This window comes from Salmo salar, chromosome 09 (genome assembly GCF_965601325.2).
Source record: "Salmo salar chromosome 09, fSalSal1, whole genome shotgun sequence".
Classification (NCBI taxonomy): Eukaryota; Metazoa; Chordata; class Actinopteri; order Salmoniformes; family Salmonidae; genus Salmo; species Salmo salar.
The window spans coordinates 76,027,707-76,099,795 of NC_138299.1; the positions used below are offsets into that span (position 1 = coordinate 76,027,707).

Sequence of the window (72,089 nt, forward strand, 5' to 3'; positions counted from 1 at the left end):
ACTCTCCACCATGGCCAAGACCAAAGAGCTCTCCAAGGATGTCAGGGACAAGATTGTAGACCTACACAAGGCTGGAATGGGCTACAAGACCATCGCCAAGCAGCTTGGTGAGAAGGTGACAACATTTGGTGCGATTATTCGCAGATGGAAGAAACACAAAAGAACTGTCAATATCCCTCTGCCTGGGGCTCCATGCAAGATCTCACCTCGTGGAGTTGCAATGATCATGAGAACGGTGAGGAATCAGCCCAGAACTACACGGGAGGATCTTGTCAATGATCTCAAGGCAGCTGGGACCATAGTCACCAAGAAAACAATTGGTAACACACTACGCCGTGAAGGACTGAAATCCTGCAGTGCCCGCAAGGTCCTCCTGCTCAAGAATACATATACATGCCCGTCTGAAGTTTGCCAATGAACATCTGAATGACTCAGAGGACAACTGGTGAAAGTGTTGTAGTCAGATGAGACCAAAATGGAGCTCTTTGGCATCAACTCAACTCGCCGTGTTTGGAGGAGGAGGAATGCTGCCTATGACCCCAAGAACACCATCTCCACCGTCAAACATGGAGGTGGAAACATTATGCTTTGGGGGTGTTTATCTGCTATGGGTACAGGACAACTTCACTGCACCAAAGGGACGATGGACGGGGCCATGTACCGTCAATTCTTGGGTGAGAACCTCCTTCCCTCAGCCAGGGCATTAAAAATGGGTCGTGGATTGGCATTCCAGCATGACAATCACCCAAAACACACGGCCAAGGCAACAAAGGAGTGGCTCAAGAAGAAGCACATTAAGGTCCTGGAGTGGCCTAGCCAGTCTCCAGACCTTAATCCCATAGAAAATCTGTGGAGGGAGCTGAAGGTTCAAGTTGCCAAACGTCAGCCTCGAAACCTTAATGACTTGGAGAAGATCTGCAAAGAGGAGTGGGACAAAATCCCTCCTGAGATGTGTGCAAACCTGGTGGCCAACTACAAGAAACGTCTGACCTCTGTGATTGCCAACAAGGGTTTTGCCACCAAGTACTAAGTCATGTTTTGCAGAGGGGTCAAATACTTATTTCCCTCATTAAAATGCAAATAATTTTATAACATTTTTGACATGCGTTTTTCTGGATATTTTTGACGTTGTTCTGTCTCTCACTGTTCAAGTAAACCTACCATTAACATTATAGACTGATCATTTCTTTGTAAGTGGGCAAACGTACAAAATCAGCAGGGGATCAAATACTTTTTTCCCCCCACTGTAACAGTAGAGAAAGCCCTGTATCCCTGCAGGCACGTATGAGACATAACAGTAGAGAAAGCCCTGTATCCCTGCAGGGACATATGAGACATAACAGTAGAGAAAGCCCTAAGTCCCTGCAGGCACGTATGAGACATAACAGTAGAGAAAGCCCTGTATCCCTGCAGGGACATATGAGACATAACAGTAGAGAAAGCCCTAAGTCCCTGCAGGCACGTATGAGACATAACAGTAGAGAAAGCCCTGTATCCCTGCAGGGACATATGAGACATAACAGTAGAGAAAGCCCTAAGTCCCTGCAGGCACGTATGAGACATAACAGTAGAGAAAGCCCTGTATCCCTGCAGGGACATATGAGACATAACAGTAGAGAAAGCCCTGTATCCCTGCAGGGACATATGAGACATAACAGTAGAGAAAGCCCTGGTCCAGGGGTCCATGAGACTGTTGGTTGGTGAGGTGATAGTTATTAGTGTGATCATGGTCCTGTATATTCGGTCTATCTGGGATCAATGAGGACAGAGGATGAGACCCGTTCAAAGGGACAGTGTATTGTTACAGGTTGATCTGTAACCTCTGTGGTTATCGGGCCTAATTCTGGGGTGGGGTGACTGGCCGGCCAACGCTGCACAGAAAATTATGATCGCAAATGTCTTCCTGTCGACTCCTGCACTTGGCACTACAAAGTGATCTGGGCCACCATTACCTGAATAGGGCTGGAATGAGAGCAGACAGCCGCATCATCCCGGCTCTTAGTCCATCAGGGCCATGCACAAGTGGCCATTGTTGATGCGAAAGACGGGATTAAGGAGGGTCTTCAAGGGAATTGATTTTCATGTGAGAACAATGCGGAGGGCGAGGAGAGCCGGGTCGCGAGTCTGAATCACACGGCCGGAGAGCCGCTTTATGAAAGAGGGCGAGCCGCCGCCAGAGCTGAGATTAAAGCAATCAGGTTCTTTAGCTCTCTCTCTGTCTCTCTCTGTCTCTCTCTGTCTCTCTCTGTCCCTCTCTCTCTTTCTCTGTCTCTCTGTCTCTCTCTGTCTCTCTCTGTCTCTCTCTGTCCCTCTCTCTCTTTCTCTGTCTCTCTCTGTCCCTCTCTCTCTTTCTCTGTCTCTCTGTCTCTCTCTGTCTTTCTCTGTCTCTCTCTGTCCCTCTCTCTCTTTCTCTGTCTCTCTGTCTCTCTCTGTCTTTCTCTCTCTCTCTTTCTCTCTCTCACTCTCTCTCCTTCCCTCCCTTCCTCTCTTTCTCTCTCCCTCTCTCCCTCATATTACCCTAAAGAATCACAAGGGAGGAAAAAGTGGTGAAGAGGGTGAAGAAATGGTTTACTTTCTGCACCTTTCCTCTTCCTCTTTGCCTCTACAGAAGGGCCGTGGAGTGGGTGGAGGTACGTGAGTGAGTCTGTTTGGAGAAAGCAGAGCAGCAGCAGATTATGCCCCTTCTGTCCAAAGCTACAGCCAAGGCCACAGTCTCATCTGCCTGTGTGTGTATAGAGCAGAGCAGTTGGGGGGGGGGGGGGCATTTCTCTTTCAGGGCCAGTGTTGGGGGCGAACATGACGTGTCGCTGAGAGGGGATCAGGGGTTACAGATAAAAGGGGCAGTCGCCGCGCCCCTCCGTCTTTGGCCGGCTGTGTGCAGCTGTGGGCACAATTGTGGCCGGCCTAATTTGCATAAGTTTGGCAGAGGACTCCGGGCGGCAGCACAGGACTGGGGGTGTAGCCCCTGTTTAAAATGGAGGCATGTAAACAACCCAGTGTATGCACATCAACACATATACTGTCTATTCTACACAATACACAACACCAGCCACCAAGAGAAGGGAAAAGCCTCCGATATTAGCCTACAATGTTGCTAGAACCACAGAAAGAGGTGAGGAGACGTTGTTGAGTGGGTGATAAGGGCATGTCAGCCTGATGCCATAGTGAGGTAGTGTGCGGGGGCCCCTTAGCGGAGTGTCCCATCCTGACTCCAGACAGGTTTATTGGGCTTGATGAGTGCTAAGCTCCTGTGATCTCCCTTTGTGGTTTCATTGGGAAGCGCTGGTGCGCTGAGCTCGGCAGCCCATAGCAGGCCCCGGAAGACCCAGCCCCCGCTCCTAGGGCTTCGTCATTAGACAGATTGTGAACAGGCTGCGTGGCGGCCCCAGCCAGGGCTGAAGGACCCACCAGTCACTTCATTAGGAGGCTTTCTTCTCCCCACTCCGCTTGCCTGCTTGTGTCTAGAATGCTCAGGTCTGTTTAATCACATAATTCTCCTCAAGTGCCCGGAGGAGACTACGGCACATCAAAGGCCCTTTAGACACATGACAACTCACACAGATTCATTTTATTTGTCTTCTAGAATATGCATTGCTTTTGAATTGAGAGGCCTTTATTTTTTACTTCTCCTTCTGTCTTTTTCCAACTGTCTCTTTGATGTCTTCCTGTTTTTTGGGGGGGCGGCAGCGCATCCCTCTGCTGGTGGGCTTTGAACTGCTCTGGTAGAGGTTAGGGCCCAGAGGTCTGGGGCCGGGACCTCATAACTTCTCCCTGCTAGAGGGGTGACCTCTAGGACCTGAAGGGGCAGAGAGAGAGTGTCCAAACTCAGCCTCCCTTTGATGTGCCCTCTTTAACTGCTGTTAATTAGCCGGGGTGGCTAAACGTTTAGCTTGAGAGTGAAAGAACTTGGTCTAAGGGGGCATGTGTGTCCAAGACACTGCCTCCTGCTTTTTCTAGTTGTGTCCTGACTGAGGTCCTTTTGAAACAACATGGTAATTAGACAGGAACTTGTTTGGATAGCGTGGCAGTGGGGTAAGCGCGACAGCCTCTTGACATGAGCTCATTGAGACAAAGCTTTGCGGAGCGGACGTGTTTACAGAGCTGGAAGACACAGCAAGTCTTTGAGATTTAACAGAGTCTCTGTTATCAACATCCTGATATCCCACTCTCTGGGTTGTTCCTCGGTTTGCTGCTTTAAATGCATCTAAAGCAGGGGAAAGGTAGCATGAAGCTGCTTATCGGACCAGATGCAGTCGCAGCAGCAAGTCATTTCAAGCTAGTTTATCATATCGCTCAGCAATCATCCTACCCACTTCGGGAGCCCTTAATATCAATTTTGGAAGATATGGCTTTCATCAAGTATCCAGTGAGTGGTCAGGGTTTCTGGCAGAATCCAATTTCCCCTTCCTCTCCTCTCCCAGCTCAGGTCCCTAGTCGGAGTGGTGGCCTCAGCTGTAACATGCTGGATTCATCACGGCTGGAAAATCAATTCTTCATTTCTGCACTTTGTGGATAATAATTTCCCAGCGTCTCAGTAGGAAAGGGCAAATAAAGCCTGCTTGTTTCATTTTGGAGCAGCAGTAAAATTTCCCCCTGCTGCTGTCCAGACCTCGGCTCCACTCCTGGTCTTAAGTCCATAGGCCCAGAAATAGAGCCCCTGAAATAAGTCAGTAATACTGTATATAGCAAAGAGACCGTATGGCAATACGTCTGAATTAAGACCAGTATCACCAGCCATAAACACTTCTTTCCCCACAGTTCCAGCAAAACATTTTTTGAACTATATTATACCGCATGTACAGTACATGATCATAAGTCGTTAAGCAACTGGTGACCTATTTAATTTCCCCCATGCTACCAGTACCAGATACTCTTCTAAGCCCAAGGCACACTTCAATCATTTGTCCTAAAAATGTCCTGTTGTTTGGTGCTGGAGGTAGTGGGGGGAGCTAGGCTGGGTGTAGCTGATATGGAAGTAGTATTGATCTCCTATTGACTGAACAGCAGCATGTCCAGACAGTTCTAATCCCACGAGACCTTCTAAACAATCATTCTATCATTTTCCGGTAACCTGATAGGTCTGTGTACCTGCCAAACCTCGGCCGGCACAGCAGAAATCAAACATTTGGAAAACGAGAAGAAAAACAATTGTAGCCCAAAACATTAACATTTTGTTTCTGCCACAACAAACTAAAAAACATGTTCCGGAGAAAGATCCTTTTGTCTAACAAGCATGAAAGGATTTTAGGAGATTTACTCTGATTTTAAACACCAAGGTTTAACCTATTTCTTTACGAATAAGGAGTTTCAGGGACTGAGTGGCTCTCTCTGTGCACAACTTGATGACTCATTAAGTCATCAGCTCATCCGTGATAAATACATGGGGGCGGGTGGAAGCTGTGGTAATGATGTCGTTCTGTGTATTATTTATGTGACACATCTGATCAAACTGCCGTTTGGCATGCATGTTCGGTACTGTACTGTATGTTGCTAGGACTGACTAGATGATCTGCGAGGAAACGTCTCCGGAGAGGTAATAAAGAGTTGCAGGAACTCGGTTTCCTGATGCAACCAAATGACACGATAGGCGGTTCTCAACAAAATCCCTCATCTTCCTATGGTCATGGTATGCCACAGATAACATTTATTTTAAAGATAATTTGGGATGGGCTCCTAACTGGTGACAGAATAAAGTCGATTCATATAGAGCCCTGGGAAGGAAGACTATCATTTGTTTTGTGAATGGGTATTTTGTGTGACAGATCCATCGATTGGAATCAAATGTAGTAAATATGATGAACTATTGAGTCAAATTACTCCTCTCATCCCAAACTATTTGCTCAACACACTAGATCTGTCTCATCTGATTACTGCTGGACTGTGTTGTCCCTCCCTATGTGGTGTGGTGTGTGCAGTGGGACGAGCCGTGTGTGTGTGTGTGTGTATGTGTGTGTGTGTATTTGCTTATTTGTGTGCATCTCTGTGTGGATGCTACTGTGTGTTTGGTAGTCAGGCCAGGTTCAGAAGTGCCGAGGGGCTGTTCTCCAGCCTGGCCACCTGCAGCTGTGGGATCGATCGGCTCTCTGGGACCCTCACTTCCCATGCGCCCCTCCTACCCCCACCCCCACACACACACACACACTCCACATCAGAATCAATGCTGCGGGGGGGCTCCCTATTTTACATCCTCCTGGTGCTACTGAAGCTCAAGGCCCGACGAATCAGACCCACCGAAGATGTCACACATAAACACAGGTGGGCATACATACACACCCACAACCCCTAATAGGTAGCTATGAGGTCACAGGTAGAGGTCAACACCCTCTCTGTTCCCCCTCTAGCTGGACCTCTGTGGCCCAGAGGGAGTAGACTCAGCAGAGGACAGTCTCAGACTCAAATCCCTCTCATTTCTTACCTCCCACGACTCTCCTCAGCGCGCACGGCCGGGCTCATCACAGCACATTGCTTCTGATGAGAACAAACGGGTCCTGCAGGAGAGGTGGAGGGAGTTGGAGGTCGTGCCAAGCCTTTACAGGGAGCGCAGGGTGAGAGAAGTTTTCTATGTACTATCAAGGACTTCTAACAGAGCCGATCCTAATGAGAGTAAAAACTTAAAACACTCAGCCTTGTGGTTAGGGTGTCCGCCCTAAGATTGGAAGGTTGAGACTTTAAAAATGGGACCTGGTGCATCTCTGCTTGGCACTCAGCATTAAGGAGATAGATTGGGGGTAAGGCCCTGTGATAGACTAGTGTCCTGTCCAGGGGGTGTACTTGGAAATAAAGATATTACAATTTGCTTACCTAGTTTTCTTACAGGTGTAGGATCTTAATTGGATCACCCTGTTGCAGGAGAACATTCGTGCAATGTAGGAAATGTAAAACTTGTAACGCATTTGATGTTTAAAAAGGCTTCTGAAGTTTGTAATTTCCTTTAAAAAATGTCAGACTTGATTTTCCCCTACAAAATATATCCATTAATTATAACCCACATAATAATTCACACATCTTGTTGCTGCAGTATTATTTCCCTGCTGCAGCAAACTGGTTCAAATGAAGATCCTACATCTGTACCAATGCATACATCTATTCAAGTGGAAAAAGAGGCAGTTCGATATAAAGATAGTATTAAAATGTGCTCACTTAGTATGCTTATGTGTTAAGGGTCTAGTGCACATTCCCTTTACCAGCCTAGAAGATCCGTTTTCCCGTCTCTCCCCTCCTCTCTCCCTCTGTGGTCATATATGAAGCATGTAGGAAATGATTGTGGGTTTATAAAAGGCTGTTGACTTCAGCAGACATGCAATAAATGTTGTTGTTTGTGTAGGAGGGGGAAAACACAGGCTCTTTAGGATCACTTAGGGCTGATCTCCTGTACAGACTTCACTCTCCCTCATGCTCTCACTCTCCAATTCTCTCACTCCTCCACTCTCTCTCTCACTTTCTGTCTCTCTATCACTGCTATGTCACAGGCCACAGCACAATCTCATTCTGTTCTTATAGTTGGTGGTGGTAACACAGTGGGATATATCCACACAAATTACACACATAAAACTCGCAAAGCCTGGAAAATATGTTAACAGTTTCCGTACCCCCTTACCAGCAACTGCATGTGCCGTGCTGGCGAGGCCCGCCAACATTATTGGTGCAATTAAACGTGAAACACAAGAGAGGAACATAGGGGAGAAGGAACCCAAAATGGCAATAAACAAGGGAAATGACACTAGACAACTTGTAATTTATGGACGTCGTTTCAAAGGCAAGAGAGACACTGTTCCTACGCTGCCAGAGAGTGGAGAGTGAGAGAGAACTATTCACAGTAAGTAAGTGCATCAAAGAACCAGAGAGAGAGAGAGAGAGAGAGAGAGAGAGAGAGAGAGAGAGAGAGAGAGAGATTCCCCACTGGATGATAAGACCCAGAGAGAAGGGAGGCCCCTGGATGCAGGCATACTCATCTCAAAGAACGCTAAATCACACACCCAGGTTGTCAAAGAAGGAGACGCCATTAAACTGAATAGAACCTGAGCCCCCCCCTGAAAAGACACTAACGTCATCGTTTACTTCTTTATTTTCTTTCCAAAATGAGTCTCTGAACAAGGAAACGCAGCAACAAAAACAGTCTGGTTATGAAGTATCTGCACGTGATCATAATGATATCGTATTTAAATATGTTCGCAGTAACACGCTACGGGAAACTAGGTTAGGATAAATGCGCATTTAGGGCATGGTGGCATGCTCTATGAAGCAGTATTTACAGTTTACTTGGTAACCCATGATTTGTGTAGCTTCATATTATTTTTGTCTATTTCATGGAGCACAAAAATGTCAGGCCCTAAAAGTGGACTATTTCAAACCAATATCCATTTAACTTTTTTTTAACTCTTTACATTAAACAATAAAACGTGGAATTTTCTGTCAAACAAAAAGAGATAAAAACGATTCAGATTGAGAACGATAGATGCGGTTCCATGACTATAGTATTTCGGTGAAAAGCTATTTGTCTGAACGCTCCCTCTCACTATCATCAATCGGCTAGATTGTTACACACAGAGAAAGGAAAATGCCCTCCTAAATATAATTATTGAACAGTAAGGAACAGAGTATCTGTCTCATTGTGACACAGCATGTCTACAGATCCTAACTGTCGGCATCATTGAACAGTTAGGAACAGTGCCTAATTTAGTCAACTACACCTAAAATTCTTTTCCTACCTAACATTTTTCCTCATGAAAATGATGTGAGTCATTCGGCTCAATTGAACATTACAACACGCCAAAGGAAGTACGGAAGCTTTTCCAAAATGTTCAATTCTGATGAAATAACCAGCGCTGTGCAATTAAATGAGTAATTCAGAGCGTAGGTATCCAGTAATTCACCCATGATGCTTGTCGGATCCTCCCCGCGTCTCCAAATGGAACTAATTTACTCAGTGAAGGGGAAACACTTCCTCCCAGAGAGGGAGAGGAGCTACTAAAACAGTTCTATTAAACTGGCGGCATAAATATCCCAATTCCAGCCCAAAGTATCTTCATTTGGACCCGAATGTGAGATATGCCGTTGCCATAGTGAAATGGCGACGGCTGCAGCCCTCCTCCCGGCCGTGTGTGCGTGTGCGTGTGCGTGTGTGTGCATTGATGCCTACTCCGTGCTGTGTTCCCCTTTCAGACTCCAGAATAGTGTCTCTACTAATCCGTGAAAGTTGCGGCGCTCTGAACCAGTGGCCAAGCCTTTTCCCACTGAATCGGGGCCCAGGGTCTGCACTCTGCTTCACACTTGATTGGTCCCTCCCGTGGCAGGACTCCCCTCCCTGCTGGGCGTGGGCCCATCCCCCTTGCTGGGCCGCTCAGCGCTACCTAATCGGCTTCTACCCGCCGTAATTACAATCATGAGCCTGGGACTCATCATCGCACCGCACCATAGCCCAAGCCTGCCTTGCCCGGTAGCCCAGGCCTCACCAGCACTGCCACCCCCAGCCTAGGCCCCGCAGCCCTGGCCCGAGCCCCAGCCGCCTTCCTACAGGAGAGCACCTGTTCAGGCCTGTGGGCTTGGCTGAGTTTGGGGAGAGCTCCTGGGCAAAGCCGTGGAGTAAGAGAGAGGGTGACACCAGCCAGCCAAAGCGTTGCTGCTGCTCTGCTGCTGTCCTCCCGCCCCCCATCCTGGGCTGATGTGTATATTTGGGATGAAATGGGATGCAACACTGAGGAGCTCTCAGAGGTACATCCATGTACCTATAGAGCTGCAGTTAAAGCCACCATGTGGAGTCCTTTGAAATATCTGACCAGCCTAAAGACTACTCTCACAATGGGACCAGTCAGTCGTAGTGGGAATGGTCAGTCTGTGTGGGCTATAGGTGGGACACAATCACATTGAACAAAAAACCCTTCCACTTCCTCTGCTCATCCATGTGTAGTATGAGAAAAGTCGGACAAAAGACATGTCTAACTCGTCCTCTATCAAGTGAGGATTTGCGCAGTGTCACTGAAGTCCTTGGATTACGTCCTATTGCAGCATTACAGCGAGCAGCAGAACATATTGGACGGGGCCAGGTGAAACCCGCTGTCCTGGCAGAGAATCCAAAGTCTGTCAGAGTGGGGAAACATGTCAAAGGGCATAAAGTGTGCTGGCACAAACAGTAGCCCAGAGTGTTTATCAGACGAATACCCAGCACTCGTTAGCTTATTACTCTCTTATTAGGGACATTTTTTCCCTTGCATGGGTTGGCATAGTCCTGCTAGCCTCTCTTCACGCGGCCCAGGCTCTGTCAGAGCAGATCAAAAGACATTTCCTCACATCTCCAGACGCCGGGGAAAAGAGAAGAAAAGAGAGAAGAAAAGAGAGAAGAAAAGAGCCAGAAGGGGGCATACTGCTCTCTCTTGACTCTGGTCTTTTGGTGAATAAGGACTTTCACAGTACCCATTCTTTCTTCTCATACTTCAGTAAAAAAAAAAAACGGGGGGAAAAAGTTGCTGGTATTTCCAATCACATTTGGCCAAATTATATTCCAAAATGTTCTATATCAAAAACAATTATCATCAGATAAACTCAGACTTGTCCAATGTGGAATTTAGAGCATTTTTCGGGGAGAAAAAAGAGGTCTCCACAAATCTGACTGGATTCCAGGCAGCCGAGACCCCCTCGAAGTGGGAATGAAAAGTGTAACCTCAGCCTCCCAGCTGTACGTCTCAATCCATAATCCTTCCCAAAAAACCTCACCAGAGAGCCGCCCCGGCCGTCACTCCCATGGCGTTCTCTGCCGGTGCCTGCTCAGATTTATGGGGCAGTCGGGTGTCAAACTCTCGACCTGAAAGGGATTTGGGCTTTCTTAGTGGTTAGGGAGGTGGTCAGGGGAGTAATGGTGGACTCTCTCTAAGCACCTAATACCCAGTACTGGGCCTCTAGTCTGGCACACCCACCTTATCCTGGTCTCATACACCTCGGACACTCTGGACATTACCGACAACGGCCCGGTCTGGCTCCGATAGCCGCAGTGTGGATGGCAGCAACACCAAGGTGAGGGACTATTTCTGGGTGTGTGTTTATGCAGGTCTGGGGACAGTGGATAGTGTCCCTATGAGGACTTGTTGTATTCTGACTAGGGCCATAGGACTGGACTGGGCTAGGCTGCTATGGACAGAGGTAGGGCCGCAACATCCATATTACTTAATGACAACCTGGCTTCATTGGATGGTTCAGATGGCTAGATGGGTGTGAAGATGTCAGCTGCCGGTTGGCTGTCCTGCTTGTAGCATTGGTGGCGTGTCCTGATTGCGCAATACATTGACAGCTAGCATGTTCATTATCATGGCAGACATATTTAATCATGAATGTATTCTGTTTATTTATCTACTTTATCCAGAGGCAGAATTCTATTTCAGAGATGACTTTACAAAATAACAGATATTATCTTATGATACCTCGGTCCAACTGTTACCATGGAAAAAAAAGTGTATTAAAAATGTATTGATTTCCAACTAAATATTCTGGGGATGTTGAAAAAGAGGAGCTAATTGGAAGACCTATAACTAATTGATAATGTATATGTAAATTACGCATTTTCAAAGGGCTGGGAGCCTTTAATTTACAAAAAAATTATGTTAATTCAAACACGTGTCCATAGCTACACTATCTCTGTTTGGAGTAGCTGACTGAGGAAAAACTATTTGGGTACTTCACCACCAACTGTCCTACTTATCTAGAAAACCTGACAGAGGAGCTACCGTAGTCACTACTGGAAAGTGAGCTACTAGGGAAGGGCTTCGGTCCAGTCTTTCACAGCTCAGTTGATCTCCATTGAAGTAAACAAACCCAAGGTCACCTCTGGACAGCTTGGTCTATACATCCCGTGGTTTGGTGTGTATGTTGTCGGGGTGGGGCGGTGGGGGCAGTGGGTGGTAGAGTCAGACTCCGGACGAGATCATCCCGTATGTGTGTGTGTGTGTGTGTGACATGTGGCAGACTATTACTCAATACCGTCTGGAACATTCTAAGCAGGAAATGGAAACGTTGCAGGGAGGCACATACGCCATTGTGCAATACGTTACATACACTACCTACTCCTCATACCGTACATTGGGGGGAAAGCCTAAAAAACATGCTATACTATAAATACTTCAACTATATTTGTAATAGCAAATACATACATGATCATTATTTAAAGGGAGAGAGGGAGGACCATATACAGCCGAACGTATACAGTTGAATTTTTTACAAAATGGCTGCCATGGTGGTAAGCAGCTAAAAGAGCAGGAAGAAGATGGAGCGGAAATACGTTGAATGTTGTTTTCCCATTCTCTGTGTAATAGTAGACTGTTATGGATTGCAAGTCTGAGAAGGTATTAAATTGTAGATACTTGGATCCTATGTTTTCCACAATTGTTTTACCAAAAGCTGAGCCCGTAAAGTATGTTTGTTTTTTCACATATTCCCCACCCACAGTTTAGGTAACTTGCTCAGTTAGTCCTCACTAAAACGATTTGCTGACGTAACAACCTTCTTCACAAGCAACAATCTCCATTAGAGTATCTCTTTGCGACAGTGATACTTATGTTGTTAAGGGCAGACTGAACATTTCCGGCATCCCATTTCAGTTGATTGCGGTATCAAACAATATTTTTATATTCACACTTACGTCTTAAAATGAATCATAATTTCAACATTTCACGATAAATGTGGAAGGTGAAAAAGCCTGCCAGAGGTTGACTGGAATACATCTTCAGCAAATGCTAATATGAATACTGATATCTCTAAGTCAGTTGCCAATGTATGCTAGCAAGAATATGTAGCATAGCATCTTTACTTGGGCAACAGGAATATGGAGGTACTATGCCACGCTGCCAAAAAGTCTCTCCTTTTATTAAATCCTATTTATTTGTAAAATATGACAGCTTCATATGAAAGTCTATTTGAGCCTTTGCACTTGAAAGCTTTCATAGTATGAAACAAGAAAAGCTTTCCAAATGCTTTACCCTTTTTTCTCCCCACGAGATGGGTTAACTTTGGGAAATCATGTGAGAGACGTTTTTCTTTGCAATTGAGAATGAAAAGAATAAGTTAGCAAACTTTCTCTCCCACCAGCTTCAAACCAACTCCTTTTAGATTCAGAGAGGCTATAGCTACTAAGGAGAGGGAAACTCACAATGGTGAGGATTTGTGGTTTCCTCTATGGTGTGCACACGGTACAGTAGGCTATGAAGAGTATTAAGAAAACATGTGAATGGCATAAAATATAATGCTGAAAGAGAAGACAACATTCATCATCCTAGCCGCCAAAAACTGGATGCTAAGTGCTAGGTTTTACCTTAAGACATAGGATATTAATGTTGTGTGTATCGCCATGTTCGAGTATAAAACTAAACACATACAACACCTCATTTTCATGACAATATTATATTACAATATACAATATACAATATACAATATTGTTCCGGTATCATTGGAACAGCACAGGCCTATATAAAACCCTTTGTATTGTTTAGTACGTTAAGTGTCTGGTTGAACTTAAGGTTGAGCACTATTAAAAATTGAAACAGAGAATGACAAAAGATTGAAAAAGAAATGAAGATGTGTCATTGTTATTTGAAGGGGTTGTGATGGGGGGGGACCCTGATGACAGAGTTTTATGTCCCCTCTACAGATGAACATATGAAAGACAGATGGTGTGCTTTCATTTCACAAAACTCTGGGATGTTTCACATTTCAAATCTCACAGAGAGAAACATCTGACATGGCTGACAATTTTGATCAAGTCTCTGTCTTAGTTGATTCTCACATATCATTAAATATTATTAGATGATGACTCGAGAGTCATCCATTCATAACCATTCCCTTGGAGAAATAACACGCCTCACTGGAAATAAAAGAAACTTCTCCCAATTAGATCCCAACTTGAAACAGCTAATGAATTTCTCATTCTTTTGATACCACGCTTAAACATTTACAAACTGAAAACAATGGAAAGAATTCAAAGAAAACTCACAGATGTCAATATAAAACGCTGACAAACAAACGCAAAGTCTGTAATAATTGCTTCTATTGTCGTTTCAGTCTTTCAGAAACAAATTGTCTGACGTGTTCTATAAAACTTTCAAACAATGCCAGGTGGCGTTGGTCTTTGCATCTGCATGTATTGTGCGACGTGGAAAAAGCTCTCAACAACCAGAATCTATGCACGTTACGAATAACAAACACTTTCTAATAGCAGCCAATGCTCATAGTAATAGGATCTCTTTACTGTAGGCTTACTTTTCAACAATGTACAATAGGCAAGTGTTTCACTGCACCTGCCTAACTTCCATGTATATGCATAGGTATTAAAGATCCTATTCTACAGTGGAACCAGCTTTACTATCACAAAACATGTTCATTAGGGACCATTTTGTTTCATTCAATCCTTTAAAAAAAATATTTGCGTGTACCTTAACCAAAGGCTAATGAGTTGCCCGAGAAGCAAAGAAGTTGCAAAGTGTGTCTGTCTGTGTGTTGGTTGTCTCATGAAAAGTCATTAGGGCTCTCTTTGACAGCAAGGTAACAGGAGTTTATCTGTGTGCTGGTTAGGGATCTTTCTGTTCTGTTTCTTCAGCTTCTAGCATTTTGTGCAATAATTAGTTTAAACGCAGGCTCATTGCTCGCACTAATTCAATTCATACTGGGGATCTTTTACAGATTGTTAGAGTGGCGAGCAACGGCTGCCTGTTTCTCTCTTTTCAACCCTAAGCAGCAGCCACGATAGTGACGATTGAAGCTATTGTGTCTGCTGGGGAAGTGTCCAGGTGTATAACATGTTTACACATTCTTCAGTTCTCTAAACTTACGTAACATTGTTCATTTCAAGGATAGTATTATCAAATTGATTTCAGATAAATAAATATATATATACATTTACTCCAAACTGGTGTATGCATACTGTCATATGCATGTGTATCATATATACCCATTGTATTAGTGTTCATGTAAGTCATTAAATTAATGTTAATAGAAAAAAAAGTATAAAGTACAATGAACTATAAATGAATGTAAAACATATTTGTGGGGGACGCAGTGATCCATTTAATTTTGTTATGCGGCTTCAATATTACTTTGATGCATTTTGGTGAACTTGATAATTATTGACTAATGATACCAATTAGTTATGCATTTTCCTGAGTGTATTCTTACTGTACTAACTGTGAAGAGGTCGTATCATATGTATGTACTGTGTATACAGTTAAACATTTTCAGCAGAGACTTCGACCCACTTGAAGACGATATGATTTTTTATTTTATAATAATTTGAGTTGAGACAAGGAAATTATTTTCTTAGCGAGATTTTTCTTAGTAAGATAAATTAAGTTCAGTGCATATATATTTAAAGCCCCTTCGTAATTATTTGTGTGAGAATGTTTGTTATTTGTGTGGGATTCAATTTGTGAAAATAATACCTCTTGATTGTACAGTGATCTGATAACATTTCACAATGGGGTGAATTAAATAGAGACTAAATGCATTTAATCAGCAAAAATAAAATATACCTATTTAGACAATTAGTATATCCATGATAAAACATCAATACAACAATCAATGGAAATCATGTAATGTGATACAAACCAAAAACAACATATTTACAAATATTTATTTTTGTTGCTCTGTAAAATCCAAGTCATGTATAAACATAAAACGCAACAATGTGGTCGCAGGAGGCAATCAAATATGGGATGTTTCACAAATCAAACTTAAAGCAATCATTTTCAGAATATTTCTAATGCTATACAATGCAATTTCCCGTAAAAATAATTAAAGGTATGCTTCAAAACCCAACATCTCTGATGAATTAGCAGGAGCGGCAATAAAATGAAATAAAAAATGTTTCAATAAGGTATTTTGCAGTTACTACATATTCAATTAGGTTTTAAATGTGCACCAGTGCAAAATGGGTTTAACATTTGATATACCCAGCGAAAAGATGATCGACAGTCTTTTGCCTGTTTTAGCCAATCGACATATTAATAACTGTATTAGGTGTATACTTACTGAGGTAATTTTCTCTGTGTCATAGTACGCCTCAATGTAACACAGAAGGACAAACATGGAGCTAAAATGGTGGCGGGAACAGAAGGACACCTCTGTCGGACTGTCCTGTACAATACAGTTAATATGGCCTGATTCAAACCCAAATATTTTACATTCTTCTAATTAACTGAGCATAGGCATTGTGTGAGTGGCATGATGTATTAGTAGCTATAATTTTGATAACGCACGGCACGCACTGGCGTCTTCCCATTCTGTTGTTTGTGTGGTTTTCTACCACAGTAAGCGTATAGTTGAAAACGGCGCCTGTGTGTTCCCTGTTTAGCCATTTTAACACCGTTAGCATATGGCCCGATAGTAGCCGTCACTATACTTCAGGATTTGTTTTAGTATCTGTTTCATGTCATTCTGTATATTTGTCAGGGCCACACGTGACTGGTGACCTGTTTGTTTACATGGTTCCACTTCCACACCTCAGCGGAGAATGGGAAGGGGCAGGTACAGCTGACAAAGCCAGGCTATTCAATAACCTTGGAGTACTGTAAGGGCTGTGTTTCAACCAACACGGAACTGTTTGGATCAATGTAAACCGTCTTAACACCTGTGCTACAGGGTTAATAGCGCCATCGATTGTGTGAAGCGGGGAGTAGCGATGACGGCAGGTGACGTCAGACCGAGCGTAGAGAGAAGACACAGGGAGTGCGTGGTATTGCCAATCTTCGTTATAGGATGACAAAAGAAGGGTTATATAACGTTACGATTTTCGACTGCCATTTTAATTTGCCCATGTCCCCGAGCAGGGGCCTGAAATCTTCCTTTCGAAAAAAAAAAACAGGTTTCCATTATATAACCAGGAAGTGGCCTGCCAACGGCCTGCAGCTTGTTTATGGTGACATCTCGTTGCCGGGGTGACGGGGTCCTGCCAGTGTGCCGTCTTTATTAGTCTTTACGCACGGCTGGCATGGGCACCGCCCGGCAGCGGTTGCCCCAGTAGTCCCCCTACCCCCTCCCCTGTGCCCCTTCTCAGACCCAGCTCTGGGGTTCACGTTGACAGACAGCTCGGGGCAGACACAGCCTGACCCGGAGAACGAGGAACACAAACTCAACGCTCTGAAGGACTCTATTCTGGTCAGGCATTCAGTCGGCCCACTATCACAACTATACTCCTCTCATAACTAATTAATGATTGCAGAGTGCTCTATTCTGCCCTGAAATCATGTAAAATCATGCTCACTTACTAAAACGTCAGCCTTCATCAGTCTCGGGTAATGGTAGTGTGTGCATTCTAACTCGTACCATGCACTCATTTCACTGCTGAATCTTGAAAAGGGGTAGGAAATTAAAAAAACTATTTTGGATGACACTGACCAACTATCTCAACTGTACTTTCAAAAGACGGCCTTGGCGACATAATGGGAAGACCATACCACAGCCTATTTTTACTAAGTAAGAAAACCCAAAATAATTAAACAGACTATTGTGATTACCTTTTAATCTGATGGCTGGATTCCTATTTCCAGGCGGGAAAGTCTCCTCCCGAGGAGCAGCAGGAGGCGCTGTAAAGCAGTTAGCCTTTTGATAACGCAACATGAGCAAAAACAAACATGGCTGATAGGTGTGGGGGTGTGGGGGGATGGTTAAGTAGGGTTGTGCAAGTTAATGCAGCCATTGGATGAGCTTTTGGGAGCCTGGAGCAGCTATATTAAAGAGATACGCCATGCACCCCTCTTACCCACAGGCAGGCGCAACAACCGCTTTGACCTTCACCCACCATCCCAAAGTCATAGGCAGAATGCTGTATGAAAGTCTGGGCGTGTGTTTGGAAGCTACGTAGCCTAGACAGGAAGCACTCATCTATTCAGGTTGTGCAACACAAGACGAAGCAACATGTGATAACCGAGGTGTTGTTGTGCTAGTTAAAACCCACCAGGCATGACTAGTTACATCTCTTTTCAATAGAATTAATTTAGAATGTTGCAACCAACCACATATCCAGTTTGCAATGCAAATGTTTAGCCTGCTTCCCTAACGTCATTGTAATCCTTGGATTGCGTTTATGTATTTTATGTTTGTTTTGATATTTCCACGAGGAACTATCTGTGCAGAGAGTCTCCTGAGCAGAATCTGGTATGCTGTTTCAGGTCATTTAAATTCTAACGTTTTTTTCCCCCTCTATATCTGTACTAAGAACTCTGGGTATTCAGCGCCCGAGGGTTTGACGGTAGAAACACACAATGTTTTGAAGCTTGTTTGGTTAAAGTGAAGCCGAGGTTAGGCTTAGGGGGATATAATAACTTGAGGCAAAATGGAGTGACCGGTTTTTCCTTAATCCGCATGTGGAGCGAGAGCGTGAGTCACAACTGTGAACACACATAACGTTATTAAAACTCAATCTGTCGACAGGGCCAGATACGTTTACTTCCTGAACATGTTCACACAACCACAGACACACTCACCTCGCTTTTGATCATTACTTCAAATCACAAAATGAATTGAAAAAAATATATATTTTCAAGTTAACAAGATTGTCAAAAAGGTTAGGTGCTGCAGAAATATTATAATTGGTGTCAAACATAATTATACCAACAAAAAATATAAATTTCAAGGATTTTACTGAGTTACAGGTCCCATGTGGCTCAGTTGGTAGAGCATGGCACTTGCAACGCCAGGGTTGTGGGTTAGATTCACACGGGGGACCGGTACAAACAAATATGAAAATGTATGCGCTCTGGATAAGACTGTCTCAGTAAATGTAAAGTAATCACACCCACTTGGAAGTCAGGCCCAGCCAATCAGAATGAGTTTTTCCTGACAAAAGGGCTTTATTACAGACAGAAACACTCCTCAGTTTTGTCAGCTGTCCGAGTGCCTGGTCTCAGATGATCCCGCAGGTGAAGAAGCCGGGTGTGGAGATCCTGAGCTGGCATGGTTATACATGGTCTGCGGTTGTGAGGCCGGTTGGACATATTCTCTAAAACAGCGTTGGAGGCGGCTTATGATAGAGAAATTAAAATTAAATTCTCTGGCAACAGCTATGGCGGACATTCCTGCAGTCAGCATGCCAATTGCACGATGCCTCAAAACTTGAGACATCTGTGGCATTGTTTTGTGTGACAAAACTGCACATTTTAGAGTGGTCTTTTATTGTCCCCCGCATAAGGTGCACCTGTGTAATGATCATGCTGTTTAATAAGCTTCTCGATATGCCACACCTGTCAGGTGGATGGATTATATTGGCAAAGGAGAAATACTCACTAACAGGGATGTAAATACATCTGTTCACAAAATTTGAGAGACATAAGCTTTTTGTACGTATGGAAGATTTTGGGGATCTTTTATTTCAGCTCATGAAACATGAGACCAACACTTTACATGTTGTGTTTATATTTTTGTTCAGTATAATTAGACACTGAATAACCATGTGAATAACAGTATTCCAATTCATAATGATAACTTTACTTACAATATTTTCCCGATTACTGTATCCTTCGAGGCATCCCTTTTCCTTCAATTTTATGGCCCAGTTTACCAAACAGACGGGGAATATTGATCATTTGACAGCTCATTTCATACTACCCAACACCAGCAGGCCTGTCACTTTCCCACTTTCACCCAGTTATACAGATGACGGTGGCAGACAGAACACATGCCATGTTGATGCCCTGATGGTGCCCAGGTGGTGCCCAGGTGGTCAAAACCAGAGACAAGCAAAACAAGAGCAGAACCATCCTTCAGAACCATCCTTTAGAACCATCCTTCAGAACCATCCTTCAGAACCATCCTTCAGAACATCCTTTAGAACCATCCTTTAGAACCATCCTTCAGAACCATCCTTCATTACATGAGCAGAGTATATGATTCACGTAGTGTGTACGTATCATGTAAAAGGAAAATAACAACGTGAGTTTACTGTGCAATAGACTGTCAACGTACGTGTTTCTGCAGTCTCCGGTTGTAACTTCGCCTTGTTTGACGAGGAAACTAAATTAGTTCATTTCAAATTGGTGTCATCAAATTATTTTGGCAGAGGATATTGAAGACCCATCGGACATAATTATATATATTTTTAATTGGTCTGTGTTTATTAATGTACCATTTCGAAAAATACCGGGGTAGATTTTTTTACCTTAAAATATCAGAACTGCGTTTGATGTGTTTTATATAACACAGTGTCCTTGTTTTGGTAAAAGTGTCTCAATTACCTAAGCAAAAATTATCTGTGTTGTCCTGATAACATCAGATAACCTCTCTTTTCATTTAGCTGTGTTACGGCATCGATTATGATCTGAGATAGATCACAGCACCACAAGCATGAGCAATGAAAAAAATAACTCCATTCTTATTGGTTTGTCTTTTCAAGGTCAAAGGACACTCTTGAATGAGGTATTACTTGTTCATTGAAGCAGTAGTGGATGATAGCATCGTGGTCACCTAGGCTCACTCAGGATTAGCTATATCCTTTGGCACTGTGGCTCGACTGTGCTGAGGGAAGAAGTATTTTGTGACTTCAGGGCACATTAAGAACCAAATCAACATGGCTGCTGGGCCTGAAATGTGTGAGAAAGGGGGGGGGGGGGTCACCTAAATGAAATTGGCAAAGCAGGTGTGCAGCACACGGCAGTGGGCTCCTCTATAAAGACATCTGCTGATTACACGGTGTGGGGAGGCCTGGTAGAAAGGAGAGGAGGCTGGCAGTGAATCGTGTAAAGAGATTGAGACAACACGACGGCCAGCTGAAAGAGGACAGCACACGATCCCACACAGCCAGGCGCTCGGAGCATGAAGCCATAAAGACGTGAAGCGGAAAGTTTCCTTCACTCTATATTACTCAAGAGAAACCTGGCTGCCCAGGGTGGCAGAATAGTATTAGGGCCTGAAACCCATTCAAGGGTTTTCTACCATTTTGGTTTAGGCCTTCTAGCACTCGGCAGGCACACAAGAACATCCACCACACCACATAGGTTGGATTGAATTATCCTCGTTGTCATTTTCTTTCCTACTCTGGTGAAAAGGAACGGTCTGTGTGTGTACCGACAGTAGGAGCCATGTTGTGTGATCCCCTCCCAAGATGGAGGCATCTTGGTGAATGTCAGTCTTGCATCTGAATGACATGTGGATAGATGGACAGTCCTGCCTGCGTGTCTCTGCGTGTGGGGGTTTGATTTGGTTGCCGTGCGGCTGGTGAAGGCGGAGGCCTGTTTCCGGTGGCCCACGTGTGGCTGTGCAGTGGCGTGTGGGAAACCCCAGGGAGAGACATCGTGTCTCCATGATGCAGACACCTGCCCGTAGGACACAGCAGGGGGGCAGCTCTGGTCTTGTACAGGACCCAGAGGCGTCCACTTCACAGAGGCTAGAGAGAACGCTGAGAGATGCCGCCCGCGCCATTCTGCCACGCTACGCCTAGCCTCGTTTTCTATTACAAACTAATGTCAACCTTCACCTCTATCCGGCAGTCACATTTTACACCGCAAAGTTTAGGCGACATGGAAATGTTCACTTATAATAAAGCATTGACAGAGAAAGTGTATTCATTGTTATCACTTCTCAGAAAGATTTTGTTTTGACTAAAGTATCGGTTTGTTGTAACGGTTCACATCTGGAAAATGTTAAATAACATCTGATGCAAACACAATCGAGACACTGTTATTCCAAAATATGGTTCTAGTGTAATAGGAGTGTAATAGGTGTAACAGTCTGATTCTTAAAGCTCATTATGCACATACGTAGCAAGAGAAAACAAAATAAAAAGGATACCTGCTGCAAGGAAAGACTGAATTGGGGATTAAAAGAACAACTTGATTTGACATCTCCAGGAGTTGAAGTCAAGAGGTTGCGTGAGGTGTCACAATTGTTCTGCCTTTGGTCCGTATCTTCACTGCAACATAACGTGTGAGTGATGGATGATTGCATAACGGCTTTGATTCCATACGTTTCCCTCGACAATAACCTAGAGTATTAGGTGATTGATAGACAGATTCAGAATGAGTGCGTGCCTCCAAAAATATTATAGGTTACTTTACCTCAATGGGTCTTCGAGTTCTGTCAGCGCTTCATATTTCTGTGTTCAATCACAACTTACTTTTCAAGGCAACATTCGTCAGTAGTTCTGACTGGAAGGATAGGAATACTGTACTGTCATCTTTGATTTGGGCAAACGGCATCCTTATAAAATGATCTCGCGTCAGCCGATAAAGGCTGAACGTTGTCATTGTAGATTGAAGTCCATCTTATTAATTAAGGCAAGGTTTACATTAAGCGAAATCCTTACAAAGACGACATGTTTAGGTTTACGTTTCTTCAGAACTTCTAAAGGGCATCTGTTTCTGCCTCTGTTCCAGCGCGTGTCCGTCTGATCATGTTTAGTTAATGTGCCTGATGTCTGTTCTTCCTAAGCCTCCCCTCTCCTCCTGACCTTTCACCTATGCCCCCTCTCTCTCTTTGTTGTGCAGTTGGAGTCCCCTTACCGACGCCCACACATCCACATGCCACGCTCCGCCGTGCAGACACCCAGGCACAGGTAAGTCTGGCCCAGGTGCACCCCACAGTGCCCCTGTCCCTCACGGGCTCACCCCCTGGTCCTCAGGTCAGAACCGGGGCCCAGCATGCAGCTGCAGCAGGTCACAGAGGGCCCCTGACAGGCCCCGACACCCCAGAGACGGGACTCCAGGCTTGCATGCAGAGGAGTGTTTGAAGTGGGTCTGAGCAGAGCTATTTTACTATGCCTTTAATTAGCTCCAGCAGCTGCTGCTTCCTGGTTGAAGGACCCCGGCACACTCCACCACTCCACTGTCTCCCTAATGTCTTACAGGTGACTGTCAGATGCACGTCAGCCTACCAGCCATGCTGGACTTAGCCGTCTAACCCGCTCTCACTTAGATTTTACTCTGTCAAGGGGCGGACTGCTTAGCTACACGATGTTGCTGAGAGGAGTTGCTCCCTGACATAGTCCCGCTTTGTTTTGTTTAGCGAGAAACAAAATAGTGGACGCTCACAACTCTAGCTCAGTAACCAGAGCCAGGGTAAAATTATGCAAATATGTCTCCCATCACCCACTACGTTCTTCTAGTTGCTCTTTTTTTATCACTCTTTAGAAACATTAACAGGTCTGAAGAAAAGGTAAAAAGCAGGGAGAGCTTTCTTCTGATGACAGTAAATGTTCCACTCTGCGTTGCTTGTCTGTGTTTTACGCTCTGACAAAGAGTTCCTAACTGTTGGAAATTGCCCTCTGAGGACTGACAGCTGGAAATTGATCTCAGATTAGAAGCAAGAACCTCTCTCTCTCCCTGCTCTCCTTTGTCACTCCCAAGTTGGCAGATCTCTCCTTAAAAACTCTACCAGAGATGAAAAAAGAGAGAGACTTCACAGTTGGCTCTGGAATACTAATACCCTGGACTCATTATATTAATGGGGTCCAGATTCCCATCATTGAGCATGCACCAATACCCTTTCAGTTTGCCGGGGTTAGAGGGTGCCCAGTACTTTGAAAGCCCTGACCTGCATATTGAACGCGTTTTAATAGAACCCTTTGGAGGCTCCTGGTAGGATATGCAGTAACTCCTCGCCTTTACGTTCCTGCACCCTCTCCGTGTGATCTCATCAGATAGCCGCTTCAGTCTCGGATATGACCCGGTCCCAGGGGGGAGGGATATGCAGGCAAGGCAAATTAGACCAGCGGTGTCTGTATCTCAGCCAAAGCCATTCTTTCCTGGTGACGGGAGTCCATAAAGAGGTGCATTGCTTTGAAGTGGAAAGGTGCCCGGTGTAATACTCTGAAAAAGGAGGTTTTGGGAGAGATTCGGTGGGATTCCCTTCAGGGAACAGCGGGGGAGTCTGGCCTCTCGTTGGTCAATCGTGAATACAGTGCTGATTTAATTACACTGCTGTCAGATGGTCATTGAACGCCTACTGTACAGACCAGGGGGGACACCGTATATGACCGTTGTGATTGTCATCGCCCATTCAACGTGAAGACACCAAGCCAAATCAACCCACAATAAAGGGTGAGCGTCAAGAATGCAGACAGGGGTTCATAAAGAGGGATCTATGGGAAACAATGGTGGAAACCCTGGTAGCAGAGAAAAGAGCATCTACATTGTTTTTAATGATAATGCACTGTATGCCTATGATGCACAAAGAATCCATAACACAAATTATAAAAGATAGATTCAAAAAAAATGATTATGAACGTGTACATTTTGCATATGTGCCCAACAGCTGAAAGATGTATCAATAAAAAAGCAATGAAGGCTGCGCGCTCCTTTGCTTAACAAAGACTACTAATAAGCCCCCCATAAGCTCATTGCAACCAGAAACGCTGATGTTAGATTAAGAAAAGGGTAGAAACATTTGATAACTCTCTTCGGCTGCAATGAAGATATCACAATTTGAGCATTCAGCGATTCTGTTATTGATAGAAGCATTAGGCAACAGCAAGCCCAGAAGCATTCCGGCTATTTCTCGCGAGGAGGCTGAAAGCACATTACAATATAATGATTATCTCTCTCTGATTCTGTGGTGTCACTATGTCGACCTGAGATACTATTGAGCACCGTCAAATAGAAAAGCATCCCTCACAATGAAAGAAGATTATCCATAGCCGGGGAATGACGTGGCGGTTTTCTTTGTCCTGGCAGGCTGAAATATCCTCAAAAACACCCCGTAATAAGACAAGCAGCCGGCATATGCCACAGACAGACAGACCGTGAGATAGTAGAGTGACTACGCCAGAGGCAGTGAAAAGAAGGGCTCCAACTGGAGATTACAGTGAACAAACAGAAATCCTTTGAGGCTAAAAATGGCTGACTCAGGTAGCCAAGCACTAGCAGAATGAGTCACATATCCAACTACTACATCCCCTATCTGTAAGCATCTGTACTACACTGACAGAAAACAGCCCCATACTATAGGACCTTTATAGGAAACCATGTTCAGCTGCAGGGATTTGATTATCATACCCCATTCTTGACAGTAATGATTTTATAAAGCCTTCGATTTTTAGCTCGATCACTATGGCTGCAACATTGCTGGAGTTCTGTTACTCCTGGGTGATTCTAAAAGCAGTCTTCACTGCTGTAGTGGCTGTTCCAAGCCTCGCACTCTAAAGTGTGGCGGTCATTTATCCTCTCCCAAGCTCCCATCATCTTGATGTGATTCACACACTGACAAGAATCCATCTCCTGGGTATTGGGCAACAAAGATGGGTGTTGGGGGGGTTACAAGACAGATCGAGATCATACGGCTACATGACCTGACGGTCTATTCCACACTACACTACCACACACACACGCACACACACACTGTGACACAGGTGCACAAGCATACATACAAAAACATCCCTTAAGCACACCGCAGCTCTCTTTCACCGCAACTAGAGTGCAAAGGCGCATTCCTTGCTCTGGTTGGTTGGTCTCCTGCTTTCTTAAGGTTAAAGTCTATTCTGTTTGTTTCAGTGGGTTTAATGAGCTCGCCGGGATTCTGAGTGAAGACATAAGAATCTATAGGGACCCACGGTAGTCCACGTACATCCTCCTTCTAGAGAATACAACTAAAACTCTCAGAATATCATAAATATATTTGTGAGAAAAGTTTTCAAGTATTGCTCATCTTTTAATGTAGTTTCATGTGATGTGGGCTGTGTTCAATCACTCTACAAATGAAAATAAAGCATCTCTTGAGGTTTGCTGCCAATGTGAGCTGAGTTTTTTTCTCCACTGGTTTTCACAGAGAGAGAGACGCATAAGCTCTTCAAAGATGAGTATTATTTAGAGACTACAATTCATTTGGCAGCTCATATTTTCTGCTCTCAAAGAGCTCAAGCTAGTCTGAGACATACTGTGGGTTGTTTTCAGCAGAAGAGAAGAGAAAGAATTTGGCTTGGTCCGAGGCCCCCCATCCCCACCCCCTTTTTCAAAGATGGACCTTTTTTCATCTCCTAGTGGTCTAGCACATTAGTGTGGTGACTATGTGCTTCACAGGTGGGAGTCTGCCTCGATCAAATAAGCCAGTTCACTAAGGACGGGATTTGGCGCTGTTATTTTTCTATTAGGGAAGAATTATGCTAAGCCTTCAGAAGCCATCTTTGTGTTGCTATGGCAGCCCATATTTCCTGCCGGGTTGTGACCTTGAATGACTACAGTGCAAAGCCAAGTAGCACCGAGACCCTTTGAGGATTAGAAATGTGGACCTCATAGTTATGCAAAACACCTCAGATATGATTGAACCTTGAAAGGCTGAATGACAAGTTTATTGAGATCGCCGCTCTTTTCATCTGATCATTGTCAGTCGAACGTTCCCAATCACTCGGTATTCGTTGATCTGCAGCTTTTCCACTTGCTTTTGTCTAGGTCAGATCTATCTGCTAGGAATTTGGTGGGCTTTTCACTTATCCAGACACCAAATAGCCTTATACTTCATATTAATCCGCTGTGTCGTTATGTAACAAGATGAATCACGTGATTATATTGATGTAAATAAAAACAAATGTAAAAGCCTAACATCTGATGGTATATCCATCACTTTGCTCAATAAAACATCTGCATTTCAATGGATAATTCCTCTGACGCAGAGATTATAGTGCATGCTGGTTACTGTGGCCTTAAAGCGCTTTGGTTAATAGCTTTAAATTATTAATAGTTCAAAAGTATTTAATCAATACTACTATACTGAGGAAACTTGCAAAGATCACCCCCAAATCAATTGACATGAGTTTTTTTTTTTTTACTGTTTTACTCTAAATTTGAATCTTAACATTGGTTTTGATGTGTAGCCTACACAGCTGGAATGTTAATCAACTGTGATATTCATTGAAAGTTTTTACTTTTCTTATCATTTTCGCTAGTGTTCTCAGGCCAGCCTTCAAAGTCTCAAATATATTTTCAAGAGAGATGTATAGACAGCAACTGAAAGCTAGCACAGGGATGGGGCTTTGAACGTACGAGACTGATACTATTGGGGTCACAAAGCACAACAGGAGGCTACTTTGAAGAGGAAAGGGCTTTGGGTATCAGATTTCATCTTGGAAATAGTGTCAGAATACAAGCTCAAGTATTAGACCTGTTGAAACGGCATATTAGGACTAGAGAAACCAGGTATGAGTTTAGAGCCACTTCCTTGACTGCTCCTAACTGAAGATTTGGAAAGGTCAAGACTAACTTCAGAGTTTAATCCCAGGATTAGATAGAACACTATGTTTTATCGTAGGTTTAGTTGCCTCACTCAATCCATCAGGATTCAGATGGGAAAGGGGAGTTGCTATGCAAAGAACAACTTGACAATTTAGAGTTTTTACAAAATAAAGTGTTGCTATCAGAGCAAAATCTTGCCGTTGGCTTGAGAATTTATCAGTTTCAAGATCAAGCTGTGTCCTTGTCAGTTGATGGGTCTGTAGAAGACGTCACACTTTCAGACTATGTCTATGCCTTGTCAATTTGGATGCTACTGGAGTGGAAACAAACTCGACACTAGCCACTCTCATCAACGTGACTTTGACAAATACTTGTCAGTTACCCATCTCCCCTAGCAACTTAATCAATCTCCGAGGTCCCACGGAAGTAGGACTGCGAGTATAGATCTCTGTGTTTCTGTTCCTCAACCTTCTGCCATGAAATAGTTATAGTCTTTGTGTCAGTGTTCGGTTTTGACAAAAGTGACATTCACATATTGGGTTGTTCTGTTGTCACAGTCGGGCCTGGCTTAAAGTGCTCTCCATGTGAGGTTTAGTCCTCTTTGATGTCAGGGTCTCCAGAGATCCGGTTTGAGCATGCTATCTGCTTCAACAGTTCTCTCCCGGCCTCTCATGCAGAGAGTGACACAGGAACTGCCAGAGCAGAGATTGACTCTTTCATTTCCTACCAACTACAAATGAAGGATGCTTAGAAAGTAAATTCAGGGGGTGCCAAGCACATTGCAATATTCTGTTGCAACTACTGAAGAAACGGTTGTTTATCATTAGGCTACCGTCTAAGCTTAACATTCTGTTTAATCAATGCTCTGTGGCAACATCCACCACTTCCAAACTCAGAGAGCAACATTAACAGTAACGGAATTATTTTTCCAAGCAAATCTCAAATCTGTCATAAGTGAATAGTTCATGTTGTAATCACTAACTGTTATGCACCAAAAGTGACATATTCTAATAAAAGCAAAGATGTCAAACTCAAAATAACAGAGGCCATGCTATTCCAAACTCTAGTGATACAAGCTCATCTGTTCCCATGTCACAAGGATGTCATTAGACCATCCATGAAGAGAAGAAAACAAATCCAGAATACTGTTGATTTATTCCTTCAAATTGAAGAAATATGGGCTAGTAGTTGAACTGTTTCATTTACACGAACGTCACAATTTGTCATTTACTCCTCCACTCATTAGATAACGTGCATCTTAACTGAATGTACAATTTCATGAAGAAAAGGCTTAATTAATAATGATCTGGTAATCGTGTTTTATGCCTGTAAAGGCAGAAACACATCCCTCGTGGCGCTCTGCAACGCGGGGCTCACCTGAGATGCAACCTGAGCGACACGTGACACCTGGGATTAGCGGCGATTAAAGAACAATATGCAAATGTACTGTATGAATTTACCTGACAGTGCCAAAATAATTATCCACCCTTCGTGAAATACGTAATTAAGGGAACCCCAAAGACAGACATCTGAAATGGGGTGAAGTGTATTTAAAAATGGCTGTGAGTCAAACTAGGGAATTTCTCTTATTAATAAAATAAAAAAATTCAACGAATGATTGATTGTAGGCTAAATAAAGAATTGCGGACAGTTTTTGTCCATACGTGATTGAAGGTGAAAATCTGTTTGGTGTGCTATTATTTCAAGCTGGAAAGGGCCGGGTTTTTGGTTTGGTTAAATAGTTTGCAATATATTTCACATTCCTTCCAATGTCAGTCCTTCGCCAGTTCAGGCTATGTAACAATGTCACGTTTTCATTTAGGCTAAATTACAGTTAAATTGTTGTTGCCTTTTAGGGGGAGGGGGATATTTATGTTAAATTAATTAAGCAATTAATCCGTTTGTAGAAACGACATGCTTTAATATCATGTAACAGCAAGCCGTTTTACCTTTGTAACCCAAATTGTGAGTCATACAAGAACGGATATGATATCACATGTGTAGCCTATATACGTTATAGGCTAAACTTAAGAGAAAGACAGAGCCATGCACCAGAAGTGCTTCAATTGGGGTCTACCGTCACATGGTGGTTATATGCAACTATCAATATTTACACTGTTCAAGGAACAAATTCAGTGAAAGGTCACGGTTTCGATTGGCCACGTTATATACTCTTAGAAAAAAAGATTCTGGATAGAAGCAAAAGGGGTTCTATGCTTGCTTCATCTGTGGCACCCCTTAAGGTTCTAAATAGAACATCATTTTTTCCCATATAGAACCCCAAGGGATCCCATATAGAACCTCAGCCATTGTTGGTTCATTGAAGAAGAACCCCCGGGGTTCTGATGAAATAACCCTACAAAACGGTTCTATATAGAATCTATAGGGGTGCCACATGAAGCAACCAATAGAAGCTTTTTGGTTCTATCCAGAACCTTTTTAAGAGTGTACTATAATGTCTGCCATCAGTGTAAGAAAGACAGTTGACGTGAATTATGTTTACAGTTAGATAATCAATGCTATCATACAGTGACTTCTTGCAGGTGTCATAAAGTTGTGCATTTGATTGGAGCAGACATTGTGCCTTTTCAACCTTTTGAGACATTATAGGTCTAATAAAATAATACCAGATTTTGAGATAGCCAAATATTGTCTTGTTAGAACATGACAAATGTTCCTCATATGACCCATTGTTTTCCATGCAATTCAACATTTGTTATAATTGGCTATTTAAGGACTAACTCCTATTTATCATTTTCCTTTGTAATTGGATTTCCTATATTGGCAATTTTGCAGACCCATAATGTTTAATAGCCGATGGCTAATTTCATATAGTGTAATTTCTAAGACGGGCAGACTTTTCTTAACTCAAGAAAAGGAAAAGTTGAACTATGAAAACAAAACAAAAAAAGCATCGCGGTTATGGTTTATCATACCAAAATCCAGATTGAAATAATTGCTGACCCACTACAAAGGCCAGTAAGGGCTGTGGAAATAATGTAGGCCTTGGCCTAGGCTAAACCCCTGCTGAAAGCAACTTGTAGACTAAACGAAACCTAAAATATTTCCGATTGTTACGTTTGTGTGATTTTAATTAGATACGACAATTTATCCCACAAAAGTTTTCTGTGACAAATTGGAATATGCTGCTAATTTACAGTAGCCAACAGATGTCACACACTTCAGAAATCAGAGATGGATATTTTTATGATTTCACTGCACACAATTTAAAGCCCATTTTATTCACAATTAAAATATGCAAAACATCTCTTCTTCATAGTAGCACATTACGAAATATTGTGTCTATTTATCTCGAAGTTGGAAAATGGTGTTTTTCTCTTAAATTATTAATAGACGCCGTAAAATAGGCCATAGCCTAGCCTAGCTTGCTGACTGCATTCACAGGTGTGTTTTGGTGGACATGGCTCGTCTCTCGGGGGTGAAACTGTTTAGGAGACTTTAGAATATACAAAAATAAAGTTACCATGGGATTGATTCAAAGCTCCTGAAATGTTCTCCATATATCGCCCAGAAAAGGTCCCTTTTCAAAAGAAGGCGATGCAACTCTTCAGCATTTATGTCCGGTGAAAAAAAAGATGAGGCCCTCCTCTATCCCATGTAAACACGGCCCTATGAATTGTGTAAATTACGTGGATTAGCCCCCCTTTGTTACCAGAACACTGGACCTCAGTGTACACACAGGGACTGACTGATTCAATCCTCCTCCAAAGCCATTTGGCCTTAACTCTCAGTGACAAAGTTAAGGAAGTGTTACATCCATTCACTACTTAAATAACTAACATTTCAACCGGAAATAGGTCGTCAAAAAGTAGACCTACCTGTCATTGTTGAATATCAGTTGTTTTCGGTGTTTGGAAAAATATGATTGTGATGATTTCACATTTGAAACTTCGTCAAAGTAGAACGGTATGAAACACTGCATACATTTTGTTTTGTACCGATAAATTGAAATGACCTTATGTCAAGGTAATTTCCTGGTTTACCCCCGGAAAGGACTTTACCTTATTTTCTATCATTTCAATTTCAATTAGTTGAATTGTTCACAATAACATTATTTAGGTTATTACAGAATAGAAACAGTGTGTATAATTATATTGAGCAGTGAAACAACCGTTGAACAACTATTATTAGTGTACAATGCGATAACAATATAAAATACTGAATGGAAGGGGGGTCGAATAATAAATAGGCTAGTAGGATCTAATGCATAAGTTAAAGATGGCAAATTGTTTCCCGAAATTGGTTCGAGGGTTATGAGTGTGAATGTTTTCTCAGGTGACCCTGATTAAGTGTGTGTGTGTGTGTGTGTGTGTGTGTGTGTGTGTGTGTGTGTGTGTGTGTGTGTGTGTGTGTGTGTGTGTGTGTGTGTGTGTGTGTGTGTGTGTGTGTGTGTGTGTGTGTGTGTGTGTGCTGACTAGGTGAAAAATCTGTCGATGTGCCCTTGAGCAAGACACTTAACCCTAATTGCTCCTGTAAATCACTCTGGAATGACTAAACTGTAAATGTGGGTTTTCCTATTTTAGTTGACATTTTATTGAATAATAGTCTGCAGTCAGATAGAAACGTTTTAAAAGATTGTAACGCCTAATAACGTATTTATTTTGTTTATGCAATAGCCTAAACCTAAAGACGAACATGTATTTGTTTGATTGATGGCTCACTAAAATGAACGATACACATTTCAGAGTCCCGATTATTCCATTTCGTTACAGACCATTTCTAAAATATGTGCGCATAAATTGAGTTAAAAGCGTAATATTTATTCTTTTTGAAAAGACGACATGAAATTACCACTCATAAATAAAATAAGTCAAATATTAAACTAGGGACTGGATAAATGATGTAAGTGTGTCAGAAATGTGTTCTCAAATTGGGATCTTGTACAGAGTAAAGTTTGCATTACCTTACCTAAAACCTCATTTTTGTTTGCTATGAATGTACACAGGTTGCCACGCGCTTGTATTAAATGACCAAATCTGGAGGGAAATTAACCGCTTTCTATCCTCAAATCCGTATGTTTCTGTAGCCTAATTTAACTTCACATTCTTAACATCAAAATGTTTTATACTTTCCCGAAACATCTGTGTTTCAGTTGCCTAGTTGCTTCTATAATAGAGGTCTGAAAAGATTGTGGCAGAAAATGATAGAAACGCAGCAAGGCTCTGAGAAATTAATTTGTGATAGGACATCAATATTAGTGAAGGTATGTCTAATAAATGACTCATTACTTCATTTATTATCATTTTATGTGGATGATTTGAAACCAACTTAGAATACCGTGACACGATTTTGTGTGGATAGGCTAGCAAGATGATATGATGGCAAAATAAGCTAGAATGTTTACTTGAATGACATATTTATTCTAATGTGTTGAATATTCTATTCTAAATAGGTTGTTCGGCATTGTATAGTTATTACCAATGTAAATAAATAGCAGACCAGGTGATTTAAACAGGGATAAACTCAACAGCTCGTTTTCTTCACCTGTCGCACCCAACTTTCACCCCTCCATTGATGTAAAAAGTAAACAAGTAAAAAGGTAAACGATTGTCTCTCATTCAATCTTTTGTCAAACTCGTTGTTCACCCCTTTTGTCAAGTCAAAATACAAACGACCCTGTGAAAAATGTTACTTTTATCGAAATAAGGCTATTTGAAAGTCGAAAGGCAACATCCTAAAGGTCTCATTGTGAAATCGTCTGAATTTGGATAGTGGGTTGAAATTGTTATCGAAGCGTGAATAGGTCAGTTAAAATATAGAAAATAAAGAAAACAATTTGCTGTAAGATAATGGAATAGTTTTACAGAAGAAAGTCTTGCCATGACGAAAGTTGGCAGAAACACTGCATGTGGTGTTTGTTTTGCGGACTATGGGAACGAATTACACTTCAAATCAGTTTTTTCCTCTCCTGCGCACCTGTGATGTATGAAGACTTGACTTCAGGTGTGCAAAATTGATCTGCGGAAAGAAGACAGCCCATGGTTCTTTATATTTAACGAATTTGAATTGATTTTACAAAAATAATCATTTCTAGGGACGTATGTGCTCTTTTTCCAAGTAATTTATCAGCCATGCTGTTCGATGCAGGAATCCAATGCTCAAAACGAATCCGATCAGGACTGTCATTATTTGAAGGACATATAATGTTAAAATGTAGGCCTGTTACTAGAAAAATTACTTCTTTGTAAACCTGTCTCTTACCTGTCAATTGTCAATCCAACTGAAATAATGTGGTACCCCTCCTCTATGATTGAATGTGTGTTTTGTTAGAGTCTGATTTGTAAAGATATATTGATCTATAAATTGATATATAATATAACCATAAACCAGAGTGCATTGATATGGTGACCAACATAACACAGTGTTGATATTTATGAAACATTTTCAATTCATTAAATTATGTTGATGCATATCGTCATATTTTACTAAGTAGCCTATTATGAGTAATTCATTTATTTTGTCTCTGTGGCTGTTAGACTTCCAGTCAGTAGGCCCAAAGCAGTCATAGCTTCAACTTTAAACAATGTTTTTAAATCAGCTGCAATCATAAAACCATCAAAACTGCTCAAATGAAGGACAATGGTAGATTTTAGCTGCTATATGAATAACAAGACGCATATTTTGCCGTGATGTATTGTGCAGTGAATCGTAATGAATCATCTCAAATGGATCCTGGATGGACTCATGTTCATTATTAGGGCTTCACTCATACAACTCACTGCCAAGATCAATTTACCATTCTTGACAGAAAAGGTAAATACACCACAAACCCCAGAAAAGATGCACCAAGAGCCACATCTATCCACATCTATCCATATTTTCTACCATTTGAAAGTGTGACCTGATGTACTTGTATGGTCCTGTCATTGTTTTGTCTACTCCAGGCTGCAGACGGTGTTAATTGGGCTGTATTTTACTTTGTGTGCAGGACGAGCCAACGGAACATCTGACCATGAAGTTTGCCAGGCTGTGGATTCTCCAGCCCTGCAATCGCAGAAAATCATTCTCCATCCACATTAAAGGTATATGAAGATTGCCAACATTTTTCTTGTCAAAAACACATCATATGTCATGGTTGTACTGGGCAAAAGAAAAGTGCATAATAAAATAGGAGAGAATGTTAATCAACTTTTATTTGTATTTTTTTTTATTTCACCTTTATTTAACCAGGTAGGCCAGTTGAGAACAAGTTCTTATTTACAACTGAGACCTGGCCAAGATAAAGCAAAGCAGTGCAACACAAACAACACAGAGTTACACATGGGATAAACAAACGTACAGTCAATAACACAATAGAAAAGTATATATACAGTGTGTGCAAACATAGTAAGATTAGGGAGATAAGGCAATAAATAGGCCATAGTGGCGAAATAATTACAATTTAGCAATTAAACACTGGAGTGTTAGATGTGCAGAAGATGAATGTGCAAGTAGAGATACTGGGGTGCAAAGGAGCAAAAAAAATTTAAAAATATGGGGATGAGGTAGTTGGCTGGGCTATATTACAGATGGGCTATGTGCAGGTGCAATGATCGGTAAGCTGCTCTGACAGCTGATGCTTAAAGTTAGTGAGGGAGATATGAGTCTCCAGCTTCAGTGATTTTTGCAATTTGTTCCAGTCATTGGCAGCAGAGACCTGGAAGGGAAGTCGGCCAAAGGGGGAATGGCTTTGGGGATGACCAGTGAAATATACCTGTTGGAACGCGTGCTACGGGTGGGTGCTGCTATGGTGACCAGTGAGCTGAGATAAGGCGGGGCTTTACCTAGCAAAGACTTATAGATGACCTGGAGCCAGTGGGTTTGACGACGAATATGAAGCGAGGGCCAGCCAACGAGAGCATACAGGTCACAGTGGTGGGTAGTATATGGGGCTTTGGTGACAAAACGGATGGCACTGTGATAGACTACATCCAATTTGCTGAGTAGAGTGTTGGAGGCTATTTTGTAAATGACATCGCCGAAGTCAAGGATCTGTAGGATGGTCAGTTTTATGAGGGTATGTTTGGCAGCATGAGGGAAGGATGCTTTGTTGCGAAATAGGAAGCTGATTCTAGATTTAATTTTGGATTGGAGATGCTTAATGTGAGTCTGGAAGGAGAGTTTACAGTCTAACCAGACACCTTGGTATTTGTAGTGGTCCACATATTCTAAGTCAGAACCGTCCAGAGTAGTGATGCAAGACGGGCGGGCGGGTATGGGCAGCGATCGGTTGAAGAGCATGCATTTAGTTTTGCTTGCATTTAAGAGCAGTTGGAGGCCACGGAAGGAGAGTTGTATGGCATTGAATCTCGTCTGGATGTTTGTTAACACAGTGTCCAAAGAAGGGCCAGAAGTATACAGAATGGTGTCGTCTGCGTAGATCAGAGAATCACTGATGTGTCATTGATGTATTCAGAGAAAAGAGTCGGCCCGAGAATTGAACCCTGTGGCACCCCCATAGAGACTGTTAGAGGTCCGGACAACGGGCCTTCCGATTTTACACACTGAACTCTATCTGAGAAGTAGTTGGCGAACCAGGCGAGGCAGTAATTTGAGAATCCAAGGCTGTTGAGTCTGTCGATAAGAATGTGGTTATTGACAAAGTCGAAAGCCTTGGCCAGGTCGACGAATTGGTATTGTCTTTTATCGATGGCGGCTATGATATCGTTTAGAATACCAATACCAATGTCAGGTCAACCAATGGGTGAGAGAGATTGTTACAGAGGAGATGGTAGAGCATACAGTGTACTTCCCTGTTGATAATTGTTACAGTTTTTTTCCCTACATTGATGTTTTGAAGTTGGACTGTAGCTCGTATAGTATTTTAGCACATAGGGTTCACCAATTGGTGGCACCTCGTTAGTCAGTATGTGTTCCACCTGTGCTGGTTGGTCCATCTCGTTAGTTGGAATGGGGTTTCCATCTGTGCTGGCACAGAGCGACTGGCCCAATCCTCCAGTTGTCTTGAGAGATGTGGAGGGTCAACACCTTTAGTTGGCTCTCCCTGTTTGATTTCTAGAAAGACAATCCTTTATCTGATCTTCCCTGTTTTTGTTTTGCTCCACTTTTTGGTTTGCTTCCTGTCTTTAAGTTTGGTGTGGGTTTCTGTTTTGTTTGCCTCTAGTGGGTGCTCATGGTGGGTGTCTTTTAGGTCCCAGTTCTTGTTGCCAGTCAACTTTCAGTGGACACCCTCATGAGTGTCTTTCAGAACCCCTCCTAAAACCCCACCTGTTTTGTTTTGGTTGTTGTCAGTGACTCTTTGATAGTTCCTCCTTCTGTTTGAGTGACATTTTTGGTTTTATAGGCTGGGGAATGTAACAATAATACAGTGTACAGGTACCTTATAAAGGTAAGAGAGAGAGACTCTAAAGGTAATCTGGGCAGAAGGAGGACCCTGATTGCAGTAGGGAAAGGTTGGAGCAGAAGGGAAAGCAGGCAGACAATAGCGTTATGATTGAGATGAGAGTAGAGACTCATCTTATATAAAATAGGGATTGTAGAGCAGGACTCCTCTGACAGCAACACTTTACGAAACAGTGGCGTTATCCTACAGGGGAGGAATAGAATAAAATAACATTGTATCAGACAGGTGATTGTAGGCTTCAGCATAGTACTTACCATTGCAAAATCACTACTTGCAAAAACATTATACACTGCTCAAAAAAATAAAGGGAACACTAAAATAACACATCCTAGATCTGAATGAATGAAATAATCTTATTAAATACTTTTTTCTTTACATAGTTGAATGTGCTGACAACAAAATCACACAAAAATAATCAATGGAAATCCAATTTATTAACCCATGGAGGTCTGGATTTGGAGTCACACTCAAAATTAAAGTGGAAAACCACACTACAGGCTGATCCAACTTTGATGTAATGTCCTTAAAACAAGTCAAAATGAGGCTCAGTAGTGTGTGTGGCCTCCACGTGCCTGTATGACCTCCCTACAATGCCTGGGCATGCTCCTGATGAGGTGGCGGATGGTCTCCTGAAGGATCTCCTCCCAGACCTGGACTAAAGCATCCGCCAACTCCTGGACAGTCTGTGGTGCAACGTGGCATTGGTGGATGGAGCGAGACATGATGTCCCAGATGTGCTCAATTGGATTCAGGTCTGGGGAACGGGCGGTCCAGTCCATAGCATCAATGCCTTCCTCTTGCAGGAACTGCTGACACACTCCAGCCACATGAGGTCTAGCATTGTCTTGCATTAGGAGGAACCCAGGGCCAACCGCACCAGCATATGGTCTCACAAGGGGTCTGAGGATCTCATCTCGGTACCTAATGGCAATCAGGCTACCTCTGGCGAGCACATGGAGGGCTGTGCGGCCCCCCAAAGAAATGCCACCCCACACCATGACTGACCCACTGCCAAACCGGTCATGCTGGAGGATGTTGCAGGCAGCAGAACGTTCTCCACGGCGTCTCCAGACTGTCACGTCTGTCACATGTGCTCAGTGTGAACCTGCTTTCATCTGTGAAGCGCACAGGGCGCCAGTGGCGAATTTGCCAATCTTGTTGTTCTCTGGCAAATGCCAAACGTCCTGCACGGTGTTGGGCTGTAAGCACAACCCCCACCTGTGGACGTTGGGCCCTCATACCACCCTCATGGAGTCTGTTTCTGACCATTTGAGCAGACACATGCACATTTGTGGCCTGCTAGAGGTAATTTTGCAGGGCTCTGGCAGTGCTCCTCCTGCTCCTCCTTGCACAAAGGCGGAGGTAGCGGTCCTGCTGCTGGGTTGTTGCCCTCCTACGGCCTCCTCCACGTCTCCTGATGTACTGGCCTGTCTCCTGGTAGCGCCTCCATGCTCTGGACACTACGCTGACAGACACAGCAAACCTTCTTGCCACAGCTCGCATTGATGTGCCATCCTGGATGAGCTGCACTACCTGAGCCACTTGTGTGGGTTGTAGACTCCGTCTCATGCTACCACTAGAGTGAAAGCACCGCCAGCATTCAAAAGTGACCAAAACATCAGCCAGGAAGCATAGGAACTGAGAAGTGGTCTGTGGTTACCACCTGCAGAACCACTCCTATATTGGGGGTGTCTTGCTAATTGCCTATAATTTCCACCTGTTGTCTATTCCATTTGCACAACAGCATGTGAAATTTATTGTCAATCAGTGTTGCTTCCTAAGTGGACAGTTTGATTTCACAGAAGTGTGATTGACTTGGAGTTACATTGTGTTGTTTTGTGTGTTCCCTTTATTTTTTTGAGCAGTATATTTAAAGTGTCAAGTAGTTCATAACTACTTGAACTTACAAACTTTTTACACAGTAATTATATACATATTTAGTTCTATTAACACAGGACCAATTTAAAGTCAAAGGTGCCTGCAGGGATGAAGTCATTAGGGTGGGACTATAATAACCTATTAAAGACATTGAGAGGGGTAATATTAGTAGAGTAGAGAGGGGTAATATTAGTAGAGTAGAGAGGGGTAATATTAGTAGAGTAGAGAGGGGTAATATTAGTAGAGTAGAGAGGGGTAATATTCTTAGCTTGTTACAAAGAGCTAACAATGAATCGGTAGAATGAGAAAGACCGATGAAGATGATGAGCGTGAGAAGACAGGGTAACCTTTCGGCAGTGTGAGGTAGTGTCGTCCGAATGTAAGTGAAGCCACGGTGAGGAGGCAGGTAGGATGGACAGGAACGACTGGCCTGACACAGACCAGGTGGATTCATATGCCTTCATACAAAGAGTAAGGTAGGAAGATGACCCCATTGTCATAGTTCATATTCCAAACCACTGGCTATCAATCTATAAGCATGTGTGTCCAAGTGTTTATGTGTGTGTGACCCCTGTGTTGAGGGAGCCACGTCCCTTGAACACGCCAGGTTCCCTTCTAGCAGGAGGAAGTTAACATTCTACTATATTCTCTCCCCCCTCCCTTTCCTTTTGTCCTAAGAGGGCAATTAAGGAAACAAACGTTTTCCCCCAGATTAGCTGACTGCCAGCTTTGCATACTAATGTAATGCCAAGTGGTTACAAATAGTGAGTGCTCTAATTACCGGCACTGTTTTCAATCAGAAATTGCTCGATTTCCCAGGATGAGGTCTCCATGGCTGGAGGAAAAAAAACACAACCTGACAGAAGCAATAGACAATCATCATCAATGTGTGTGTGTGTGTGTGTGTGTGTGTGTGTGTGTGTGTGTGTGTGTGTGTGTGTGTGTGTGTGTGTGGTGTGTGTGTGTGTGTGTGTGTGTGTGTGTGTGTGTGTGTGTGTGTGTGTATGCAAATAATCTTATCTGCCTTTCTCTGTGTGTGCAGCTCAGCCCTCTCCATCACTGGTGCCCCTGACAACACAGGAAATGGATCCCACCCGACGGCAGACTCAGCCTCCACACTGTTTATCACCACAATTATCCCCCATTCATTCACAGGCTTATAAGGTAAACTGCCATTCGGCGATGTGAAACCACAGGTCTGGACTGGCAATTTGATGTAATTGTGCCGCTGTGATCATCTGTTGTAGGAGCCAGGAACCTCATTTACTGTGGCATTCTATTGGAGGGAGAAAATTAGAACGAATGAGTCTTTGATTTTTGGAGAGGGACAATGGTGTAGTATAATGTGGCTGAGATCAAACAGAATAGAGGTAGATATAGAAAGGGGCAGCCTGCTGGATGCATCGACCAAGCACAGGGAGGGGAGGGGGGACATCCTCCCACTACCATGGCCATGGGGAGCTGCGGGGATGGCACAGAGCACTGTGAACCCGGTGACAAGGACATGTTCCCTGGCTGGGCCTGAGAGTGGGTCTGGGTCCCCCCAAAGGACACGCACACAGGAAACATCCAGGACCCTATCCGCTGGCCTTAACTGACCTTTAGCTAATGGAGGTCTGGCCTCTGATCATTGCACTGAGAGACTGGCGGAAGCCATCTTGCCTTTTTTTCTGAGAGAGGGAATGGAGGGGGCAAGGGGGACAAAGGGGACAGAATTGGACGGAGCCAGGAGCCAACATGGGGCCATCGACCCTGCCACTCTCTCATCCTGTGGGTGATATCTGAGCCAGCGGGCCTGGGGATGGTAATGTCATGATGCCACTCTGCCCTGCCACTGAGGAAGGACGGCCAACCCTTCTGTCTCTGGCTCTGTGCTGTAGGGAGGGAAAGTCAGTGCAGATCCACTTGTGAATGTCAGATCTATCTATAATAATGGCTATTATGGCTTTGTGGTTGAATGCGAATCAGCTTTATCAGTAGGCTATACTGCAATTAAGAATCCTACGAAAAACCAAGTGTTTATGACAAGTTTATGGCCAATTTTGCATTGAAATTTTGCATTGAAACTCTTAGAAAAAAGGGTTCTAGAAGGGTTCTTTAGTTGTCCCCATAGAATAACCCTTTTTGGTTCCAGGTATAACCCTTTTGGGTTCCATGTAGAACCCTCTGTGGTTTGGGATGAGTTGGACCTCAGAGTGAAGGAATAGCAGCCAACAAGTGCTCAGCATATGTGAGAACTCCTTCAAGACTGTTGGAAAAGCATAAAATAAAGAAAAACCCTTGAATGAGTAGGTGTGTCCAAACTTTTGACTGGTATTGTACATGGAACCCCAAAGGGTTCTATCTGGAACCAAAGCTGTCCTATCTGGAACCAAAAAGTGTTCTGAATAAAAAAAACTTTACGGTTCTCTGTACGAGCCAGATGGTTCACTACTGTACCTTTCATCATAGTAGCCTCTGAGGCACATACCACATTAGCATAGAACAACAGCCTTTGTATCGTAATGAGATACACGCTTCCTTACAATGATGCAAAGCAATTCATATGATCAACTGCAGATAAATCACATTCCATATGGAGAGGGACAAAAGCTCAGAGACAGATTTGGCACGGATTGCTCTTTTTATTATCATTATCATTAACAGTAATGTGATACTCAAACCTCCTGTGACCTTTTCAAAGAGCGCTCTATTCTCAGAAGAGCCACTCATTAGGACAAGCAGAAGGAAAAGTGCAGAGAGAGAGAGAGAGAGAGAGAGAGAGAGAGAGAGAGAGAGAGAGAGAGAGAGAGAGAGAGAGAGAGTGTGTACAGTCCAAAAATGACATTATAAACATGATTATCATATTGCTGCTGTACTTTTTGGAAATGCATAAAGATGTCATGCGGTCACCCCAGTGGTAGGGCATACTGTCTGTGTGTGATTACTATGCAGTTACACTTAAGCCCGCTGACGGACCGACTAAGGAGGATACGAGGCAATCTGAGTGGGGCATGTCTGGCCTATGACAGGCTCAACTAGCTAGCGTTTCCTCCTTATCGGGAGCTGGGGATGACAAGACTAATTGAAAAGCTCCTTATGTTTCTTTCTCGCATATAAATGGATTACAGTCTTTGCCTTCATGCTTTGGTCCTATGTTTACTCAATGAGATCTGACACTAGAGTGGAGGGATAGGTCCACTCCCTATTCTATCCCACACACCCGGCCCGATTCTGCCCAATTCCATGCTAACAATCAGCACCTCAGTCTCCATCTCTCACCCTCCTGTGTCTCTTATCTAGCAGGCCAATAAACTCACAAATCCCATCATACTATATACTGTACACATCTTAAAGGGATACTTTATGCTAACAGATACCCATAGACTTCCAGTCATTGCGCTAACGCTAGTTAACATTGGCTCGCGAAACTACCTTGAACGTCCTTCATACTGGACACAGAGACATAAAAATAGTATCCACTAGTTCCTCTGACTGGGCAAGTAGATAAAGGGCCTCTTTAATCCTGAAGTATCCCTTTAATATATTTATAGGTGTGGTTATATGGTATTGGGGGGCTGACACCCTTGGTCAGGGACTTACGAGGGGTGCAGGGGAGCGAGGAGAGAGACGCAGAGAGAACCCCGTGGATCCACTGAGTGGTGTGGCAGACTCCCCAGCCTCCTGCTAGGATTTGTTGGAATGTGAGAGAGGAGGATTTTAGCGCCAGGCCAGAGCCACACAGACTTCATGCCATCTGTCTCCCCCTCCATCCTCCCTTTGCCAAACTCATCAGACCTTTTTTTCTCTCCTTTTCATCCCTTGTTCACAAGACTAGGGGACATACTGGGATCTGCTAACGCACTGGAGGAGAGAATGGAAGGAAGAAATGGGAGAAGAGCTCAATAAACAAATGAATAACGTATTCATGGAGTTGATGTACTGACAGCCTGTACGATATACAGTATCTGTGACAGAGAATCTGAGTCTTCATGTTGTATCAAAGTTTAATGACCATAAAACACTTCCAAGAGTCAGTAAAGTCAGTCAGTAAAGTCTAACACTGTAATGAAGGCATCAATGTCAAACATGTGTTTATTTTAATAACAATAACCCATACGTATTTAACTTCCATTGTCCTTGAAGAATGGCTGAATATTTTCTTGTAGTGTACCTGGGTAGGACTGTGTGGTAGTGGTACATTATCCTGCATGAGTTAGTGGAACGAAAGCCTGTTGTGATTCCAACTCATGCATTGTGTTATGGCAGAAACATGTCAGTTTCATTATCATAACTGTTCATATGGTGTCATATCTGCCCTTCCGTTTATTGACGACCCAGTAAACGGCATCATAAATAACAGTATGTTGTTGATGTGTTCATTTGAACCAGTAATGAAGTGAGGAAAATAGCCATCTACCAACCTTCAATGACCAGGTGCACTTCACATCCACCAATCCCTGAAAGCAAACATTTTCCAATATGAAGGTTTTGACCACAGATGACACAAACACATTCCAAACAACCACTTAATCACTGCCACATTGAGGAGGGCTCAGGATCAGGATTCAACTGGCATAATGAAATCATAAACAGATCCCCTCATCAAATGGCTCTGTGAGTCGTGTGGTGGTCTGATGGGGTTGACCCCTCACCCTCTCCCTGTGGGGGGCGTCTGGGGAGGGGGGGCACGGGAGATCACACGACGGCCCTGTTCTGGCTCCATGTCCACACAGACTGGCCTGTTCAGAGAGGGTGGAGGGGTGGAAGTGTTCCCCCTCCTCTGAAAGAGAGCACCAGGTGGCAGGGATGTGGGCAGGGGGCTTTTGATGCTGACCCCTGGTCTCTGGGCTGGGATGGCCCTAGTCATTGATCCAGCCAAGGGAGGGAGGGGAGCCAGGTGCCCCTGGTGGGGCTTGGAATGAGCTGCCACAGTCTGGGCATGGAGGAGAGGAATCTGGGCCACACTGGTCCCAGTCACGCCACTAGCCCGAGCCCCAGTGTTGACTGGCTATAACATTGTTGACAAGCTATAACATTGTTGACAAGCTATAACATTGTTGACCGGGTGATGGACTAAGGGCTCGATTCAAGCCGTATCGCCGAAGTTCAGCGCTATAGCGTGATTTAAGTTTAAATGCAATGTTCCCGCGCTTGTGGAGACTGCATTCACAGTAAACTTTGCATATGTCAGCTCAATCGGAAATTACCTTCACATTGTAAGTGCGATATAACGCTGAACTTCGGCGAAACGGATTGAATCGAGCCCTTACATTTGCAGCAATGGGGTAAAAGAAAAAATATATATAATATATATATATATATATATATATTATTGTTTTTTTTTCTTTTACCCCTTTTCTCCCCAACTTTTCATGGTATCCAAATGGTAGTTACAGTTTTGTCTCATCGCTGCAACTCCCGTACGGACTTGGGAGAGGCGAAGGTCAAGAGCCTTGCGTCCTCCAAAACACAGCCCAACCAAGCCGCACTGCTTCTTGACACAATGCCCACTTAACCCAGAACCCACCCACACCAATGTGTCGGAGGAAACACCGTACACCTGGCGACTGTGTCAGCACGCACTGTGCCCTGCCCGCCACAGGAGTCGCTAGTGGGCAATGGGACAATGACATCCCTGCCGGCCAAACCCTCCCCCTAACCTGGACGACGCTGGGCCAATTGTGCGCCGCCCCATGGGTCTCCCGGTCGCGGCCGGCTGCAACAAAGCCTGAACTCGAACCCAGAATCTCTAGTGGCACAGCTAGCACTGCGATGCAGTGCCTTAGACCACAGCGCCACTCGGGAGGCCCTAAAATATTTATTTTTAACTAGTGTCGATGCATGGATTCTTTGACTGGAAACGTTTTTAATTGAAATGGGGTGATTGCTGAATATAACAGAAAGTAATGCAAGGTAACACACTGTGAAAAATGAATGTTGAGTGGTGGTGACTGACAGCTGTGTTAGGTACCCAACCAGATTAAAACAGGAGACACAGACTGAGCAGAATTCCTCACCATTGTCAGGGGTGTAAATAACAACATCAGCCGCTAAATGAATGAGGAAAAAACATACACGTCTTTTAAAGTGTGATCATTGAGTGTATTTTTTTGGTGTGGTGTTGAATCTGAATTTTACTCGAGTGTTGTATAAAATGCATGACTGGAATAAATAGGAGTTAGAGCAAGCCAGTGAGAAATCATTGTTACAAATGTGAGCACCATAACAAATCCATGCTTAAAGCTTACTGTGGTGTAGCCAGTCTCGCTCATTCATAATGAGATGATGTCCTGCTGAAGTAGCTGGAAGAAGACATTACCTTGAAATCTGCCAGCATTCCCAACACTGTGTCTGGGCCAGGCTTGGAGGAGGGTTAGTGTTCTCAGTGTCTAAGCACTGTCTATAAGATGTTTACCGCACACATACACACCTGCACACACACCTGCACACTCCACTCAAACACACACACTCACACGTGCACACACACACGTGCACCCACACACACACACAAAAGACATGGATTACAATTCTGACACTTCCCTGGGGCTTGGATGTGAAAGCAGGCTGGATGGAAGAAGAATGAAGACGTGTCTGATTCCAACAGCAGCCAATAGGAGAGTAGTACCTTACACCCAGTGCTCTCTGATAGGTTCTCCTGGCACTCTTCATCTCCGGGTCCGTATCATTGTCTTTAATCAGAAGCACACCGACAGTCCAACCCAGAGACCAGACCCAGGGAGGGGTGGATGGAAGGAAGGAGGAACAGAACAGCAGCAGTAGAAGCAGTGTGTTATTATTAATAAAGTATTAAAACAGTGAGCACATCAAAGTGCACAGGGGCCATGCTATCATACATTAAAGTAACGTACTATAGCTTAATGTTTCCTAAGGCATGTTATGGTGACGCTGCTTTGATTTGAAATGCATTGTGGGCACAGCCAGTGGATTTGTGCGAGTGGAGAGAGAAAGGGTGGAGTAGGTGCAGACCATCATTTAAAACCAACCTCATAGGCTCTTCAAAGCATTTGTGATTGAGGGTATTTAGTGTGTACTGGTGTAAGAGAGACCCAGATATTTAGCACTTACTTGTGTAGGAGAGACACATGATATTTAGTGCTTACTGGTGTAGGAGAGACCGGGATATTTAGTGCTGACTGGTGTAGGAGAGACCCGGATATTTAGTGCTTACTGATGTAGGAGAGACCCGGATACTTAGCACTTACTGGTGTAGGAGAGACCCAGATATTTAGCACTTACTGGTGTAGGAGAGACCCAGATATTTAGTGCTTACTGGTGTAGGAGAGACCCGGATATTTAGCGCTTACTGGTGCAGGAGAGACCCAGATATTTAGCGCTTACTGGTGTAGGAGAGACCCGGATATTTACTGCTTACTGGTGTAGGAGAGACCCAGATATTTAGTACTTCCCCATGCAAGAGAGACCCAGATATTTAGTGCTTACTGGTGTATGAAAGACCCAGATATTTAGCGCTTACTGGTGTAGGAGAGACCCGGATATTTAGAGCTTACTGGTTTAGGAGAGACCCGGATATTTAGCGCTCACTGGTGTAAGAGAGACCAGGACATTTAGGGCTTACTGGTGTTGGAGAGACCTGGATATTTAGCGGTTAATGGTGTAAGAGAACCCGGATATTTAGTGCTTACTGGTGTAGGAAAGACCCAGACATTTAGCACTTACTGGTGTAGGAGAGACCTGGATATTTAGAGCTTACTGGTGAAGGAGAGACCTGTAAATTTAGTGCTTACTGGTGTAGGAGAGACTTGGATATTTAGAGCTTACTGGTGAAGGAGAGACCTGTAAATTTAGTGCTTACTGGTGTAGGAGAGACACAGATATTTAGTGCTTACTGGTGTAAGAGAGACAAGGATATTTTGCGTTTACTAGTGCAGAAGAGACCTGGATATTTAGCACTTACTGGTGCAGGAGAGACGCAGATATTTAGTGCTTACTGGTGCAGGAGAGACCCAGATATTTAGTGCATGCTGGTGCAGGAGAGACCCGGGCCAAGGCTGTATAAACAACAGATATGCTGGTGTAGCTGGTGATGCATAGACCTACAGTTGAAGTCGGAAGTTTACATACACTTAGGTTGGAGTCATTAAAACTTGTTTTTCAACCACTCCACAAATTTCTTGTTAACAAACTATAGTTTTGGCAAGTCGGTTAGGACATCTACTTTGTGCATGACACAAGTCATTTTTCCAACAATTGTTTACAGACAGATTATTTCACTTATAATTCACAATATCACAATTCCAGTGGGTCTGAAGTTTACATACACTAAGTGCCTTGAAACAGCTTGGAAAATTCCAGAAAATGATGTCATGGCTTTAGAAGCTTCTGATAAGCTAATTTACATAATTTGAGTCAATTGGATGTGTACCTGTGGATGTATTTCAAGGCCTACCTTCAAACTCTGTGCCTCTTTGCTTGACATCATGGGAAAATCTAAAGAAATCAGCCAAGACCTCAGAAAAAAATTGTAGACCTCCACAAGTCTGGTTCATCCTTGTGAGCAATTTCCAAATGCCTGAAGGTACCACGTTCATCTGTACAAACAATAGTATGCAAGTATAAACACCATGGGACCACGCAGCCGTCATACCGCTCAGGAAGGAGACGCGTTCTGTCTCCTAGAGATGAACGTACTTTGGTGCGAAAAGTGCAAATCAATTCCAGAACAACAGCAAAGGAGCTTGTGAAGATGCTGGAGGAAACGGGTACAAAAGTATCTATATCCACAGTAAAACGAGTCCTATATCGACATAACCGGAAAGGCCGCTCAGCAAGGAGGAAGCCACTGCTCCAAAACCGACATAAAAAAGCCAGACTACGGTTTGCAACTGCACATGGGGACAAAGATCGTACTTTTTGGAGAAATGTCCTCTGGTCTGATGAAACAAAAATATAACTGTTTGGCCATAATGACCATAGTTATGTTTGGAGGAAAAGGGGGATGCTTGCAAGCTGAAGAACACCATCCCAACCGTGAGGCACGGGGTTTGCTGCAGGAGTGACTGGTGCACTTCAGAAAATAGATGGCATCATGAGAAAGGAAAATGATGTGGATATATTGAAGGAACATCTCAAGACATCAGTCAGGAAATTAAAGCTTGGTCGCAAATGGGTCTTCCAAATGGACAATGACCCCAAGCATACTTCCAAAGTTGTGGCAAATGGCTTAAGGACAACAAAGTCAAGGTATTGGAGTGGCCATCACAAAGACCTGACCTCAATCCTATAGAAAATTTGTGGGCAGAACTGAAAAAGCGGCCTACAAAGCTGGCTCAGTTACATCCACTCTGTCAGGAGGAATGGGCCAAAAATCACTCAACTTATTGTGGAAAGCTTGTGGAAGGCTAACCGAAATGTTTGACCCAAGTTACAATTTAAAGGCAATGCTACCAAATACTAATTGAGTGTATTTAAACTTCTGACCCACTGGGAATGTGATGAAAGAAATAAAAGCTGAAATAAATCATTCTCTCTACTATTATTCTGACATTTCACATTCTTAAAATAAAGTGACCTAAAACAGGGAATTTGTACTTGGATTAAATGTCAGGAATTGTGAAAAACTGAGTTTAAAGGTATTTGGCTAAGGTGTATGTAAACTTCCGACTTCAACTGTACATACATACCACATGATTAATACTCAGTATAAACAACAACAACAACAAGATGTGGAAAAGATTTTATTCATTTTGCACCTATTATCAGATTACCGAGCACATTCACCGGAAAGAAAAATGTCTCATTTGATGTTACAATTTCTCTTTTTCCGCCTCATAAACCATGAATCCTGCATTTGCCAATATTGCACTAATACTCCTTTAGCAAATGAAGACGGATGGTATTAAGACATCTTTCTCTCTCTCTCTCTCTCTCTCTCTCTCTCTCTCTTTGCCCCCGACGCCAGGCAATTATCCTAATCTACCTTCCTCCTCTGCTCCTGCTCTCCTCTCCAACGCATCACACTGCTATGGACCACCTCTGTGCCTTCATTATCAGCTTTGGGAGTGTCTAATGGCTTGGCTCTCTCACGGCGCAGTCAGATGGAGGAGAGAGAGAATGCTGCTGAGGAAGAGAGACAGAGGGACCGGGGAGCAGGAGGGGGAGGAGATACAAGCACTGTAGGGAGACAGCACTAAAAGTTAACATCTCAATCACTTGGGACAATACTGCCAGAGTCTGTTAGCTTTAGCTTTTCAGACGTCACCCTGAAGACAAATGGCAGTGGGACGAGGTTGTCTGTCACGTTGCAATGTCAAAGAGGTAGTGAGGGAAGGACACTTTGGAGGAGGAGACAGATTGTGTGGTGTGTGTGTGTGTGTGGGGTTCTTCGATCCTCGTGGGGACCTAAAATCCTCAAAAGTCCCCACAAGGATAGTAAAACAAGGAAAATTCTCCCTCCACATTTCCCATGTCCCCATGAGGACAAAGGCTATTTTAGCTTAGAGATTAGATTTAGGGTTAGGGTTACAATTAGAGTTAGGGTTACAATTAGAGTTAGGGTTACAATTAGAGTAAGGGGTTAGTGGTTAAGTTTAGGGTTAGGGAATATAGGATTTTTAGGTCCCCATGAGGACAGAAGAACAAAATGTGTGTGTGTGTGTGTGCGTGCGTGTGTGTGTGTTTGTGTGACGGGATGGGATGGGCCAGCCATGGGGTGTGTTTAGGGCGACTGGTCATGTTTTGAGACGGGACAGAGAGGCTGGTGCACCACAACATACAACAGACTCCAACCTTGTCTCTTGGAATCAGCAAGCCATTTAACGTACAGACGGACTGGGGGTGGCAATTCAGTTGCACTTTGGTTTTTTTTAGACAAAATGACACCCTTGACGGTTGGAAAAATGTTGGGGTCCCTGAACAGATTTCTGCAATACGAAAATAAAATGTGTGACATCAAGACAGACATTTTCAAACCTAATTCTGAACCCCTAAAGAGAGCAGTGACAAATGGAACCACACCCACACTCCTTATGCACTGTGTTTTTGCTCACTCCAAAAATGTCATACAGTCATATACTGTGATATATTCTATATGGCACAAATTTACATGGACTCATTCCAAGTGTACCGTAACTGTACATTCCATGCTTGGAGGAATGGTCTAACGTGTGTCTCTGCTTCCATCTAAACATATGATGAGTTACAGTGAATATGGAGGTCTGGCACTACACGCCTTTAGAATGCTACTACAGAGCCCTCTATTTAAATGCTAATGTTTAGTAATGTATGTGTTATATAATGTTTACGACATGCACACTTCATGAAAACGCTTTAGCCTACACATAAACGTACCACATGGGCGCACTCCCTCACTGAAATTACTCTAGATGCAGTATTTAATATTCTGTTGAGTTGCCAAATACTATGTAAATACAGTATATGGTGAGCTGTGAATAGTCTCAGTGTAAAGCCTGGGTACTGTTTGGTCACCCACAAACAATGGGGGCAGTGTTAGCCTAAAAATTGGCAATAACGCAGTATTAGTCAACAGCCTGAGTCAATACACCCCACTGGGCTGCGTGTCCTCCAACAAACACAACCAATTGCTCTAGCAGGCCTCTGCAACTAGATGGAAACATCAATTACAGTAAATTACACCAAAACAATGAGGAACACTTTCATTTGTTTAATCTCCTGAGCCCTTTTGGATGAAAGCAAGCAACATTGGAGTAAGATAACATTACATAGCCCAAAGTTATTACCCCCATCCATCTCTCCCCCCCCCCCCCCCCCCAAATTCAAACATTTTTTTCAATGTCCGGCCCACTTTATGGATGTAGCTGAATTCCAAATAGGCGGCCTCTGAGGGCTGTCCCACGACCCTGAAGAACCCTCGGCAGCACCACTGATCATCTAGAGAGCTGCAGGCATTCTAAATTTCATAGCAGAGAAAGTACCAACAGCTCCATTGAAACACAAAAAGCTTTACGTGCTTGTGTAGGGGCGGAAAACACACACATTATGTGATTCAAAAACAATTTCATGTCACAATCCTGAGATACGGCCTCTAAATTCTCTATTGGGTCGACTTTAAAGAGGAGGTGAAAACAATGGAGCGAATACAGAGAAACCACAAATGACTAGTCTTCTAAATTCTATCTCTTTTCTAGCTACTGAAACAGTAACTATGCACCAAAACAAAAAGAAAAGAACCTCAACAAAACACTGTAATGTTTCAAAGAGCTGCTTCGCCATGGTCGATTATGGGGGGGGGGGGGGGGGGGGGGGGGGTGTTGGTTGGATGCAGGGGACAGACAGACGAAGATTTGGCTGTTCCAGAAAGCTTTTTTTTGGAGGGGAGGGGGTGGGTGGTGGGGGGGTTGGAGTAAATGAAAGACAAATGCCAGTAGTGCCCACTCAGCTATTTTCCCAGTTAAAATCAAAGGCTCCGCTGGACTGGCCTCTCCGCGGGAAACTTGAAATGGGCCCTGCCTTTGTTTGCTGTTGCTATGAGACCTGCAGACAGCTGAATGTGTTTGCAGTGGGGCACAAGATCAAAAACATTTCCAATATAAATGTTGTAGACTGCCGTGTATTCCAGGCCTAGGCTTGCAACCTACAGAGGACAGTAAAAAAAAGACCAACAAATAAAGATGTCGGTGTGTTGGTCATGGACTAAATTGAGGATTTGCTAGATTTTTGTTGTTGGCAAAGCAAGGTAGTTTAATAGTGACCGGGTTGCATGTTTCTAACACGTGGAAGGGTACACCACTGCTCTTTCCTGTAGTACAAACAGTATGACAGTATGTTAAATTTTTTGATAATGTTATGGAGCAGTAACATAATGGATTAAAAAATACACAACCATTTTGTATATTGGTTTGGTTAGTCCAATACTTGCTCTCTCTCTCTCTCACACACACACACACACACACACACACACACACACACACACACACACACACACACACACACACACACACACACACACACACACACACACACACACACACACACACACACACACACACACACACACACACACATAGATGATCTCCTCGCCCACAAACAGTGTACCAATCAGGCCCACATCCTGTTTGATATTTATAGGGCTGAAGTTAACCTTAGCCACAATGCTAATTCTAACATTGTTATTGTTTAATGGGTCCCATGATAGTCTGGGTACCTACACATGTCACTGGGTGCTCATTAGCTATTATTAGGCCGACACTCAACTAATGTCCAAACCTGCTGAGCCAGAAATATTAAGGGGCCCCTTGATATTTACAATACTTTCATACATGCTTAGAAGAAAAGATGCTATCTAGAACCTTAAAAGGGTTATTCGGCTGTCCCCATTGGATAATCATTTGAAGAACCCTTTTTGGTTCCAGGACCCTTTTTGGTTCCATATAGAAACTACCTGGAACCAAAAAGGGTTCTCCTATGGCGAGAGCCGAAGAACACTTTTGGAACCCTTTTTCCTAAGAGTGTAGGGACCTGAATCATACCAATAGATGTGATGGCCTTCACAGTGGTTTGAAAGTATAGGAGAGTACTCATATTTTCTATGTTCCTGTTGACTTTCCAGTTATGGTTATTTATTTTTTGGGTAGGTAAGTAATATGCCTGTTTGTTTAATGAGAGAGTAACAGTGTGTTCAGTCTGTATGTTGACCAGATTAATGATGAATAAATAGTCCAAGTAAGCCACGCCTCTTAAATCCTCTCCTCATCTTCAATTACATAACATCGTTTGGAGCCACTTAACCAAAATGCATGATCTTACTTTGCCTGTAGCCATGTCTGAAGGATCAAGTAGTCTCCTTCCTTTCAATTCTTCCAATTAGGAAAGGTATACCTTGTGCCTAATGGTATCTTGTGCGTAATGCGCAATCAAATAACGTAAGACTAGTGTTGCAGTGGCATGTCCCATTTAAACTGATTTGACCCCTCTTGGCGTTCTAACACTTCTCAAAGGTCTTAATTTAGTAGGCCTATTAGGAACCGTGCGTATCTACTCACCCAACATAATAAACAATAAAAGGTCAATGTAATTACGGTGGCCTAGGGTACAAGAACGAAAACTTTTCGATCTGGTAAGTGTGTAATTAAATTGTGGTTAAAGACGAAATGAGCTAAATTGATATAAAACCTGTGGAATCTACATTATACTTAATGGAACAAGTAAATCTGCGATCGCCACGAGAGTGACCTTCATGTCTGGAACGATTAAGATTAGAATCGTGCTGCGTCCGCCTGTTGTTTTCACAAATTTGAGCCAACTGGCACAGCACTGGCGTCCTCTCCCGGCTCCCAGTCTGCGGTGGTGACTGACAACGAGATACCGCATGGCGTGCATAGATGACAGAAATAGTTGCACGCCAAAGGATAACTGGAAATTCCTGACAAACATCACGCGACCAGTCGTGAAAGTCGTTAAGTAGGCTAGCTATTAGCGTGAAAAATACCTTCTGTAGGGTGAAGGGTCATCCCTGACCCATATGTCCATTCGCATTTTTAAGACACCTGCAGCATCGTGACTATACCCAGGAAGGCTAAACTTTACCAAGTATTTGCTGTGTAAGTAAATGTAGTCTATTTAATGTGGGTGGGGGTGTATTTAGAGGTTTATTACCATCCGGTGCGTCCTTAATGACTAAAGGCCGCTTTATAGACACTGTCGCTCGGTTTGGTGATCCAATAATAGCGCAGTTGGTAAAGTTTCACCAGACGACAGTACAGAGCGCAGCAAATCAGATTCTACCCCCACGTTGTTTACTTTGCATGCCGACTACCAACTTCAAAGCATTTACTTTAGTCCCAGCCCTCAATGGAGAGAGAGATGTTACTGGGCTCTCCAGCTGCCGCACCGAGGGACCCACCCATAGAAATTAAATAATGCTATTTCTATTATCGTTCTACTTCTGTGGACCCACCCATGTGTGACATCACTCAGAGAGCTCAGGCTACTGTACCAGAGCTGTTTTCGAATCGTACATCAGCAGTCTAATCACACGACAGCCTGTTTCTGCAAAGCCCCTGCCTTAAAATAGGTATTAGCCTTTGGACTAGGAATGTCCTGCCATAAATACATGAACAACAGCAGGATAAAACGAAATAGTACCGTACATTGCGTAAGAGATTTGGATTGTGCACTCTCAGACAATTGAGTGCATTTCAATTTCTTGACGACAGCGCAATTTCAGTTGTTATATTTGTGTGCTGGGTGTAAAAAATTATGACGTCTGAAACCAGGATATGAATAAAATTTAACAAAACATTGTTGTGTTTGTCAAAAAAATGTCCCAGTCTAAGATTAGTAATATTGTGTTTTAAATACACATTTGCTCAGTTACAATAAGGGAATAAATAGCCTACTGCATGAATGAACAAAATCTGTTGTCACAGCACCAGACTAAAACGAGAAAAAGCATGATCATGCGAAAATGACGATCCAACATGGGTATAGCTAAGTAAGATGAAATATAGGTAATTTAACATGCTATTGTTTGTTTATTAATTGTGCAAGACTATATATGAGACATTTAAAAAGGCCTAAAGGTGCACAGGTGGGAGGACTTTCAGTGACTCTTTGTAAATATGAAATACCACACTCTGGAAGACTTGCACTATTTGTCTATATTATTAAAGACCAACAACAAAAACCAGGGGACATTGACAGTAAATTACAAATGTTAAAATTGGGATCCGAAGTGAAGGGATAAACAAATTATTCTGTAACTGTTTTCAATAGACTAAATAATGATCATGAGACAATTATTCTGAAAACCCACCGCAATAGACTGTCTATTTCGCTTGTCACAATATTAGGCTAAACAGGAAGAGTAGGCCTAAACTGTTGAAAGTTTCAACAAGTCAGTAAAAGTTATCCTTCCTCTCGACCTTGGGGCTAATAGTTGACCTCTTGTTGGATGACTGTTGCCTGAACCCTAGTTCCCCGTGGTGACAATAAAATGCCTTGGTTAGGCGTTGTGAAGCAAAGGTATAGCCTGTGTAAGGAAAAAGATTTAGTAACTGTGAGAAAATGGAATTCTTAATGTGAGGTCAGAGGGTCAAAGTAACCTTTTACAAGCCCCTGGGGGTGTATGTAGAGACCATCGACATAGAACTATAACAGTTGGGCCTACATACCATTATCATACCAAAGATGTGTCTTTGTCGTCAATTAATAGGCCTATCAATCACCAATTCCACTTGACAATTATTTGCTTTTATACAATAGCTCATTGGGATCACCAACTTTAGGCTAAACAAACAGGGTTTAATAATATGGCTGTTTGACTATCCATACCCTATAGGCTTACATCTTTTCATCATTCTTATTTCAGTTTACATAATACATTTCTGTAGGCCTACATTAACTTATTATTAAACTTCAATTTACATGACATCTTTGCCTTACCTTTTTATTGTGGCTGGCAACGTGACATTCTTTCTCTGTAGCTCCAAATTTACCATAAAAATCAGTATCACAGTAGCCACTGACTAGCCAAGAAGCTTGCAAACTATTCAACAATGCTAGAAACTTTTCCTCTAAAACATATTAGCTAGCTACGCTCTTGAATAATGCAAACAAACCACATTACATTGCTGAATAATGCAGCAATTCACAAGCATTTGCTGACGATTAAGGGGGTTACTTTCTCGATCTTTTTCTAGATCTTACAGGCATTAAATATAGCTTGCAAGACAATAACAATAACATAGCTAGCTAGCTAGTAACATTTCTGATTGTAGCAGCCTGTATTTTTAGTGTATGAATGTTGGGCTCAACCAGACAATTCTGTTTACACTGCCCTGCTTAAGGCATCCACATGCTTCCCACCCGAAACCGTTTGGAACAGATTGTGCATATATAATGATGACATTTTGTGATGTTTTTGTTCGACTTGGTCTTGGGCAATGTTTTTTTCAGCTGTTCTGCATAATTTTATTTTTCTTGAGGCAAGACTGAAGTCAGTAGCCGAAGTCCGCGCCCCTTCATCAGTGATTGGTCAACAGTCTTGATTCTTCAATGAAGTGTTTGTTGTCATTCAACAATAGATTACCATTTTTTCTGCACCAAACATCTGTTAGATGTAAAATTGCACTACAAAGATCTCCTCTGAGTTATCTTAGATTTATTCGGACTATTTTGAGGAAGCTAGCTAATACTGGCTAAAGCAAAGGTATTTTAATTAAGGGAGTATGTGAGCAGACTCGTTCGGTTAGCCTAGCCTAGGCGCCTGCCGAACCTGGTTGCTAAAATTCGAATAGTTCAATTTATGTGACAAAACAAGCAAGTATAGTGTAGATAATCATTTTACGATCTAAACTGCTGTGAAATATATTTTCCAGAACCCAAAATATTGTACTTTCAGCAGTTTGAAGGTGGTGTACAAAACCGAAAGTAAAAGATGCAAAAACGAAACCTGAGAACGGGAAGTATAGAAATAGCGCACATAGAACAGCTTCTTAGACTTGTTTTCAATGAGAATTACAGATTTATAACACATTTCTATGTGAATTTGATGGGTAACAGAAAAAGTTACATATTGCAGCTTTAAGTTTTCATTACAGTAATGTCTCTCGAGAATCGATAGAATCTCTCGAAATTCTCATCGATGAGAATAACCCGAAGTGAAATTGGTGAAGGCTTAGTCAAACTGTTCTGGCGAACTGGTGAACAAAAAAAGAGTTGAATTACAATCAACAGAAATTGGCCTAAACAAAATAGGCCTAAAATTATGGGACAGAGACCTATAAATCTATATAAAAACTGTGAAAGTGACCGGTGCATAATCATCAAGGAGAGAAATTATATATTTAAAATGTAGCCTAAGAGAGTTGATCATTTCACATACTTCGGAAAAAAAAGTGTTATTAAGGAGGATTTGGTTTGAGATTCCCTTTTCATGATGACTTTGATTTTGATGTGTGTATTTTCTGTAATTTATGTAATGCAGGGCTCATCTGTAAAATAGACCTTGGTCTCAGTATGACTCCATGATAAAATAAAAAATGTAAACGGTATTATAAAGCGTCAAGACTTGTGGAGACAGAAGGGCGAGGGTGACGTCACAGTCACCCGCCGTGTGTTCGGCGTCTCCAAGTGAAGACTTATCTGCAAAAAGTTTGGACAGACAATGTGGGTGGACAGGGCGTGAAACTACTATCATCATCAGTTTTGAATGAAAGAAAGAAAACATATATTCAACAAAAGGGGAGGCTCATTCCAATTCAGCTGCGTTGTTAGGACAACGAGTACCATCCCTCAGATGATTAGTTCCACTTCAAAAGAATTTACTTTCCGCAGTGAAAACGCCCCCCTTTTGTGTCCTTACATAGGATTTTCACAAGCCAAAAGAAGAATCGTATGTTTAGTCAGTCTGTTTATTTTTTCCTCTGTTCGCACTACAATTGTATTAAATAAATAGAAGACTTATCACAATGCCCTAGAAGTCTATAAACATGTCCAAAAAAGGTGGCTTGCTCAGACATCATCATAGTCTGCGCCAAAGAATAAAGAAACATGACCTAAATAATACAAAAGGTGTAGGATGGCTGTATAACCCCACCCAAAACCATTTGGGGGCGATTTTAAAAGTTGTAAAGATATAATCCACAACTCCACCGACATGCAAAACACAAAATGTGGAAAAGTGGAAAATATAGTAGAACGTTTGTTTCAACCCCTTTCATCCCGTAGGTTTAGCACTGATTTGATGATAGCTTTGGAAAGAGAAGCGCTAGTTGAAAAAACAGCGCTAGTTGCTGGTGAGGTCTTGAAGCGTCAGTATGACAAGCATAAACCCCATTTTTGGGGGATTCAAAACAGAATTCTGGATTCTTTTCTCGTAGATTCACTCTGAATGCCATTTGTTAAATCAGAATTTCAAACTTGTTCAATGCTTTACATGGTGAAATACAATGGTAAAATGTCTTTATAAACAAAAACAAATTGATTCAACAAAAATGTCAGTTTCATGGAACAGTGGAGGGCAACAATACAATTTGAACTGACCACAGTCAACATATGGGATGAAAAAGTTAGTCCCTCTTTGTTAAAGGCCCAGTGCAGTCAAAAACGTGATTTATCTGTGTTGTATATATATTTCCACACTATGAGATTGGAATAATACTGTGAAACTGTGAAAATTATGATAATTCCCTTTTATTGTAAGAGCTGTTTGAAAAGAATGCCTGAAATTTCAGCCTGTTTTGGTGGGCTGGAGTTTTGGCCTGGAGGAGGTAATTTACCAGGAGGTAAATTAGTTTATAGACCAATAAGAAAGAGAGTTACAAAACTCTCTGGCTATAACAACTAGTTTTCAGTTTTCCCATCCCCACTCAGACCACTCCAAGAAAGTCCTCCCATACGGAAAAGTAATATTATATATCAAAGAACGTGACATACAGTACCAGTCAAAAGTTTGGACATTCCGACTCATTCAAGGGTTTTTCTTCATTTTTTACTATTTTCAAAATTTTTGAATAAAATTGAAAATATAAAAACTATGAAATAACACATATGGAATCATGTAGTAACCAAAAAGTGTTAAACTAATCAAAATATATTTTAGATTTTAGATTCTTCAAAGTCTCCACCCTTTGCCTTAATGACAACTTTGCAAACTCTTGGCATTCTCTCAACCAGCTTCAATGATTTTCCAACAATCTTGAAGGAGTTGCCACATATGCTGAGCACTTGTTGGCTGCTTTTCCTTCACTCTGCGGTCCAACACATCCCAAACCATGTCAATTGGGTGGAGGTCGGGTGATTGTGGAGGCCAGGTCATCTGATGCAGCACTCCATCACTCTCCTTCTTGGTTAAATAGCCCTTGCACAGCCTGGAGGTGTGTTGGGTCATTGTCCTGTTGAAAAACAACTGATAGTCCCAATAAGCGCAAACCAGATGGATGGTGTTTCGCTGCTGAATGCTGTGGTAGACATGCTGGTTAAGTGTGCCTGGAATTCTAAATAAATCAGAGACAGTGTCACCAGCAAAGCACCTCCACACCATCACATCTCCTCCTCCATGCTTCACGTGGGAACCATAAATGCATAGATCATCCGTTCACCTACTCTGCGTTTTACATAGGAGGCTGGAACCAAAAATCTCAAATTTGGACTCATCAGACCAAAGGACAGATTTCCACCGGTCTAATGTCCATTGCTCGTGTTTCGATGGCCCAAGCAAGTCTCTTCTTATTATTGGTGTCCTTAAGTAGTGGTTTCTTTGCAGCAATTCGACCATGAAGGCCTGATTCATGCAGTCTCCTCTGAACAGTTGATGATGAGATGTGTCTGTTACTTGAACTCTGTGAAGCATTTATTTGGGCTGCAATTTCTGAGGCTGGTAACTCTAATGAACTTATCCTCTGCAGCAGAGGTAACTCTGGGTCTTCCTTTCCTGTGGCAGTCTTCATGAGAGCCAGTTTTATCATAGCGCTTGATGGTTTTTGCGACTGCACTTGAAGAAACTTTTTAAAATTCTTTACGTTTTCCAGATTGACTGACCTTCATGTCTTAAAGTATTGATGGACTGTCATTTCTCTTTGCTTATTTGAGCTTTTCTTGCCATAATATGGACTTGGTCTTTTACCAAATAGGGCTATCTTCTGTATACCAACCCTACCTTGTCACAACACAACTGATTGTCTCAAACAAATTAAAAAGGAAATAAATACCACAAATTAACTTTTAATAAGGCACACCTGTTAATTGAAATGCATTCCATGTGACTACCTCATGACGCTGGTTGACAGAATGCCAAGAGTGTGCAAAGCTGTCATCAAGGCAAAGGGTGGCTACTTTGAAGAATCTCAAATATAAAATATAATATACACTTTTTGGTTACTACATGATTCCATATGTGTTATTACATATTTTTGATGTCTTCACTATTTTTTTTTTAGATGGCATATATTTCAAAACAATATATACATCTCACACATAGGGATTCATTATTTTCTAATTGCATTTAGTGTTAAGCAACATTATGACTACTTTGTTGTTTCTTGTATCTACTGTAGATTATACTTGCCATCTAATTTTGGAATTAAAAATGAGATAGCGTAGACTATTGTAGTTTTATAATTTGTGATATACAAGTTTTGAAAAATGCACAGAAACCTATCTAAGTATGAATGTTTATTTTTCGTCCACTATAGTTGTGTCTGCCCATAAGGTTAAAGAATCACATTGTACTTATAAAACATGGTTTAGAGATTGTTGTTGTAATCAATGACTGTATAGGTTGTAATCCACTATTATTTCGGACAGAGTCCACCAAGGATTTCCAAAGGGAATTGTTTATGCCTGTTACCACCAGCAGGGGATGTGGGAGCACAGCGGTTTGCGTCTCCCCTCTCCTCAACAACACTCGAAGAATACGCCCTGTTCTCTTAAACAGGTAGGTGGTGTAAAACAGGGCATTATACACTATACAGTGCATTCGAAAAGTATTCAGACCCTTGACTTTTTCCACATTTCGTTACATTACAGCCTTATTCTAAAATTGATTCAATTGTTTGTTTTGCTCATCAGTCTACACACAATGCCACATAATGACAAAGCGAAAACTTGTTTTTATCAATTTTAGCAAATGTATTCAAATAAAAAACTAAAATACCTTATTTACATCAATGTTCAGACCCTTTTCTATGAGATTTGAAATTCAGCCCAGGTACATCCTGTTTCCATTGATCATCCTTGAGATGTTTTTACAACTTGATTGGAGCCCACCTGTGGTAAATTAAATTGATTGGACATGATTTGGAAAGGCACACATCTGTCTATATAAGGTTCCACAGTTGACAGTGCATGTCAGAGCAAAAACCAAGCCATGAAGTTGAAGGAATTGTCCGTAGAGCTCAGAGACAGGATTGTGTCGAGGTACAGATCTGGGGAAGGGTACCCAAACATTTCTGCAGAATTGAAGGTCCCCAAGAACACAGTGGCCTCCATCATTCTTAAATGGAAGAAGTTTGGAACCACCAAGACTCTTCCTAGAGCTGGTAGCCCGGCCAAACTGAGCAATCGGGGGAGAAGGGCCTTGGTCAGGGAAGTGCCCATGAACCCGATGGTCACTCTGACAGAGCTCCAGAATTCCTCTGCAGAGATGGAAGAACCTTCCAGAAGGACAACCATCTCTGCAGCACTCCACCAATCAGGCCTTTATGGTAGAGTGGCCAGGGTGAAGCCCCTCCTCAGTAAAAGGCAAATGACAGCTTGCTTCGAGTTTGCCAAAAGGCACCTAAAGGACTCTCAGACCATGAGAAACAAGATTCTCTGGTCTGATGAAACCAAGATTGAACTCTTTGGCCTGAATGCCAAGCGTCACGTCTCGAGAAAACCTGGCACCATCCCTACGGTGAAGAATGGTGGTGGCAGCATCATCCTGTAGGGATGTTTTTCCAGCGACAGGGACTGGGAGACTAGTCAGGATCGAGGGAAAGATGAACGGAGCAAAGTACAGAGAGATCCTTGATGAAAACCTGTTCCAGAGCGCTCAGGACCTCAGCCTTCCAAAAGGACAACGACCCTAAGCACACAGCCAAGACATCGCAGGAGTGGCTTCGGGACAAGTCTCTGAATGTCCTTGAGTGGCCCAGCCAAAGCCCGGACTTGAACTCGATCGGACATCTCTGGAGAGAGCTGAAAATAGCTGTGCAGTGATGCTCCCCATCCAACCTGACTGGGCTTGAGAGGATCTGCAGAGAAGAATGTGAGAAGCTCCCCAAATACAGGTGTGCCAAGCTTGTAGCGTCATACCCAAGAATACTCAAGGCTGTAATCACTGCCAAAGGTACTTCAACAAAGTACTCAGTAAAGGGTCTGAATACTTATGTAAATGTGATTTTCCTGTTTTCTATTATTTATTTTTTGCAAACATTATTTATGACTACTTATAAAGGCATCATAGATCATTCATAAAGTGTGCATAAGCTCTACATAGATGCCTCAAACAGGTAGGCAAAGTCATTATAAAGGGTGAGATAAAAGGTCCTTTTATCAGGTGCTTTGCCATATGGGCAAAAAGGTAGGTTTTGTTTTAAGTGGGACAATCACAGGAATGACAAAGTGAAATAACGTCTGATGTGCAAATGAACAGCCTCTCAGTAAAAAGATGGGGGAGGTAATACAAAATGGCTGACTCTTCTTACACTCAACTGATGGGGCATTGAAAAGGCCTAAGTCATAGGATAAATACATTGATTTCCCTTTGAAAGCTGACGGTAAAATAGTTCCTTTTGACATCAAGATGAAATATTATTGCGTTCTGAACGTACGAAAACGTATTGGCTATAGGTTTCTGCAGTATGATATCCCTTTCATACACAGACCAAAATCCCAGAAATGTACCATGCCTGCATTTTTATACCAGCTTTTTTGTATATCTGAAAGGGGTAGGGGGTAAAAAAAACATGGAAAAATAAAAGTCAAGATTCCTGCATTTTCACAGACCTGTACCATAAATACAGGTATCGGGTCTGTGAATGGTTCTCTGCTTTTTGCAGGTAAAATCATTAACACTTCCATTGTTTAACCCTAATTTGAACTGCAAACAGCCCCCATGGTTAATCAACACCACCCACTCCCCACCCCTCCCAATTTGCCAGTTACCCACTGATATGTATAAAAGGTGTAAGTGGTGAATAAGGGGCTGTTTTAAAGGGGGTCATATAAACATTGCCTTATATTTTTTACAGGTAACATACCACATCTTCTGTTTGAAATGGGTATTACAGTGTAATACGAGTCCTCTTCAGTTTCAGAGAGGGAGGACCTATTATGATTCTTTACATTTAGTTGTAGTCTGGCTACACAGCTGATCCTCTCTTCAGCACCAGTCTTCTACGAGCCCAGCATACCCTCTCTGTGGAGCTATAGACAGAGAGACATATACTATCTAGATACCAGGGACTCAGATAGAAAAATCCAAGATCAAAACACAGTGACACACTCAGAAATAAATACAATCATGTTTTAACCTAATGCACAAAGAAATCAACGCATAGCTATAACATACAATTCCCCCATTCCCACTAAAGAAGGAAGTCTTCTTGAAAAAAGGACACATTCTTGACTCAAGTGCAACTAATTGCTTCTTTCATCTATCCAATTAAAGGCAGACTTATAATCCAAGTAGTTTATTTCTAACTCATCAACTGCCATAGCCTTTTAATCAGCACAAAAATGTGAGCATTGCATATAAATTATTTCACTGAGGGATGCTTTATGCTATGTACCTGATGATTTAGATCTTCCTCTCACTGTACAGTGTAGGATTCCTCTTGGGCTGCTCCGAGGACTAAATGACAGCTATATATGAGGCGTCAGAGGACGTTGTGACAAAGCTAATCGCTAACTGATAACTCTTTCCATTTAGCTCCATTTAGGTGTGCGTGGGTGTGATGAGGTTGTTAAAATGGTGTTGAGGATCAATGGGATGTTGACGTTAGAGCAGGGATCTTTCCCAGAAAACCACAGGATAGGTGCCATCGCACGTTGTCATGTGTGATGTTTGCAAAATGCCTCTCTGAAATCCCTCTGCTCTACCTCGAACAGCTGTGTGTGTGGATACAGTCAGCCAGCACAGTCAGCTCAATTCCCCAGGTCTCCTAGTGATGAAATAACCCAGTTCCATGAGGTAACCACAGCTCTCACCCAGGCCCAAATGAGATGCTAATGTTTTAATTCCGAGAATACAGGGATACACAGCAAGCCACACTCTCACCGGTTATAGAAGGAGGGTATACCTTACCGGTTCTAGAAGGGTATACCTTTACAGTTCTAGAAGGGTATACCTCACCGGTTCTAGAAGGAGGGAACAGCTCAATGGTTCTAGAAGGAGGATATACCTCACCGGTTCTAGAAGGAGGGTATACCTCCCAGGTTCTAGAAGGAGGGGGTACCTCACTGGTTCTAGAAGGGTATACCTAACCGGTTCTAGAAGGGTATAACTCACCGCTTCTAGAAGGAGGGTATACCTCACAGGTTCTAGAAGGAAGGTATACCTCACCAGTTCTAGACAGGTATAACTCACTGATTCTAGGAGTGTATACATCATCAGTTCTAGAAGGAGGGTATACCTCACTGGTTCTAGAAGGAGGGTATACATCACCGGTCCTAGAAGGTGGGTATACCTCACTGGTTCTAGAAGGAGGGTATACCTCACTGGTCCTAGAAGGAGGGTATACCTCACTGGTCCTAGAAGGAGGGTATACCTCACTAGTCCTAGAAGGAGGGTATACCTCACCGGTTCTAGAAGGATGGTATACCTCATCCGGTTCTAGAAGGGTATACCTCACTGGTTCTAGAAGGAGGGTATACCTCAACTGTTCTAGAAGGGTATACCTTACTGGTTCTAGAAGGGTATACCTTACTGGTTCTAGAAGGGTATACCTCACCAGTTCTAGAAGGGTATACCTCACCGGTTCTAGAAGGAAGGTATACGTCACCGGTTTTATAAGGAGGGTATACCTCACTGGTTCTAGAAGGAGGGTATACCTCAACTGTTCTATAAGAAGGGTTTACCTCAACGGTTTGAGAAGAACGGTATACCTCACCGGTTCTATAAGGAGGGTATACCTCACTGGTTCTAGAAGGAGCGTACCTCCCCGGTTCTAGAAGGAGGGTACCCCTCACTGGTTCTATAAGGAGGGTATACCTTAACGGTTCTAGAAGGCAGGTATACCTCACTGGTTCTAGAAGGATATACCTCACCGGTTCAACAAGAGTATACCTCACCAGTTCTAGAAGGAGGGTATACCTCACTGGTTCTAGAAGGGTATACCTCACTGGTTCTAGAAGGATATACCTCACTGGTTCAACAAGAGTATACCTCACCAGTTCTAGAAGGAGGGTATAGCTCACTGGTTCTAGAAGGGTATACCTCACTGGTTCTAGGAGTGTATACATCACCGGTTCTAGAAGGGTATACCTCAGCAGTTCTAGAAGGTTATACCTCACCGGTTCTAGAAGGGTATACCTCACCGGTTCTAGGATGGTATACATCACTGGTTCTAGAAGGTTATACCTCACCGGTTCTAGAATGGTATACCTCACTGGTTCTAGAAGGAGGGTATACCTCACTGGTTCTAGAAGGAGGGTATACCTCACTGGTTCTATAAGGAGGGTATACCTCACCGGTTCTAGAAGGGTATGGCTCACCAGTTCTAGAAAGGTATACCTCACCGGTTCTAGGAGTGTATACCTCACCGGTTCTAGAAGCATATACCTCACCGGTTCTAGGAGCATATACCTCACCGGTTCTAGAAGCATATACCTCACCGATTCTAGAAGGGTATACATCACCGGATCTAGAAGGATGGTATACCTCACTGGTTCTAGAAGGAGGGTATACCTCAACTGTTCTAGAAGGTTATACCTCACCGGTTCTAGAAGGAAGGTATACCTCAACTGTTCTATAAGAAGGGTTTACCTCACTGGTTCTAGTAGGAGGGTATACCTCACCGGTTCTAGAAGGAGGGTATACCTCACCGGTTCTAGAAGGAGGGTATACCTCACTGCTTCTAGAAGGAGGGTACACCTCACTGGTTCTATGAGGGGGGTATACCTTAACGGTTCTAGGAGGAGGTTATAATTCACTGGTTCTAGAAGGAGGGTATACCTTAACGGTTCTGGAAGGATGGTATACCTCACTGGTTCTAGAAGGATATACTTCACTGGTTCTAGAGGGGTATACCTCACTGGTTCTAGAAGAGTATACCTCACTGGTTCTAGAAGGGTATACCTCACTGGTTCTAGGAGTGTATACATCACCGGTTCTAGAAGGGTATACCTCAGCAGTTCTAGAAGGTTATACCTCACCGGTTCTAGAAGGGTATACCTCACCGGTTCTAGGATGGTATACATCACTGGTTCTAGAAGGTTATACCTCACCGGTTCTAGAATGGTATACCTCACTGGTTCTAGAAGGAGGGTGTACCTCACTGGTTCTAGAAGGAGGGTATACCTCACTGGTTCTATAAGGAGGGTATACCTCACCGGTTCTAGAAGGGTATGGCTCACCAGTTCTAGAAAGGTATACCTCACCGGTTCTAGGAGTGTATACCTCACCGGTTCTAGAAGCATATACCTCACCGGTTCTAGGAGCATATACCTCACCGGTTCTAGAAGCATATACCTCACCGATTCTAGAAGGGTATACATCACCGGATCTAGAAGGATGGTATACCTCACTGGTTCTAGAAGGAGGGTATACCTCAACTGTTCTAGAAGGTTATACCTCACCGGTTCTAGAAGGAAGGTATACCTCAACTGTTCTATAAGAAGGGTTTACCTCACCGGTTCTAGTAGGAGGGTATACCTCACCGGTTCTAGAAGGAGGGTATACCTCACCGGTTCTAGAAGGAGGGTATACCTCACTGCTTCTAGAAGGAGGGTACACCTCACTGGTTCTATGAGGGGGGTATACCTTAACGGTTCTAGGAGGAGGTTATAATTCACTGGTTCTAGAAGGAGGGTATACCTTAACGGTTCTGGAAGGATGGTATACCTCACTGGTTCTAGAAGGATATACTTCACTGGTTAAAGAGGGGTATACCTCACTGGTTCTAGAAGAGTATACCTCACTGGTTCTAGAAGGGTATACCTCACTGGTTCTATAAGGGTATACCTCACCAGTTCTAGAAGGGTATACCTCACTGGTTCTAGGAGTGTATACCTCACCGGTTCTAGAAGGAGGGTATACCTCAACAGTTCTATAAGGAGGATATACCTCAATGGTTCTAGAAGAAGGGTATACCTCACTGGTTGTAGAAGAAGGGTATACCTCACTGGTTCTAGAAGAAGGGTATACCTCACTGGTTCTAGAAGAAGGGTATACCTCACTGGTTCTAGAAGAAGGGTATACCTCACTGGTTCTAGAAGAAGGGTATACCTCACTGGTTCTAGAAGGAGGGTATACCTCACTGGTTCTAGAAGAAGGGTATACCTCACTGGTTCTAGAAGTAGGGTATACCTCACCAGTTCTAGAAGGAGGGTATACCTCAAATGCAACTAATAATAGCGCATCTATTGTTCCATCTTGACTTGGAATGACATATTATGTACTTCAAATGTAAGATGAAATATATGAGTCAATGGGAACTCTGTGGGGAAAAAAAGGAGAACAAAAACCATATGGAGAAGTAGAACAAAGCGCTAAATATGCTGACTACAGATCTAAGGAATGCAGCAGCTATTAAGGAAATGATTTGGGAAGAGTAACGGCACAGAAGATTAATTAACTGAGTTTGTTTTTAAACTGACTGAAAGGAGTATGTCCTCTCTCAAGCATGCCAGCCTAATTATTTCCAACCCTTACTTGTCTAAATAGGCTTCGTAAACAAAAGTGCCAGTGACTTGAATTGTTCAAAAGAAATCCTAAAAAAGGGAGTGGAATGATCAAAAACGCTGTTTCATAACTCAATGGGTTCTAAATCTTCAGTGTTCACACAGGCGTGACACATGATGGAGAATGTAAAGCAATCAAAACACGATCACCTGTTTCAATAATACACAGTTTATACAGAGAGACTCATGCTTTTATTTCAATCTGGCCTGGCTACTGTAATGCTCTCCTGTCTGGTCTACCCAACAAAGCCATTGGTCAACTGCAAAACATAAAGAATGCTGCAGCACAGGTACTGACCAAGACCAGACTGAGAGCACACATTACACCAGTTTTTAAATCAATCCACAATTGTGCACCCCAATACATGTTCGACACATATTTTAGTTATGTACCCAGTAGGTCCCTCAGGTCCTCTGGCGCTGGCCTTTTAACTATTCCAAAGCCTAGGACCAAGAGACATGGAGAGACAGCCTTTAGTTACTATGCCTCCAGCCCCTAGAATAGCCTGCTAGAGAACCTGACAAAACGGTGGACATGTTTAACAGGGATCTTGAAAAATATACCTTTTTAGCTGTGCTTTTCATTAGGGTGCTTTTTAGTCTTTCAGTTTTTATTCTTCTTGGGTTTTATCCTCTGATGTTTGTTGTGTAGTAAATATTTCTGGTTTTTATTTTTATAGTTTTTTTATTTATGTTTTTTCCTGTGAAGTGCATTGCGTTGCATCCACGTCTGAAATGTGCTATATAAATAAAGTTTGATTTGATGTCAGTGGCTTCACTTTGCCTCTGGCATCATGCTCGTATGTGTGTATTAACAATGTCCCACGCTGTTACACCTATGTATTACTGTGTTTGCCAAGTCACTGATTGATATAACTTCTCTTCAGAGAAGATGTGCAGATCATCTTGCGATGTGTCTTGAAACTAACCATAAGTACAGAAGATACAGAGAGGAGATAGCCGCGGGAAGATTTTTTAAATGTATTTATTTCACCTTTATTAAACCAGGTAGGCTAGTTAAGAACAAGTTCTCATTTACAACTGTGACCTGGCCAAGATAAAGAAAAGCAGTTCGACACATACAACAACACAGAGTTACACATGGAATAAACAAACATACAGTCAATAATACAGTAGAAAAAGTCTATATACAGCATGTGCAAATGAGGTAAGATAAGGGAGGTAAGGCAATAAATTGGCCATGGTGGCAAAGTAATTACAATATACCAATTAAACACTGGAGTGATAGATGTGCAGAAGATGAATGTGCAAGTAGAGATACTGGGGTGCAAAGGAGAAAGATAAATAAATAAATACAGTATGGGGATGAGGTAGTTGGATGGGCTATTTACAGATGGGCTATGTACAGGTGCAGTGATCTGTGAGCTGCTCTGACAGCTGGTGCTTAAAGCTAGTAAGGGAGATATGAGTCTCCAGCTTCAGTGATTTTTGCAGTTCGTTCCAGTCATTGGCAGCAGAGAACTGGAAGGAAAAGCGGCCAAAGGAGGAATTGGCTTTGGGGGTGACCAGTGAGATATACCTGCTGGAGCATGTGCTACAGGTGGGTGCTGCTATGGTGACCATTGAGCTGAGATAAGGCGGGGCTTTACCTAGCAAAGACTTGTAGATGACCTGGAGCCAGTGGGTTTGGCGACGAGTATGAAGCAAGGGCCAGCAAACGAGAGCGTACAGGTCGCAGTGGTATGTAGTATATGGGGCTTTGGTGACAAAACAGATGGGACTGTGATAGACTGCATCCAATTTGTTGAGTAGAGTGTTGGAGGCTTTTCTGTAAATGATATCGCCGACGTCGAGGATCGGTAGGATGGTCAGTTTTACGAGGGTATGTTTGGCAGCATGAGTGAAGGATGCTTTGTTGCGAAATAGGAAGCTGATGTTTGGGGGGCTGAGCCACAGAAGGTTATATGGGTCTGTTAATACAGGGCTAGTAAAGGCCCAGTGCACTACTTTTGTGATTTTTAAATGTTTTATTATTTATATATATTTTTTAATTCAGATTATTCAGGGGGTGCTGCAACACCTTCAGCACCCCTAGTTCCCACAGCTATGGAGGAGAATGGTAGGATAGATTCTGTTCTGTCTTAATCAACAAAGAGGGAGGAGGTTTTTATAGAAACAATTCTATTTTTGTCCTCCTCATTTGCATTATTCATTGTGCCACAGATTTATTTCCAATGAACACGTCACAATTTACATTTACATTAGATTACGATCTCTCACAACTTGAACAATTTTCACGAAAATACAATATATACCAAACAATCCCAACCTCAAGGTTATTGTCAAGATTACCCCCCACTAAACCTCCCTTCGTGTAACTTGTCAGCTAATCACAATGGGATGCGGCAGTGAGTTGATACTGTATCTGTCAAACCAATGGGGATTTTGTACTTCGTCACCGTAAATACGTTCTCTTTTTGGGGGGGACAAATTAAGATTTTGAAACCCCTCCCAGTTACGCAGGGCCATTGCGTAATTCTGTCACTTACATAACTGGGAGAATAACATCTGTCATTCACAACGTCAGTAATGCAGGTTGATGGTAATGTCACAGATATGGGTGTGGAGCTGGGGATGAGTGCTAATTACCCCAGCTATATCCCCCTCTAATAACGGGCTAGAGGAGCTCTATGAAATACACTCTGTTCTTCCATGGGGGAATGGATTTTTGATCCTCCACCCAATCAATATCATCTAAAACACAGTATTCCCTAGGAGTCGAGATAGAAAATCATAATATCTGCCTTGGTCTTTTTCAAAGTCATTGGAATGAAGGATATGGGAAAACTTTGCAGCTTTAAAAGTTGTCAATGTTCATGTTCATGGAAAGTAGAATAGGGAGGAGAGATCTGTATCATACTGTCTGACTGCATGGAATTGTGATCGACCCAGAAATAGGGACACGTTACCCATAAGGACACGTTTGTCACCTCATGGGAAAATGACTCGGTTTTTAGAACTGGAATGTGCTAGAGAGAACCCGCAGACACTGGAGATCTCATTACCATATCATAGCACATGTCCGATAAAAGGTTACACTACCTTATTGATCGCCAAAAAGATGAAGGGACAGTCCACTACTTTACCTCTCTCCCTTCTAAATCCACTAGCTACCTGGCTTCCTCAAAGGGAGACTTTTGACTGCTTACCCTCTCCCATGCCCCCTCATACTCCCTGCCCTGTGGCTACAGATATGCTAAGGCTATCTCCCAAACTTCAGAAGTGCCAAAATGGCACGAGACGACATTGCTAGTTCAGGCCCTCAGCGATTTGCTCTATGCACGCATCATTATTTAGCATATTATTTTTGGTGAGGAGTGGACAGATAAAACAACCAAAGGGCATCTGAGGTTGTTCTAAAACGTCTCAACTGTGCATCCTTGGCTTCCCCTTTGAACCTCTCCGTCTCGGGCCTACACTGTAGGGTCAGCACCAGACCAAATCCCATTCGTCATCTCCATTAATGCAACAGCCTTAAACCAACACATCATCACAGTTCCAGAAGCTTGCTCTAACTGTAATTGAAATGGCCCAATGGGAATTCCTTGGTTCTGGTTGCCCCTTCATGCCCTATCCCCCAATTCCCCACCCTCCATCTATCACTGTAGCCCTGGTGCTCTCGTAACGCGGAGGGGTTAACAGCGAGGTCGCCGCGCACATGCGTACTTACTGCCTCCTGAACAGTGGCCCCTCAGTTCCTTTGCATGTGTACATATGACGCCAGCAGAAACCCGGCATACAGCATCATGTCAAGTACATATTCATTTAGCTGCCAGGTGCCAAGGAGTGTTAGCTCGAGATCATCAACAGAGATGTGCTCAGCAAATGGATGTACTTCAATGGGGATGTGATCAGAAACGCCATCCTTCCTTCAGATGTCGAGTTCACAGGCTTGATTACACAGCCCCCTCGCGACGCATCCTGCTACAGATAAAATTAAACACCCGCGATTACAAACGGCTTTGAAATACCCTGGACCACGATCAATGTCATCCCTTATTTAAGCTCATCCTCAAAAGATGGAGATTTGAGGATTCATACACAAAGTATTCAAACACTATATCGCACAGCAGCCACAAATTGTTACTAATGAAATGTGATGGTGTTAAGAGACAGCAAAGACAACAGCCGCTTAAGGTCTTCTGGTGCTGTGTTTGTCAAATCTAAGGGATTCTTCTCTTTGGGCATTTTGATCAAAGCCTCTTTCACATTCTTTCACAAGTGCTCAACATGCATTCAGTGTAACGTAAATCATTAAGCAATGACATTAAAAAATAACATCTAATTTCTCATAGATAGTAACCAGCCACGATGAAGCGCACATGCACAGAAATAGGCAAAGATTTCTGCTCCAATGTGCTGTTTTAAGCATATTCATCTGTCTCTTCACATACATGAAAGCTGCCAGTTGCCCTTGCCAAGAAGTGGAGGACATTAAGGCAAGCGTCCTAGTTGATCTCTGATGACAAGGATCTGGATGAGAGATCATAGGCAAGGGGGCGAAAGCTGTGGTCATCCCCCTGAAAGGATGGCATTTCTCCTCGTGGGTCTTGGGCTTGCTAGATGTTGCCCCATCTTCAAAAAGCACTAAAGAACACCTTAGAGATGTGGATTTTGAAAGATGAACACAAAGGATTCAGTATGCTTCCCTTCGGAACACACATGCATCCTGTCATGAGATAACCATTGTCAGCCGTATGGGCAAACTCCTGAGCTGATTGGCTCGAAAGAGACCTTTAAAGCCTTCATTGCTGCCCAGAGATGGGCTTATCAGAAAACTGTCCGAAATATCTCTTATGTAAGGCATGGATAATGAATGAAAGAAAAAAACGGCTTTTTTTAGAACCATCCACAGGGGTTCATTGAAATGCATCAAAAGACAAAAACGCATCAGATACCGAGATGGGCGTGGTCTTTAGCTCCTCCCAGACGCATCTCTCCCATTTTTTTCCAACGATAGCCTTTTTGGGGTAAAAGTCTGCTACAAAAAAGTCTGTGAGCGCTGTATGTTGGGGGGCTTGGGCGTTAGTTGACAGTGGAGCCCCAATTGCGAAGTGTGAATAGAGGGCTGTTTTAATAAGCCTGGTACCGGCTGAGCTACACAGGGGGGCTGGCACCAGAAAACTGCACTGCAGATGAAGATGAGAGAGAAATCCAAGGGATCAGTCTGGCCACATCAGAAGATCAGCGCTCATGGGGATTTCTGATTTCTGATTCTGCATTTTGCTGCGAGAAATATTACGCTTTTACACACTCGGTTGTCATCATTGCATTGTCTTACATAAGAGTCCTGCCACTGCTGGTGTGGTTCCTTTGAACGCTTGTTAATTGTCAAGTTGTCAACGGAACATAGAGGACATGAAACAGATTACCTTGTG

The 72,089-nt window shown here is 42.9% G+C and overlaps 1 long non-coding RNA gene across 1 annotated transcript; it reads left to right on the top strand.

Annotated features, from left to right (window-relative positions):
- Positions 1-10,763: 10,763 nt before the first annotated feature.
- Positions 10,764-42,706, top strand: LOC106611729 (uncharacterized). The gene is made up of 5 exons (XR_001330149.3): positions 10,764-11,007; positions 22,449-22,516; positions 34,072-34,165; positions 39,407-39,528; positions 42,182-42,706. It is a non-coding gene; the product is annotated as an uncharacterized LOC106611729 (long non-coding RNA).
- Positions 42,707-72,089: the final 29,383 nt, after the last annotated feature.